Here is a 72,089-nt window from a genome sequence, read left to right on the forward strand (position 1 = left end):
TTGTCCATGACTTTGAGTTAGCAGCTATTATTCACGCCTTGAAGAATTGGAGGCACTATTTGTACGGTGTTCCTTGTGAGATTTACACCGATCATCGGAGTTTGCAGCATTTGTACAATGGTGGATGCTTTGAGTCGCCGAGCAAAGAGTTTTGGGAGTTTAGCATATCTACCATCAGCAGAGAGGCCATTGGCATTGGATGTTCATGCCTTAGCCAGCCAGTTTGTTAGATTAGATATTTTTAAGCCGAGTCGAGTATTGGCTTATGTGGTCTCTCGGTCTCCTCTTTATGATCATATTAGGGAGCGCCAGTTTGATGACCCTCATCTACTTGTCCTTAAGGACACGGTCCAGCATGGTGATGCTAAGGAGGTCACTATTGGGGATGATGGTGCATTGAGGATGCAGGGCAGACTATGTGTGCCTAATGTTGATAGTTTGCGTGAGTTGATTGTCTAGGAGGCTCACAGTTCGTGGTATTCCATTCATCCGGGTGCCACGAATATGTACCAGGACTTGAGGCTGCATTACTGGTGGAGAAGAATGAAGAAGGACATAGTGGAACATATATCTCGGTGTCTAAATTGCCAACAGGTGAAGTATGAGCATCAACGGCCAGGTGGGTTACTTCAGAAGTTAGAGATTCCGATGTGGAAATGGGAGAGGATCACTATGGATTTTGTGTTGGACTCCCACGGACTCAGCGGAGGTTTGATGCAGTTTGGGTGATTGTGGATAGGCTGACCAAGTCAGCTCATTTCGTTCTTGTGATGACTACCTATTCTTCCGAGCAGCTGGCTCAAATTTATATCCACGAGATTGTCAGGCTTCATGGCATACCGGTGTTTATCATCTCTGACCCAGGTACGCAGTTTACATCACGGTTCTGGAGGGCTGTACAGCAGGAGTTGGGTACTCGGGTTGAGTTGAGCACAACATTTCACTCTCAAACAGATGGACAGTCCGAGCGCACTATTCAGATATTAGAGGATATGCTTCGTGAGTGTGTGATAGATTTTGGAGGATCTTGGGATCAGTTCTTGCCACTTGCGGAGTTTTCCTAGAACAACAGTTATCAGTCGAGCATTCAGATAGCACCGTATGAGGCTCTGTATGGTAGCGGTGTAGGTCTCCAATGAGTTGGGTCGAGCCGGGCGAGGCTAGATTATTGGGTACAGATTTGGTTCAGGATGCCCTGGATAAGGTGAAGGAGATTCAGGATCGACTTTGCACAGCCCAGTCAAGATAGAAAAGTTATGCGGACCGGAAGGTTCGCGATGTTGCATTCATGGATGGAGAGCGGGTATTGCTCCGGGTTTCGCCTATGAAGGGCGTTATGAGGTTTGAAAAGAAGGGAAAACTGAGCCCAAGGTTTATTGACCCATTTAAAGTGTTGCAACGTATTGGGGAGGTTGCTTATGAGCTTGCCTTGCCTCCCAATCTTGCAAGGGTCCATCCAGTATTTCATGATTCTATGCTCCGAAAGTATCACGGTGATCCGTCTCATGTGTTGGATTTCATCTCAGTCCAGTTAGATAAAGATCTATCTTATGTTGAGGAGCTAGTGCATATTTTTGGACAGGCAAGTTCGAATGCTGAGGTCAAAGAACATTGCTTCCATGAAGGTTCAGTGGAGGGGTCAACCGGTCGAGGAGGCGACTTGGGAGACCGAGCATGATATGTGTCGCCGCTATCCTCATCTTTTCACCACTTCAGGTATGTCTTTATACTCGTTCGAGGATGAATGATTGTTTTAAGAGATGAGGATGTAACGACCCGGACGGTCGTTTTGAGAGTTATAGCCTTGATCCCCTATTTACTATTTTCCCCGTATATGTGTCACCTTATCTGACTTGCCGAGAGGTTTTGTTTTGGTTTTTGGGGTGTTTTGGGACACTTAGTCCTTAAACAGAAGTTTAAGCCTTAGGATTTTGTCCGTAGTCGGAACTATATGAAAATAACTCCAGAATAAAGTTTCGTTAGTTTCGTTAGCTCCGTTGTGTGATTTTGGGCTTAGGGGCGTGTCCGGATAGTGTTTTGGAGGTCTGTAGCTCATTTAGGCTTGAAATGGCGAAAGTCGAATTTTTGGAGATTTTGACCGGTAGTGGACTTTTTGATATCGGGATCGGAATCTAATTTCGGAAGTTGGAGTAGGTCCGTAATGTTGAATATGACTTATGTGCAAAATTTGAGATCAATCGTACGTGGTTTGGTAGGTTTCAGCATCAGTTGTAGAAATTTAAAGTTTCGAGTTCAAAGTTTGAATTGGAGAGTGATTCATGTTTTTCGCATTTTTTGATGTGATTTGAGGGCTCGACTAAGTTCGTATGGTGTTTTAGGACATGTTGGTATATTTGGTTGAGGTCCCGGGGGCCTCGGGTGTGTTTCTGTCATGACCTAAAATCAACTGTTGTGATGGCGCCTATCGTGGAACTAGGCCAGCCTCAACTCAACAACCCAACACCAACAACAATAAGTTTGAAAACGTTAACGGAAGCATTTAACATTAAAGAAAAACTTTTTGAAACATAAGAAAATCCCAAAGTGATACAATCCATCCCAAAACCAGGGTGTCACTGAGTACATAATTGTCTAGATCAGAAATATAGTCTACTACAATGTCTAGAGATATAAACTGAAAGCACGACAAAGATAAAGAATGAGAGTCAAGTCCCGCGAACGCTGCGCAGCTACCTTAATAGTCTCCAAGACTCTAGAATCCTCAATCAGCAACCGCCGCTACGAACGGTATTGCCTGGATCTGTACACGAGGTGCAGGGAGTAACGTGAGTACACCAACTCACTAAGTAACAAGTCCAAACATTGGACTGAAAGGTAGTGACGAACTCAACCTCAACAGGTATAACAGAAATAAATGTGCAGAAACGTAGGCATGCTTTCAAGTCAAATATACAGCTCAAGCAGCAAAGGAAATACAGATCTGAACAGTGTAAGGTGTACAACTCAGCTATCTCTACATGCCAATACACAAACTGTATAAAATGCACCATGTGCTCCACTCTCCAGTAACCAACAACTCGGTACTGTATATGGCCATCCGACCCAGGGAAATCCATCCCGGAACATATACAATACTGACTATAAGTCACCAGCACCGAGGGAAAAGGGAAATTCAACCCTGTGGAGAAATCCATCTCCAGGTATCAAGTACTTCGGACAAATCCATGTCCAGATAAATCCATCCCTCAATAATATCATCTGCGCTCACTGGGGGTGTGTTAAAGACTCCGGAGGGGCTCCTACAGCCCAAGCGCTATCATAATCATCAATATAACTACTGCGGCATGCAACTCGATCCTATAACTGTCACTCATAACTAGGCACTCGGCCTCACTCAGTCATCAACCTCTCATGTCTCACCACGGGCTCACAATGTCATGAAAACAACACAGAACAATGATATGATAAATCAACAAATAACTGAGACCGAGGTATGATATAAAAATGCATGATCATGACTGAGTATGGAATAGTAAATGAAACTAATGAGATGACAACAAGATAAGACCACTGAGGGTCCAACCAATAACGGCACAGAGCCTAAACATGATATCTAGCATGATTTACAGCTCAATTACTTTATCACATGTTGAACGCATGGATATTAACAGAATAGAGTCACTAAACGGTGCCACGGAATCACCCAGGCCACAATTCTCACGGTGCACGCCGGCACCCATCACTTGGCATGTGTGTCACCTCAATACCAATAACATAACACATAATTTGGGGTTGCGAACCCTCAGAACCAAGTTTGGAAGCGTTACTTACCTCAAACCAAGCAAAATCCTACTCCACGATGCCCTTGCCTCTCAAATCGGCCTCCAAACGTCCCGAAACTATCCACAAGCAATACAATACGATCAATATAGGCTAAAGGAACCAATTCCACAAGAAAAATACAAAATTATAGCCAAAATCAAAAATCGACTCAAACCCGGCCTCCCGGACCACATCTCAAAATCCGACAAAAATCACAAAACCCGAAAGCCTATTCACTCACGAGTCTAAACATACAAAATTTATCAAAATCCGACATCATTTGGTCTCTCAAATCCCCCAAATCCACTCTCCAAAGTCCCAAGCCCTAACCCCCAATTTTTACTTCAAAACCCTACTAATTAGGTGAGAAATCAACGGAAAAACACCATAGCTAAGGATAATTAGGATAAAGGAACTTACCTCAGTGATAACCCTCGAATTTCCTTCCAAACATCACTCCAAAAGTTCCAAAGTCCGTGTTCCAAATTGTGCAAATGAGGAAAAATCTCGAAGTCCTCTATTTATACTTTCTGCCCAGCAAAATCGCACCTGCGGAGCTGTTTCTGTGGTTGGGAACTCCGCTTCTGCAGAAACTCACTTAACGTACTAGCCCCGCACCTACGTCCCAGGTCTCGCACCTGCGGACGCGCACCTGCACATTTTCCTCCGCTTCTACGGAAACAACCAAACTCCTCTCTTCTGTATCTGCATCTCAGCCTCGCATCTGCGGGCTCGCAGATGTGTCCCCCTTCTCGCACCTGCAATTCTAATCCAACCCAGCCTTGCCCGTATCTGCGACTTCCAAAGCACTTCTGCGGGGTCGCACCAGCGGGACTCCCACCGCAGGTGCGAAAACACCAGAACACCAGAAAAATCTGCCAAGCCTAAGTCCAAAACTTCCTTCCGTTGAGCATCCAAAACACCTCCCGAGGCTCTCAGGACCTCAACCAAATATACCAAAATGTCATATAACAACATACGAACTTAGTCGAGCCTTCGAATCACTTAAAACAACATCAAAACACCAAATTACCCTCGGATTCAAGCCTAAGAACTTCTAAACTTTCAAATTCTACAAAAGACGCCGAAACCTACCAAACCACGTCCGAATGATCTCAAATTTTATAAACACGTCAAAAATGACACCACAAACCTACTCTAACTTCCGGAAATGCATTCCGACCCCGATATCAAATTTTCCACTGCCGACCAAAATCGCCAAATTTTCAATATTTTGCCAATTCAAGCCAAATTCCACTACGGACCTCCAAATCACATTCCGAACGCGCTCCTAAGTCCAAAACCACCTAACAGAGCTAACGGAACCATCAAAACTCAAATCTGAGATCATATACACATAAGTCAATATCCGGTTTACTTCTGACCTAAGCTTCTAATAAAGAGGCTAAGTGTCTCAATTCACTCCGAAACCACTCCGGATCCGAACCAACTAACCTGATATATCATAATATAACTGAAGAACACACAAAAAGCAAAAATAGGGGAAACGGGGCTATAACTCTCGAAACGACCGACCGGGTCGTTACATCTTCCCCCTCTTAAACAAATGTTCGTCCTCGAATGAGTTTAGAAACATACTTGGAGCCTCAAATAGGTGTGGATAACTGCTCCATATCTCCCGCTCGGTCTCCCAGGTGGCCTCCTCCGCAGACTGACCTCTCCACTGCACCTTCACTGAAGCTATATCCTTTGACCTCAACTTTCAAACTTGCCGATCCAAAATGGCCACCAACTCCACATCATAAGTCATAACACCATCCAACTAAACTGTGTTGTAGTCCACAAAATGGGACGGATCGCTAATATACTTCCGGAGCATAGAAACGTGAAACACTGGATGCATACTCGACAAGTTGGGTGGAAAGGCAAGCTTATAAGCCACCTCCCCTATCCTCTGAAGCACCTCAAAAGGCCCAATGAACGGGTGGCAAGGCAAGCTTATAAGCCACCTCCCCATCCTCTGAAGCACCTCAAAAGGACCAAGCTTATAAGCCACCTCCCCTATGTAAAGACACATCACGGACCTTCCTATCAGCATAGCTCTTCTGCCTAGACTGCGTCATGTGGAGCCACTCCTGAATCAATTTCACCTTGTCTAATGCATCCTGGACCAAGTCTGTACCCAAGAGTCTAGCCTCACCCGGCTCAAACCATCCTACTGGAGATCTACACCTCATCCCATATAAATCCTCGTACGGAGCCATCTGAATGCTCGACTGATAACTGTTGTTATATGAAAAATCGATGATGCAAGCGTGTAGCATGTCCTTCAATATCTGAATAGTGCGCTCAGACTATCCGTCCGTCTGAGGGTGAAAGGTTGTGCTCAACTCGACCCGAGTACCCAACTCTCGCTGCACGGCCCTCCAAAACTGCAATGTGAACTGAGTGATCCTATATGAAATAATGGAAACTAGGACACCATGCAGGCGAACAATCTCTCGGATGTAAATCTCAGCCAATCGCTCTGAAGAGTAAGTGGTACCAACTAAAATGAAGTGCACGGACTTAGTCATCTGATCCATAATAACCCAAATATCATTGAACTTCCTTGAAGTCCGTGGGAGCCCAACTATGAAGTCCATGGTGATCCACTTCCACTTCCACTCTGGGATCTCTAACCTCTGAAGCAAACTACCCGGTCTCTGATGTTCATACTTAATCTGCTGACAGTTGAGACATCAAGCCGCAAACCCAACTATATCCTTCTTCATCTACCTCTACCAATAGTACCATCTCAAACCCTGGTATATCTTTGCGGTACCCGAATGGATGGAATACCGCGAGTTATAGGCCTCCTCAAGGATCAACTCCCGGAGCCCATCTACATTAGGCACACATATCCGGCCCTACATCCTCAACACACCGTCATCACCAATAGTCACATCCCTAACATCACCTCACTGAACCCTGTCCTAAAGAACGAGCAGGTGGGGGTAATCATACTGACGCTCCCTAACACGGTCATAAAGAGAAGACCTAGAGACCACACAAGCTAATACCCGACTCGACTCCGAAATATCCAATCTGACAAGCTGGCCTGCTAAGGCCTGAACATCCAACGCCAAAGTTCTCTCTGCTATTGGAAGATATGCTAAACCCCCCAAACTCTCCGCCCGATGACTCAAAGCATCGGCCACCACATTGGCCTTCCTCGGATGGTACAAAATAGTGATATCATAGTCCTTGAGAAGCTCCAACCATCTCCGATGGTGCAAATTAAGATCCTTCTGCTTGAACAGGTGCTGCAAACTCTGATGATTAGTATAGATCTCACAATGAACCCCATACAAATAGTGCGCCAAATCTTTAAGTCATGCACAATAGATGCTAACTCAAGGTCATGGACAGGATAGTTCATATCATGGGTCTTCAACTGGCACGAGGCATAGGCAATCACCCTACTCTTCTTCATCAGTACACATCCAATACCTATCCTCGAAGCATCACAATACACGATGTAAGAACCCGAAGCTGACGACAAAACTAGAACTGAAGTTGTGGTCAAAGAAGTCTTGAGCTTCGGTTCTCCTCACACTCATCCGACCACCTGAATGAAGCACCATTTTGGGTTAATTTGGTCAAAGGCGATGCAATAGATGAAAATCCCTCCACAAAGCGATAGTAATAACCCGCCAAACCAAGTAAGCTCCTAATCTCCGTGGTTGAGGACGGTCTAGGCCAACTCTGCACTGCTTCTATCATCTTCGGATCCACCTGAATACCCTTACTAGACACCACGTGCCCCAAGAATGCTATTGAACCGAGCCAAAACTCACACTTGGAGAACTTTGCATAAAGCTTCTCCTCCCTCAATCTCTATAATACGATCCTCAGATGCTGAGCATGCTCCTCCTGGCTATGAGAGTACACCAGGATGTCATCAATGAATACAATAAGGAATGAGTCCAAATAGGGCTGGAATACACTCTTCATCAAATGCATGAACATTGTTGGGGCATTGGTCAGCCCAAAAGACATCACTAAGAACTCATAATGGCCATATCGGGTCGTGAAAGTTGTCTATAGAAAATCCGAATCCTGAATCTTCAGCTGGTGATACCCAGACCTCAAATCAATCTTGGAGAATACCCTCGCTCACTAAAGTTGGTCAAATAGATCATCAATACGAGGCAAAGGATACTTGTTCTTGATTGTGACCTTGTTTAACTACCTGTAATCAATGCATATCCTCATGGAACCATCCTTCATCTTCACAAATAGGACCCGTGTACCCCAAGGTGACATACTAGGCCAAATAAACCCCTTATCAAGGAGTTCCTGAACTTGTCCCTTTAACTCTTTCAATTCCACCGGAGCCATACGATACAGTGGGATAGAAATGGGCTGAGTGCCCGGCACCAAATCAATACCAAAGTCAATATCCCTGTCAGACGGCATGCCCGACAGATCTGCTAGAAACACATCCGGAAAGTCACGTACCACCGAAACAGAATCAATGGCAGGAGTCTCTGCACTAACATCCCTTACAAAATCCAAATAGGATAGACAACCCTTCTCAACCATCCGCTGAGCCTTTAAGTATGAAATTACTCTACTGGGAACATAGTCTATAGAACCGCTCCACTCAACCCTCGGCAACCCCGGTATTGCCAATGTCACAATCTTAGCGTGACAATCTAGAACAATATGACATGGAGACAACCAATCCATACCCAATATCACATCAAAATCGACCATACTGAGCAGCAAATGATCCACTCTGGTCTCCAGACCCCCAATGGTCACCAAACATGATCGATATATGCGGTCCACAATAATAGTATCACCCATAGTAGTAGATACATGAACAGATGAAACTAAAGACTCACGGGGCATATCTAGAAAATGAGAGAAATACGAGGAACATATGAATAAGTGGAACCAGGGTCGAATAATACAAAGGCATCTCTGTGACAAACTAAGACAATACCTATAATCACAGCATCTGAAGCAATAATATCTGGTCTGCCAGGAACAGCATAGAAACGGGCCTGGCCACCCCCCGATCTGCCTCCCCCTCTCGAGCGACCCCTAGCTGACTGGGCTTCACCCCTAGCTGGCTGGGTAGGTGGTGCAGGAACTGGTGCTGAAATCGAAGGCTGACTCCTCTACTGAGATGAACCTCCCGTCAGGCGGGGACAATACCTCTTGATATGACCCAAATCCCCACACTCAAAGCAACCTCTACTGGCTACTGAGGACTGAAGGGAACCCCGAGCACTGGAATAACCACCAAAAGGTCCTTACACAGATGAACCCTGGGATGATGGTGCATGAGATGAACTCTAAGCTGGTAGCACACCAAATGATGTATGGCCCTGCTGATAACTATGGGACCCATGACCGGATGATACACCTCGGTGCACTGGGCGAGTCGTCTGAGCATGTCTGAATGGACGACCTCTACCGTGCTGGAACTGACCCCCAAAAGGACTACCACTAAAACCACCCTGTCCACGAGGCCTCTTGGCCTCCCTCTCAAGCCTCTCCTGACCGTGAACCATCTCAATCTGCCGAGCAATGTCGACAACCTTATCAAAATTAGCACCAGACACTTTCTCTCTCTGGCCCAGCTGATAACCATAGGGCCCATGACCGGATGATGCTCCTCGGTGCACTGGGTGAGCCATCTGAGCATGCCTGAATGGACGGCCTCTACCGTGCTAGAACTGACCCTCAGAAGGAGTACCACTAAATCCACCCTATACATGAGGCCTCTTGGCATCCCTTTCAACCCTCTCCTGGTCATCCTGTCGACAATGACCCAAACTGCATCAAACTTCCGCAAGGTCCATGGCAACCCAACTACAAAGTCCATAGTAATGCGTTCCCATTTCCACTCTGGTATAGTCATCTACCGAAGTAGGCCACCTGGCCTCTGGTGCTCTTATTTAACTTGCTGGCAATTTAGACACCTAGCTACATACTCAACTATGTCCTTTTTCATCCTCCGCCACCAATAATGCTGCCTCAAGTCACGATACATCTTCGTAGCACCTGGATGAATAGAATACCGAGAACTGTGTGCCTCCTCTAGAATCCTTTTCCTCAGTCCATCCAAATTAGGAACACATAAACGATCTTGTAGTCGCAGAACACCATCCTCACTAATAGTAACTTCCTTGGCACCACCCCGTAGTACCGTTTCTCGAAGAACCATTAAGTATGGATCATCAAACTGGCGAGCCTTGATCTGCTCAAATAGTGAAGACTGGGCCATTACACACACAAGAACTCGGCTGGGCTCCGAAATATCTAGCCTCAAAAGTCTGTTAGCCAAGGATTGAATATCCAAAGCTAATGGTATCTCCTATATTGAAATGAAAGCCAGACTACCCATACTCTCCGCCTTTCTACTCAAGGTGTCGGCAACCACATTTGCTCTATGATAAATCTTGCGCACATGCAATATTGCACCTACGGTTTCCCCACAGCAGGTGCAAAAATACCAGAAACCAGAAGCTTCAGCCATTTGCCTAAGTCCAAATTCAACCCGTTAAGTATCCGAAACTATAACGACCCGGCCAGTCATTTCGAGAGTTATAGCCTCGTTTCCCTCATTTATGCTTCTTCTGTGTTCTTTAGATATATTATGATATAGCGGGTTAGTTGATTCAGGTCCGGAGTGGTTTTAGAGTGAATTGAGCCACTTAGTCTCTTAATTAGAAGCTTAAGTCGGAAGTCAACCGGATATTGACTTATGTGTAAACGATCTCAGATTTTAATTTTCATGGTTCTGTTAGCTTTTTTAGGTGATTGGACTTAGGAGTGCGTTCGGAATGTGATTTGGAGGCCCGTAGTGGAATTTGTCTTGAATTGGCAAAAAAAATAAAAATTTGGCAATTTTGGTTGGCAGTGGAAAATTTGATATTGGGATCGGAATGAATTTCCGGAAGTTAGAGTAGATTTGTGGTGTCATTTTTGACGTGTGTGTAAAATTTGAGGTCTTTCAGACGTGATTTGGTAAGTTTCGGTGTCTTTTGCGGAATTTAGAAGTTTAGAAGTTCTTAGGCTTGAATACGAGGGTAATTTGGTGTTTTGATGTTGTTTTGAGTGATTCGAAGGCTCGAATAAGTTCATATGTTATTATATGACTTATTGGTGTATTTTGTTGAGGTCCTGAGAGCCTCGGGAGGTGTTTCGGATGCTCAACGGAAGGAAGTTATGGACTTAGGCTTGGCAGATTTTGTTTGGTGTTCTGGTGTTTTTGCACCTGCGGTAGGAGGCCCGCAGATGCGGCCCTGCAGAAGCGCTTAGGAAGTCACAAATGCGGGCAAGACTGGGTTGGATTGGAATCGCAGGTGCGAGAAGGGGGATGCATCTGCAAGCCCGCAGATGCGAGGCTAAGACGCATATGCAGAAAAGAAGAGTTTGGTTGTTTCCGCAGAAGTAGAGGGAAATGCGCAGGTGCGTGTCCGCAGGTGCGGGGCCAGTGCGTTAAGTGAGTTTCTGCAGAAGCGGAGTTCCCAACCGCATAAGAGGCTCCGCAGGTGCGGATATTGGACCACAGGTGCGGTTTTGCTAGGCAAAAAGTATAAATAGAGGACTTCGAGATTTTTCCTCATTTTCACAATTTGGAACACGGACTTTGGAACTTTTGGAGTGATTTTTGGAAGGAAATTCGAGGGTTATCACTGATGTAAGTTCCTTGATCCTAATTATCCTTAGCTATGGTGTTTTCCCGTTGATTTCTCACCTAATTAGTAGGGTTTTGAAGTGAAAATTGAGGGTTAGGGCTTGGGACTTTGGAGAGTGGATTTGGGGGATTTGAGAGACCAAATGATGTTGGATTTTGATAAATTTTGTATGGTTAGATTCGTGAGTGAATGGGCTTTCGGGTTTTGTGATTTTTGTCAGATTTTGAGATGTGGGCCATGGGGGCGGGTTTGAGTCGATTTCGGATTTTGGCTATAATTTGATATTTTTCTTGTGGAATTGGTTCCTTTAGACTATATTGATCGTATTGTATTGCTTATGGCTAGATTCGGGACGTTTGGAGGCCGATTTGAGAGGCAAGGGCATCACGGAGTAGGATTTTGCTTGGTTTGAGGTAAGTAACATTTTCAAACTTGGTTCTGAGGGTTCGAAACCCCAAATTATATGTTATGTGATTGGTATTGAGGTGACGCACATGCCAAGTGACGGGCGTGCCGGCGTGCACCGTGAGAATTGTGTCCTGGGTGATTCCGTGGCACCGTTTAGTGACTCTATTCGGTTAATATCCATGCGTTCAACATGTGATAAAGTAATTGAGCTGTAAATCATGCTAGATATCATGTTTAGGCTCTGTGCCATTATTGGTTGGACCCTCACTTTATTCTGCTTGTGACTACGTATACTTCGGAGAGGTTGGCCCAGATTTTTATTCAAGAGATAGTTCGGTAGCACGGTGTGTCAATTTTCATCATATCAAATAGAGGCCCTCAGTTTACTTCACATTTTTGGAGATCAGGACAGAGTGAATTGGGGACCCATGTAGAACTCAGCACAACCTTTCATCCGTAGACCGACGGGCAGTCAGAGCAGATAATTCAGATTTTGGAGGATATGCTTAGGGCATGTGTGATTGACTTTGGAGGTCAGTGGGATCTTTTCTTGCCTTTAGCCGAGTTTGCTTATAACAACAATTACCAATCCAGCATCGAGATGGATCCATTTGAGGCTTTATATGGTCAGTGATGTCGTTCGCCCATCGGATGGTTTGAGCCTGGTGAGGCTAAGTTATATGGTACTAATTTGGTGAAGGATGCCTTGGAAAAGGTAAAGTTGATTAAGGAACAACTTCGTACAGCATAGTCCAGACAGAAGAGTTAAGCGGATCAGAAAGTGCGTGATTTATCATTTATGGTAGGTGAAAAAGTTCACTTGAAGGTTTCGCCGATGAAAGGAATCATGAGATTAGGGAAGAAGGGCAAGTTGATCCCAAGGTTTATAGGCCCATTTGAGGTGTTGAGACGAGTTGGGGAGGTTGCTTACGAGCTTACTTTGCCTCCCAGCCTATCAGGAGTTCATCCGATTTTCCATGTATCTATGCTGCGGAAGTATCATGCCGACCTATCTCATGTGTTAAACTTCAGGACGGTTCAGCTAGTTAAGAGCTTGGGTTAAGAAGAGGAGCCAGTTGCCATTGTTGATAAACAGGTTCGCCAGTTGAGGTCCAAGAAGATTACTGCAGCAAAAGTGCAGTAGAGGGGCCAACCAGTCGAGAAAGCGACTTGGGAGGTCGAGGAGGATATGCAGAGCAGATATCTACACTTATTCAGCACTCCAGGTAAAATTCTAAACTCGTTCGAGGACGAACGTTTACTTAACAGGTGGAGAATGTAAATACCCAACTGGTCATTTTGACTTTTAGAACCCTGTTTACCTAAATAAAGCTCCATGTATGTGCTTTTACTAATTTATGACTTGCGGCGACGGTTTGTTTGGAATTTGGAAGTGTTCGGATTGAAATCTGAACACTTGTTTCCTTAAGTTGGCCTTAAAATGCTAGGTTTGACTTCGGTCAACATTTTGAGAAAACCACCCCAGAATCGGGATTTGACGGTTCCAATTAGTTCGTATGATAATTTTGGACTTGTGCGTATGTTCGAATCGGGTTTTGGATAACCCGAGAGCGTTTCAGCGCTTAATAGAAAAAATCAACTATTTAATGGTTTAATTGTTCTTTAAATTATGTTTTGGAGTAATTGAGGTCTGTTTGGTATTCCGAGCCTGAGACTAGCTCCGTATGGTGATTTAAGACTTGCATGCAAAATTTGCTGTCATTCCAAGTAGTTTAAGTATGTTTCGGCGCGTTCGGAGTAAATTTTGAAAATTCGAAGTTAAATCAATTTGGTTTGAAGTATGATTCTTCGTTTTGATGTTGTTTTACACGTTGCGAGGGTTCGAGCAAGTCCGATTTATGATTTCAAACTTGTTGGTATGTTCGGACGGGGCCTTGGGGGCTAATCGGACGAGGCTCAGACCAAGTTGGAAATTGGGAGCCAAAGCTGAAGCTCCCAGATGCTGTCAGAATCGCACATGCGCTTGGCCAACCGCAGGTGCGAGAGATGAGTCGCAGAAGCGGCATGAGCCGCAGGAGTGGTAGACTTGGCGCATAAGTGGGACCGCAGAAGCGAGCCTGGCCAGCCATGGGTTCTTCAGCAGAAGCGGACCGTGGTCCGCAGAAGCGACGCCGCAAATGCGGCACACCCACCGCAGTTACGGAAATACTGTTAGGGCAGAACCTTAAAAAGGGACGAGGTTCATTCATTTTTAGCCCGTATTTCCTCCATTTTGGGGCGATTTTGGAGCTTTTGATAGGGAATTTCAACTAGCAACTTGATAGTAAGCTAATCCTACACACCTTGAGTTAAATACATAGATTATGGGTAGATTATAACCTGTAAATTTGTGGAAATCAAGGGTTAGAGGAAAAATATAGATTTGCATAAAAATGAGATTTTAACCACGAAAATGGTTATGAAATTGGATGGAAATTGTATATTTGAGTTCTTGAGATTATAGGTAACGTTTTCCTCCGAAACTTTCCAGAATCCGAGTACGTGGGCCCGAGATGAATTGTAGGAATTTACCATTTTTGGATAGGGTAATTTATTTAATAGTCTAATTTTGAATTACTGAGCATGTATTATTTATTTTTTTATAACTTTTGGATAGTTTCGGATTTTTCGGCACCGAATTGAAATTTTATGCGACATTGTGATCGGAAAGTGAGCTTTGAGACAAGGTAAGTCTCTTGCCTAACCTTGTAAAAGAGAATTTACCCTATAGGTAATTCATATTAATAATTACTTCTAATTGTGGGGGGGAGGGGCTACGTACGCATGAGGTGACGATAGTCCGTGCGTAGCTAGGAAGTTTAGGACTCAAATCATAAATTACTTGTGATAATTGCTCCTTTTATTTAATTAAATTACTTAAATTATATTGCAAATTGTTTGAGGAAATATTAAAAGATTGAAACTTCATATGCTCGAATTTTATGTAAATTATTGAATTGTTAATAGAGATCGAACATCCTACGTGTTAATGTTATAATAACTTCTCATTCCGAAGGTTCATAAGAAAATGTCCTTCTTTCTTGTGGAGCGGGCCGAACACCTCGGCAGTGTAGATGCATCTATGGATCGCGTCGCACGTCCCTCGGGAGTGTACATGACACTCTGAATTGGGACGTACGACCTCGGCAGAAAATGTGCCTAATAATAATAATTACACGATACCTTGATATTTTAATTGCAGCTTGTGAAGCTAATTTGATAAATTTGAAATTATTGAAATTTAAGGAATTTATTTATTTCTGCTTGTCTAGAAAATTATTGTTGTTCACCTAAAAATCATGTTTAATTAAATAATTCTATTGTAATATTATTGACCCATAGTGAGTGTCAAAGTCGACCTCTCGTCATTGCTTATTCGAGATTAGGTTTGATACTTACTGGGTATACGTTATTTACGTACTCATGCTACGCTTGCTGTACTTTTTGTGCAGGACCCGAGACAAGTACTATCAGAGGACCTATCAGAGTGCATCCACGTTATCCAGAGGCTTAGTAGTGAGTTACCTTTCTGAGTCATTTTGCAGCAACCAGTGCCTCTTCTTGTATTTGTATTATGTCTATTTAATTTTAGACAGTATTAGAATTTTGTATAATGTACTAGATGCTCATATACTCGTGACACCAGGTCTTTTTTGTTTTAGCAAATCCACTAGGCAGAGCCTAGGGCTAGTGTTTTTATATATATAGAAAAATTTAAAAATAAATTGTCATGAAATCCTAAGAAATGAAAGACATAAAACTTGCAAACTACATAGAGCCTATTATCAAAGTTTAGTAGAATGCTCAACAATGATAGCACATAAGATCTAATGTAGCTTATAAAGCTTAAAACTAGCCCTTGAAGTCCATTACATTTATAGTCCAGTTGAGAATTTTGCCTCTTGTAAAAATAGAGTTGCACGTATGTAGCCGCTGTCCAGCTTCATTTGTTGCCCGCATAGCCAACTCGATTGCACTCGTAACCATGTTGCATTTGCTCAAAACTGATCACATTCCATAATCCTTGATGTTGTACCAAATTATCAATGATCCTCAATGTATCATTCCATTTGATCATGCCTAAATATCCTTTAAGGTCTCTCATAAGCTTGAAGAAAATTGCACTGCCCGAACAAATTGCAAATGCATTGTTTTTGCCATCATATTTGCATGAGCTCATTTGATTATGGCTTGACTTCAATTCATGAATTCCTTCTTGAAATGTCCTACTATCTTGTCGCATCCCGATTTTAGTCCATTGTGTGTCTAAAGTTTTCCAAGTATATTGCCAAATTAATAATTGAATGTATGTTGCCCGGCATTTTGAAGCACAACGATACTGCCAAAGTCTGTGCATCGCCAGGTTCCTAGCGAGAAGGATACCTTGCATCGCTTGGTTAATCGCGTAGGGATGATTGTGCGTCGCCAGGTTGCAGGCGACACGTAGCTGGTATTCACCCTCACGTCGCCAGGTATATAGCGACACCCTTGCGTCATCTGGTTTTTGTCTCGCTACAGGTCTGGCTAGGCGAGTTCCAAAGCTAGCTGGGAAGATCACTAAGCATGTTGTTGCTGCTCTCCATCCTATGCGTGACAATCTTGCATTGTTATGTGGTATCCTTTGCTTGTCATGAAAATGCATAAGAATGTAAGCAATACTAGGAGAATGAGGTCCCAGCATATGGCTTATAATAGCCCAGATTATGCTAATCCATAGTATGCTCAAATGCCATATCCATAGTATGCTCAAATGCCATCTTGGTTTCGTGCTTGTGCTTACTAGTGATATTTCTTCCTGGGAATGAGCACATAGTGCTAATACCACCCATGGAGGTTCAAAACATGATGAGGCATGGATACGGTAACGTTCCCTGCCCAAAAAAGAATTTCTGGGCTGCAAATTACTCCTCCTTAATTTTGTGCTTTTGTCTATTTTTAACTTCCTCCTATTGGACTGAGTGCATTGCACTAATACCACCAATTGGAAGTCCATTAAACAATAAAACATAGATGTAGGCACTTCACCTGCAAAAAAGAACACTATGTTAGCAAAAATAGGTCTCATCATACTCACCTCCACATGGATTTGAGCATAATGATCAGATGTGTATTCTTGTGATAACTCCTTCTCCTTTAGCTGATCCTCCCATACCATTCCTAGTTCCTTGAAACCTTTACATGTATGTATGGACATTGCATCTTATCCTCATTCACCAATCTTCTGCTTTGTGAATCTAGCTACCAAAAGTCATGGCATTAGATTGTCCCAACATCAAGAGCATAATTAGCATGATGATCTGCCAATTTGTTACCCTATCTATATATGTGAGTGACCTTGAATATAAACCCCTCCATCAGCTGCAAAATTTCCTCAACTTGATCAGTTATGCACCATGGTGGCTTCCATACACCTTCAATTATATTCTTCAATAATAATGAATCTGTCTCCAGCCATATATGAGTGTAGTTCTGCCACCTGCAGTACTTCAGTGACCCCACAATTGCTATTGCTTCTGCTTCTGTGTTTGTGCCTTCAGCTATCTCCCTACCCACCGCATATATGATCTCCCATTCTTCATCTCTCACACAGAATCCAATTGCACTTTTCCCAGAATTTCCTTTCGATGCACCATCAGTATTTACCTTAAGCCAGCCCTCCATTGGCTGTTCCCATATCACTTTTTGATACTTCAGCCTTGGAGTGTAGTTTTCCATCATAGCTAAGAGGTCCTGCCACTTGTGAGGAACCTTTAAACCAGGTTTTCTAATTTGAACAAGGCATTGCAAAGCAGAGGAAACCTGATATATCACCCTTCTTACTGATACTGAATCTCCATATTTTAAACTATTCCTTCTCTTCCACAGTTCCCATACAATGCAAGAAGGCAAAGCTTGCATGATTAGTTTAAGGCGAGGGATTACTTGCGCAGTACAACACTTGGTAATGGCTTGATCCATGGACAGGCCACTCAAAATTATACCAGCCCTCGATAGAAAATATTTCCACATTGTAGTAGCAGCAGTAGATGTGAAGAACAGATGTACCAGTGATTCTTCTTTATGTTCTGCACAGCACTAGCACTTTGATGGCATGCAATATCCCATCCTTCGTAAAAAATCATCAAGAGGTAGTTTAGCTTTCCACACCTTCCACATAAAGAATGCTATTTTAAATGGCAATCCTTTTACCCAAATCAATTTGTAAGCTATTCTAGGTTCATCCCTCCTTCGAACATACTCCCAAGCTGATTTGTTAGAAAACTGACCACGAGCTTCTAGCATCCAATAAGGTACATCAATGACATCCTCCTTAACTGGAGGTCTAATTTGCTCCACAATATGAAGTGCATACTCTTCAGGTAAAAACTCCATCAGTCTATTTATATTCCAATCACCATCTTCCAGAACATCATTGACATTATGAATGGATTCATCTATCCCAAACTCAAGTGGAACAAGAAAGTACAAAGCACCTAATCATGTCCAATTATCAAATCAAAAGAGGGAGGATCCCATTTTTGGATGCCACTTAATATGGTGCTCTATGATGTCTCTACATTCTAACATCTTCCTCCAAACATGTGACCCTTTCCTCCATGGAACAATTATTGCATTAAGTTTTTTGCAATACTTTCGGCTCATAAATGAACTCTAAGGTTTGGTTTTGTTCGAAAATTCCACCACAACTTGTAGAAAAGTGCTTTAGTTACATCATGCAACGATCTAAAGCCTATTCTTCCTCACATGGCATACAAAGAGTGTTCCATGATGACCAATGCCTATTTTTGCCTCCAATAGAGCTACTCCAAAAGAATTGAGCAAATAAATTATGAAGTTTGTTTATTACATAACCTGGAGGGCTCACAACAGACAATAGGTGTATTGGCACACTCTGAAATACATGCGTGATCAAAACTACCCTGCCACCTATCGAGAGTAGTTTGCCTTTCCATGACTGTAACTTATCAAGAACCTTAGTGATTAGTCCTTGATAATAATTCATTTTTCTTCTTGAATAAAATATTGGACATCCAAGGTATGTAAAAGGGAAATCTTGCCTCATAATGCCAGTGATCCTCTCGACCTTCATAACCACTTCCGCATTAGTATAATGGTGCATATACACAGCTGATTTGCCTTTGTTTACCTTCTGCCCAGATGCAACTTCATATGCATACAGGACCTCCATCACCAACTGTAGGGATGTAGCATCAGAAAAAGAGAAAATGATCGTGTCGTCTGCGTATGCTAAATGATTAATTTTTGGATTCCACTTTGGCAGACCAAATCCACAAAATTATAGATTCAAATGCAAGGCATTCAAACCCCTCGACGGTGCCTCTGCAGCTAAAATAAACAGTATGGGTGAGAGAGGATCTCCTTGTTTTACCCCCTTGTAGATTTGAAGAATCCATGAGGTTGTCCATTTACGATCACAGAATACTAGTTATTACCTACAATATCATAAATCAATCCAATGAATCTTTCACAAAATCCCAGTTTCCTCAACATCTTAGTCAAGAATAACCATGATAGTCTATCATATGCTTTCATCATATCAAGCTTAATCACTACATTTGGTCCGACTTTTGTTCTTAACCTGATATCTGTGATTATTTCTTGAGTTAATAACACATTTTCGACAATACTTCTCCCTTTCAAAAACCCTGCTTGTTCTCCAGAGATCAAGTTAGGAAGTAACTCCACCGACCTGTCGTGAATCACTCTTGAGAATATTTTGTTGATGAAGTTACTTAAACTTATAGGCCTCATATCAAAAAAGCTTACTATCTCCTTTTTCTTTTGAAAAGAGTACCAGATTGGTATGTGTAACACATTTTGGAAGTTGCCTGCCACAGAAGAATACAGTAACCATACGAAAGATATCCTCTCCAATGATGTCCCAACATAAATGGTAAAATGTACCTGTAAAACCATCTGGACCGCTTGCAGATTCCCCATTAAGGCCTAAAATAACATGTTTAATTTCTTCTCTTGTAGGCATACTGATTAACTTTGCATCTGCTCTCCATCTATCAACCAAGGCACATGGTCAATAATGCCAAATTCAGTACGAACCTCAGTTTCACAGAATTGATCCTTAAAAAAGTTGACAGCTTCTTCTGCTATTTGATCTTCCTCATCTATCCAGTTGCCCATGTTGTTTTGTATCCTCTTAAGCTGCAATCTTTTTCTTCGACCATTCACTTGAGCATGAAAGAACTTAATGTTCCTGTCTCCCTCTTTGAACCATGTCATCCCAGATTTTTGCTTCCAAAAGTCTTCCTCAATTTCAAGATATCTAATGAGCTGCGCCTGCACCAACTGCAACCTTCCCCTATTCTGTTGAGATGGCCTTGCTTCAAATTGCCTTTCATGAACCAGAACAACTTCCTCCAAGCTTGCAATCCTTTGAAATATATCCCCATATGTTGCTTTACTCCAAATAGACAGTGCCTTCTTCAGTTTCTTTGGTTGAATAAAATGAATGGATCTGCCATGAAGTATGCATGCTAATTAGCTTTCACCACAAACTTAAAAGTCTTATTTTTTACCCAGAAGTTGAGAAACATAAAAGGTTTCTTAATTGGATTAGCTTCGATATCACACTTCAAAAGCATATGACAGTGATCTGAACCTATCTTAGATAAGTGAGTGACTTCTAATCTTGGGAACATCTGTTGCAATTCCATATTAGCAAGACATCGATCGATCCTCTTGAAATACAATCCTCTTCTGGCCTGCCATTCCACCATGTAAAGATGCTGCCTTTAAAGCCAAGATCTGTTAAGTTACACGTATTGATGTAATGCCTAAAATCATCGACTTCATTTAATGAAAATGGTAGGCCTCCAAACTTTTCTTCTTCATCCCATATGACATTAAAATCTCCCCCCACAAGCCATAGAACTATCATATCTTGAGTCATAGCATACAAAGAGTCCCACAGTTCTATTCTTTCAATCGCATCACATTTTGCATATACTAATGTGAGCATGAGTTCCACATGTGTTTCTATGTGAAATAACCTCAATGTTAACTGTTGTACCATGTTATATACAATTGTAACATCATATACTTCATCGATGAACGCCCGGATTTTGTTGAAAACATTCACCACTGTTGTAGCCAAACCAATCCTCTTTCTGTATCTTTCCATTTTTCTAGCTTGTTGCATTGGTTCTAGATTTCCTATAAATTCAAAGTGGTGCCTCCTATGCATTGTGATGAGCCTCTCAAATGCTTGCATCGTCTTCACTGATCTTACATTCCAAATAATTGCATCCATTATTGATTGTTAGATTTAGTCGGTGTTCTTCTAGTTTGAAGCCTAGTTGATAGAAGACTGGGGGTGTCCTTTGGTATCATCTTCCTTCCTTTAGTTGCTGATTTAGCCTTCTCCATGTGTCTTGGATAAAGCTCTCCTTTTCTGGAAACATTACAAAAAAACTGGACTATTGATTCTTCATCAAAATCATTGCATGTTCTTTCTATATGCTCCTCTGCACCATGATCAACAACAACTACTTCTGCCTGGTTATTGGACTTCTTTTTTTTTAGGAATCAAAGCTTGATCCCCGGGTTTCTTTTGTTGCTTTACCAGAGTATTTTCCAATGGAACAGTACTCCTAATCCTAGCTTCTGTTTGCACATTAGCCAACTGTTTGTTCCCTGAAGCTGCACTCTCCCTAGCATCCTCATGAACTGAAATAATCTTCCCAGTTCCACCTGGATCACCCATATTCACATCAGTATCTTTAGGATTAACAGTAGGTATATTAGGATCCCCTGCATCTACTTGGATCTCCTTGGTATTTTCATTAATATTTTGTGCGCCATCATCATTGCTTAAGTTCTCCTCCTCGTTGTTCTTGGTAATAATTGCATCTCCATTTACACTTTGTTCTTCTTCTATTTCAATATCAGAATCCCTCTCAGCTTGCATTCCATCTGGAATTACCCCTTCATATGGATATTCTTCAATTTGATTAGCCCAAAGCCTTCCTCCAAACCACTGAATTCTCTCATTGCTCTCAAAATCATCATTCTTTGTCAAAGCAGCAACAACATTCACTTTTTCTGAAATTTTTGCCAATTCTCCTTCTACTTTAGTATCTTGGGATGGGATATCTTGAGATGAAGTTTTAGTACCTACAACATTACCTGCAAATGTTCTCTGTCCCCATTCAATTGTTGATTCAATAGTTCTAACTTCTTCATTCCTTCTCCTGTTTGGACTAGAGGTTACACCCTCATTTACTTGATTTCCTCCATTAATAAGAGAAGCATTATCCATCTGACTAACTTCCTACACTTCATCAATGATTGCTAATTGTTTATCCTGCACATTCTTTTGAGCCACACCACTATTGGCTTGAGTCTATTTTTGCACCACATTAACAACATCATTCGCAACTTCCTCAACTTACAACAGTGCAAATTTGTTTCCTACTTGCACTTTGCCTTTCACCTTGATTGATTGGAAATAATTCTTTTCCAGTAGCTGCTTGTACCACATTCTGATTAATAACCTTCTTAACGCGATTATCCCTGACCTCTTTCCATTGTTCCTTACCCTTACCAGCCATATTACCTACAAGGCTCGCCAGTTTGATGATCCACACTTAATGCTTCTTCGAGAAATGGTACTACGGGGTGGTGCCAAGAAAGTTACTATTGGCGTGGATGGTGTTCTGCGACTCCAGGATCATTTATGTGTTCCTAATGTGCATGGACTGAGGAAAAGGATTCTAGAGGAGGCACACAGTTCTCGGTATTCTATTCATCCAGGTGCTACGAAGATGTATCGTGACTTGAGGCAGCATTATTGGTGGCAGAGGATGTAAAAGGACATAGTTGAGTATGTAGCTAGGTGTTTAAATTGCCAGCAAGTTAAATATGATCACCAGAGGCCAGGTGGCCTACTTCAGCAAATGACTATACCGGAGTGGAAATGGGAACGCATTACTATGGACTTTGTAGTTGGGTTTCCGCGAACCTTGCGGAAGTTTGATGCAGTTTGGGTATTTGTCGATAGGTTAACTAAGTTGGCACACTTTATTCCGCTTGTGACTACGTATACTTCATAGAGGTTGGCCCAGATTGTTATTCAGGAGATAGTTCAGTAGCACGGTGTGCCAATTTCCATCATATCAAATAGAGGCCCTCAGTTTACTTCTCATTTCTGGAGATCAGTACAGAGTGAATTGGGGACCCGTGTAGAACCCAGCACAGCCTTTCATCCGCAGGCCGACGGACAGTCGGAGCAGACAATTTAGATTTTGGAGGATATGCTTAGGGCATGTGTAATTGACTTTGGAGGTCAGTGGGATCGTTTCTTGCCTTTAGCCGAGTTTGCTTATAACAACAGTTACCAATCCAGCATCGAGATGGCTCCATTTGAGGCTTTATATGGTAGGCGATGTCGTTCGCCCATCGGATGGTTTGAGATCGGTGAGGCTAAGTTATATGGTACTGATTTGGTGAAGGACGCCTTGAAAAAGGTAAAGTTAATTCAGGAGCTACTTCGTACAGCACAGTCCAGACATAAGAGTTAAGCGGATCAGAAAATGCGTGATTTATCATTTATGGTGGGTGAAAAAGTTCTCTTGAAGGTTTCGCCGATGAAAGGACTCATGAGATTTGGGAAGAAGGGCAAGTTGAGCCCAAGGTTTATAGGCCCATTTGAGGTGTTGAGATGAGTTGGGGAGGTTACTTACGAGCTTACTTTGCCTCCCAGTCTATCAGGTGTTCATCCGGTTTTCCATGTATCTGTGCTCTGAAAGTATCATGCCGACCTATCTCATGTGTTAGACTTCAGCACGGTTCAGCTAGATAAGAGCTTGGATTATGAAGAGGAGCCAGTTGCCATTGTTGATAAACAGGTTCGCCAGTTGAGGTCCAAGAAGATTACTGCAACAAAAGTCCAGGGGAGGGGCCAACCTGTCGAGGAAGCTACTTGGGAGGCCGAGGAGGACATGCGGAGTAGATATCCACACTTATTCACCACTCCAGGTAAAATTCTAAACCCGTTCGAGGACGAATATTTATTTAAGAGGTGGAGAATGTAATGACCCAACCGGTCATTTTGACTTTTAAAATCCCGTTCCCCGAAATAAAACTCCATGTATGTGCTTTTACTAATTTATGACTTGCGGTGATGGTTGGTTCGAAATTTAGAAGTGTTCAGGTTGAAATCGGAACACTTGATTCTTTAAGTTGGCCTTAAAATGCTAGGTTTGACTTTGGTTAACATTTTGAGAAAACGACCCTGGAATAGGGATTTGACGGTTCCAATAGGTTCGTATGATGATTTTGGATTTGGGCGTATGTTCGAATTGAGCTTTGGACAACCCGGGAGCGTTTCACCGCTTAATAGGAAAAAAATAAACTATTTGAAAGTTTAAATATTCTTTAAATTAGGTTTTGGAGTAATTGAGGTCCGTTTGGAATTCCAAGCCTGAGACTAGCTCTGTATGGTGACTTAAGACTTGCACGCAAAATTTGGTATCATTCCGAGTAGTTTAAGTATGTTTCGGCGAGATCGGAGTAAGTTTGAAAATTTTGAAAATTTGAAGTTGAATCAATTTGGTTTGAGGTATGATTCCTAGTTTTGATGTTGTTTTACACGTTCCGAGGGTTCGAGCCAGTCCATTTTATGATTTCAAACTTGTTGGTATGTTCGGGCGGGGCCTCGGGGGTTAATCGTACGAGGCTCGGACCAAGTTAGAAATTGGGAGCCAAAGCTGAAGCTCCCAGCTGTTGTCAGAATCGCACATGCGCTTGGCCAGCCGCAGGTGCGAGAGATGAGTCGCAGAAGCGGCTTGAGCTGCAGGAGCGGCAGACTTGGCGCAGAAGTGGGACCGCAGAAGAGAGTCTTTCCAACCTTAGGTTCTTCCGCAGAAGTGAAGCCGCAAATGCGGCCAAGGCATCGCTGATGCGGAAATACTGTCTAGGCAGAACCTTAAAAAGGGACTAGGCTTAGTCATTTTTATCCCGTATTTCCTCCATTTTTGAGCTTTTGAGAGGGGATTTTAACTAACAACTTGAAGGTAAGTTAATCCTACACACCTTGAGTTAAATACATATATTATGGGTAGATTATAACCTGTAAATATGTGGAAATCAAGGGTTAGAGGAAAAATCCAAATTTGTATAAAAATGAGATTTTAACCACGAAAATGGTTATGGAATTGGATGAAAATTGTATATTTGAGTTCTTGAGAATATGGGTAATGTATTCCTCCGAAAATTTCCAGAATCCAGGCACGTGGGCCCGGGATAAATTTTAGGAATTTATCATTTTTGGATAGGGTAATTTATTTAATAGTCTAATTTCGAATTATTGAGCATGTATTAATTATTTTTTTATAACTTTTGGATAGTTTCGGATTTTTCGGTACCGAATTGAGATTTTATGCGACATTATGATCGGGAAGTGGGCTTTGAGACAAGGTAATTCTCTTTCCTAACCTTGTAAAAGGGAATTTACCCCATAGATGATTCATATTAATAATTGTTGCTAAGTGAATAATTGTTGCTAATTGTGGGGGCTACGTACGCACAAGGTGACGAGAGTCCGTGCGTAGCTACTAATTATGTTAATGTCCGGGTAGTTTAGGACTCAAATCATGAATTACTTGTGATAATTTCTCCTTTTATTTAATTAAATTACTTGAATTATATTGTAAATTGTTTGAGAAAATAGTAAACAATCGAAACTTCATATACTCGAAGTTTATGTAAATTATTTAATTGTTAATAGAGATCGAACATCCTACGTGTTAATATTATAATAACTTCTCATTCTGGAGGTTCATAAAAAAATGTCCTCCTTTCTTGTGCAGCGGGTCGAACGCCTCGACAGTATAGATGCATCTATGGATCGCGTCGTACGTCCCTCAGGAGTGTATACAACACTCTGGATCGGGTCCTACAACCTCAGCAGAAATCATGCCTAATAATAACAATTGCACAATGCCTTGATATTTTAATTGCAGCTTGTGAAGCTAATTTGATAAATTTGAAATTATTGAAATTTAAGGAATTTATTTATTTTTGCTTGTCTAGAAAATTATTGTTGTTCATCTAAAAATCATGTTTAATTAAATAATTCTATTGAAATGTTATTGACCCATAGTGAGTGTCAAAGTAGACCTCTCGTCACTACTTCTTCGAGATTAGGCTTGATACTTACTGGGTACACGTTGTTTACGTACCATACTACGGTTGCTGAAATTTTTGTGCAGGACCCGAGACAGGTACTATCGGAGGACCCATCGGAGTGCATCCACGTTATCCAAAGGCTTAGTGGTGAGTTGCCTTTCTGAGTCGTTCTGCAGCAACTAGTGTCTCTTCATGTATTTGTATTATGTCTATTTAATTTCAGACAGTATTAGAATTTTGTATAATCTACTAGATGCTCATATACTCGTGACACCAGGTCTTGGCACACACTAGTAGAATTTTTGGATTTAACTATTTTACTTGGGTTTTAATTTATCTTATTTCTCACATTGTCTTAATTTTAGCAAGTACTCCGAGTTTTATTACTCGGATAATTTTTAGAGAAATGAATATATGTTTAAATCATTAGTTGGCTTGCCTAGCTAGGATGTTGGGCGCCATCACGACCTATAGGTGAATTTGGGTCGTGACACTTTAATTGTATTTTCACACGAAAATAACCGACCAAAGTTGGTCGGTTTTATTAAAAAATAAAATTATCAACCAAATTCGGTCGGATTTTTAAAATGACTGACCGAATTAACCGGCCGATTTCGATCGGATTTTTTAATATTAATTTTAATTCATTTTAAATGAAAAAGCGACCAAAGTTGATCGGTTTTAGAAAAATAAATTTTGCGGGACTCAAAAATAGTTTCCCGCATTGTTGCGCCAAAGAAAACCGATTAAAGTTGGTCGATTTCGTAAAAAAAATTAAAAAATAAAATATTTTAAAAAACCGACCAACTTTGTTCGATTTTTTGGCCGGTTTTTTGACCTACCAAAATTGGTCGGTCGACCGTGGTCGGTTTTTGCCGAATTTCTAGTAGTGATAATTTATTATGATACCCATATGAATTGATGCATATTTTATTAGATTTGAGAAAATGATTTGAAATGAGTAATAAATAATGTGGGTATAACATAAATTTTTTTTTTTGTCTTCTTTTGTTATGCGTAAAGTGACAATTAAAAATAAAAATCTATTTTTAGTCTATATGCTAACTAAAAGTGAACGAAGAGAGTAGTAGTAATAGAAGAAAAAAGGTACCTATGTACATCTTAGCAAACACTCCCTTCGCATCAGTTATATAGTTTGATTTGATTCTAAGCTTTAAGAATTTTTTTTTTAAAACTTGCGATCTAAAATGTATAATGATAAGCTTTTGTGGCCTTTTTAATTTGTGTGATGTAAGAGTTTCTCCTTAATGATGAATGAATAAAATAAAAAATTTAAAGTTAAATTATTTCTAAATATAAAAATATATCATTCTTTTATAAACGAATTAATAAAAATATAAATCGAGTATAAACTTGTACTTGAACACGATCATATTGATATAAAAAATATTTAGTATTAATCTAAGCTAACTTTATAGGAAAACAATATATGTAATAATAAAAGAAAAGATTAAGATGTTGGGAGAATTTGAAGGTCAAAAGAAAGGACGCGGTTGAGAAGCTATAAAAGCCTATAGACATTCAGATTTTTGGAACATCTTAGCCGCCCCAACCGCCACCCCTTGTCTTAGGGAGACTTCAAAGTTCAAATGTAATCCTGTTAAAAAACTGACCTTTCAAATATGATATTTTGTCTAACTGATAAGTACTACACTCACTAGTACCAACACACGAATAAATCAAACTTTGCGCCCACTGAAACGCGTGGACCACGTGCAACATTTCCAGCTTGGGATTTTCTTCTATTGGACTAGGAATCTGTTGTACTAACTTAGGAAGCGAGACACATGCCCCTCTCCAATGAATTTTGCCGATTATTGATTTCTTAAAGTCCTTTAATGATTGGTTTTTGCATTCACAACTTCCGTCCGTTTATCACTATTTACTTAATGGTATAGTCCGACTTGCGTCAATTTTCTTCAAAGCTCTTTAATTTTTTGTTCTATTTCTATGTACAATAGTCATTGTATTTGTTATTTAATTACTATATGACATGTTTGTTCATTTTTGAAAGTTTTAAATTGGTTAACATTAATAAATTACATTTTACTCTCATTGATTCATTTTATATGGCATCATAAAAACGGATATAGCCTAAGATCTATGGGTTCAATTGAACCTATAACTTTCGGTACGAATTATAGATATTTACGTTAAAATCTATTAAAATTTTAACAAATGCTAAGTATGAACCCATAGTATTAACATTTAACTAGTTTAGTGCAAGTTTGAACCCATTAAATTTAAATCCTAGATCTGTCCTTGATCATAACCTTTTAGGAGAAGTTCTTTCTTTTGTTACAATTTTCATACATTTTTAAATACTTTTAATTAAGGAAAATTAAGGAAAATTGTGACTAATTATATATCATTTGTATGTGAATTATCAATATGCAAATTCTTTTAATGAAATAAAATAATCAATGCTGATTTTGATCAACCTAAAATTTGATTAATAGGCACTACTAGAAAATCGTAAATTTCCAACTGAAAAAAATTGTCAAAAATTTCCGACCAAATCGGTCGGTAGTTTTTAAAAAAAAATTTAATTATATTTCCGATCGAATCAGTCGGAAATCTTTTTTTAAACCCTACCCAACCCCCGTTCCCAGAAAACAAAACTCTCATTTTTCTTTCTTCCTCCTTCTTCTCTCATCCTCCTCCTCTCTCCCTTTCGTCCTTCTTCACCATCCTCCTTCTAGGTAATGTATTTTCGCTCTCTCTCTCTCTCTCTCTCTCTCTCTCTCTCTCTCTCTCTCTCTCTCTCTCTCTCTCTCTCCTCCTCCTCCTCCCTTTTCCCCTTACTTTTTTAACTCTTTTTTTTTGTTTTGTAGCAGTGGCGCCGCAACGGCAGCTCCACCATCTCTCTTCTCCAGCATTTTTTCCGGCGAGGTAAGTACTTCGTTGACATATATCTTATTTTCATTGTTAAATTTGTAGTAATTTTAGTTGTTGTAGGCTTATTAGATTTTCCATATATGAACATCCTAACTAGTTGAATTAGGTTTTTAGTTTTTGTAGGTTTATTTGATTTAGGTATGGTTGAATTGGCATTATGTAAAATTTAATTGTATATTTCTCTTTAAAATATTAATTTAAAAAATATTGTCTAATAAGTGTATTTATATATGAGATATAGAATGTTTTATGAGAATATGAAAGACAAGTCCAATAAATATATTTATACATGGATTCAGTGTTTGGGGGTGGAAGTGAGAAGATTGAAAGACAATTTCTAGGATTTGACGATTATGAAAATCCTATACACTTCTCATAGGCAGTGTCTAACTATGTTTCAATTTTGTCATTATTATATTTGAGGATTTAATTTTATGAATTTTACCATTAGATTTTGTCACACTTTTAAAACTATTGATTCAGAATTTACTATGAACTATTTAATTTATTGAGCTTTTATTATCTTAAACCAAAATTAGTCGGGGATGTAGTATAGAACTTATGAGTTCTATTCATTCAAATTCAATAATTGTAGCTTATATCTATATATGCTAAGAAGTTCACTTTTAATAATTATAAATAATAAATTTTGAATCTAGTAAATTAAATAGATTGTCATAAATTTCCAATTCAAATACATCAAATTTAAATCTCAAATGTACCCGAAGCTTCTTTAGACAATGATATATATAAAAGGAACCTTTGAAAGAGTATAACTTTGTAATCAGTTTAAATAAATCAAATTGTTTTAAATATCTCATTTCTAGATTTCTATTTATGTAGATGAATTTTGTGCATCGTAGATGGATGTATAACAGGAATCATCCTAATCGTGTGGGGTTAAGGGATGAATTTATTGAAGGGGTTGCTGAATTTATTGCTAAGGCTCAAACACTTGATGATTTTCTTATTGGAGGAAGGATTAGATGCCCTTGTGTGAAATATAAGTGTGTTAAGTTATTGAAAACAGACGAAGTTAAAGTTCATCTCTACAAGAAAGGGTTTGTAGAAAATTATTATATATGGACTATTTACGGGGAGAATCGTGCTAGTTTAGATGATGTTAACTTTCAGAATTTTTTTGGTGGTGAGGGTAGCCCCATAGCGGAGCATAATGTTAAAAATTTTCGATATAATAAAATGATGAGGGATGCTTTTGGGATATTTCTTTGGGATCAATCTGAACCAGATGATGAGGCTAAGCGTTTCTATGAACAGTTAGAGGAAGCTAGTCGTCCATTGTATGAAGGCTCAGTGTATTCCAAGTTGTCTGTTGCGGTTAGATTGCTAAGTATTAAATCGGATAGTTCTATATCCCAAGAAGACTTAGATGATTACTATGAAGATAGCGATGAGGATTGAATTGTTATTTTTTTTTTTATGTTGTTCTTCCTTAAATCATTTAATATATTTAAAGAATTGTTGTATGTTTTTTATGACATGTTGGGAATTTTATGTTATTCCTTTAATTCTATTATGTTGCAAAATTATTTTATATTTTTATGACTTGTTAGGTTTTATTTATTTTTTTAGTCATTTAATTTGTAGAATAATTATTTTATATTTACTATAACATGTTGTATTTTTTGTTTTGTATTTTATTATGATTATATATATATATATATATATATATATATATGGTATCTAAGGGGAACGAAAAGGAGAAATCTAAGAAGAAAAAATAATCTTTTCCAACTATCTCAACTATGCCAAATATGAGTCCTCCTCTTCCCCATCCTCCTCAATCGACTTCATTTCCATCTACTTTGTTCACTATCACCCCTCCATCTAATAATTCAGTTCAGTATTATTCTATGCTTGCCAAAGGAAGTCAAAGTAACACTGTTTTTAACATTATATCCATACCTTCTATACCATCTTCTTCACTGGGCTTTCATGGTAGTTAGTATGGTGGCTCACCAGCTGCTGCACCCCCGAGCTTTCATGGTAGTCAACATAGTGGCTCACCAGTTGTTGCACCTCCGAGCTTTCATGGTAGTCAGCATAGTGGCCTACTAACTGCTGCACCCCCGAGCTTTCATGGTAGTCAGTATAGTGGCTTGCCAGCTACTACATTCCCGAGCTTTTATGGTAGTCAGCATGGTGGCTCACCAGCTGATGCATCCCCGAGCTTTCATGGTAGTAAGCATGATGGTTCGTCTTTTGTTGCTCCATCATCTTTCACTCTGGGCTCTCGCCTAGTTATATCTAGTGGTACTTCTACACTTTCTAGTAGACGCAGGCAGAATCTTGGAGGGGATATATAATATGATTGTTATAATCGGTTGATAATCGTCCCCTATGAGGATGAGTAAGTAATTCTTATACTATTTTTAAAAGTTTGAATGTACTTTTAGATATGTTAAAATTAAGAAATATTTATTGATAATTAAAACTTTTAAAACTTTAAGATGATTATTAATTATATATGTTAATTTTAATGCAGGTTTTTACCATCCTTTTAGTCTACATATTTGGTTGTGGATTCTATGAAGCTATTTTATCATGACCCGTAGAATTCTTGAAGACAGATACCGTACAACATCAGAGAGCAAATGTAGAATCAATTTAGGGTAAAAATAATTAAATTTATTTAATAATTATCGTTTTCATCTAATGTTACTTTTTTATATTGCAGACAAAGTGTACATGGCATCCTCATCATCAAAATAAAATAAATGCTATTTTCGAGAAGAAGGCTGCTAAGCGGATTAAAGATACTTTGTTCGCTACTCGGAGTGCTGGTAAAATACCAGAGTGGTTAAGAGAAGATATTTGGAAGAAACTTCTTACGAAATGGAATACCGATGAATGGAAGAAGAAGAAGAGTGGACCAACAAAGGAAAACCGCGCCTCCAGTAAAGGTGTCTCGTTGCACCTAGAAGGTTCGATTAGTTTTGCGGCCCATAAACTAAGATTGGTAATTACTTATAATTTTTTTCTTAGATTTACATATAGAATTTTACGATTGTAATGTCTAACTCATACTTTTTGTTATGAAGAAAAAGGAAAAAGGCGAGATATGTGTCATGCAGAAGTCTTCGAGGAGACGCATAAGGAAAAAAGGACACAGTATAAGAGAATACTGGGTAGAGACGTCTACGTCGGACACATATATAAAATACTAACTTCATAATTATTTACGGTTTATTAATATTAGTTTGTTTACATAATAGTTATGTTTTCATTTCAAGAAGATTATCATAAAAGGGTGGAAGAATGGAAACAAACTCAGCCTCCTTCAACCCAATCAACACCTGATGATATAGTTACATTGTGGACAGAGGCCGCAGATAAAGTAAACAAAGGCAGAGTCTACGGACTTGGAGTACGCCGATCTACAGGTCATCCAAACCTACTCTTAGCCGATTCTTCTTCTTCGCAAAATCAAGAACAGATGAAAGATATGAGAAAAGAAATTCATGATTTGAAGCAACAATTGGACTCACAATTCGAAATATTTGTTAAGATGCAGAAATTCATGAGAAAATATGGGCATGATCTATCTTATGATGAGGATGAACAAACTAAATCTAATTTATAGTAGTTTAGGTGTATGGTATTGATTGATTGGTAAACTTGATTGTGAGAAACAAGTTTATGTTTTGTTTTAAAACTTGAATGTGGGCTACTATTTGGATTTTTTTGGCCCAAAATTGTTAGGTTTAATGGATTTGTTGGTTTAGATTGTGTTAATAGTTGGGTTTGTTGGTTTAGATTTTATATTTGTTGATATTTGTTGATTGGTTGTTGACGTTATTGTATTGTAATTGTTTGAGAGGTTATGTAGCTCAAAATTGAGCAAAATTCTGCTCAGTTTTACAAAAAATTCCGACTGATTTCCGACAGAAACAGTCGGACAGTTGCCCAGTTCTTTTCAAAAAACACCTAGATGTCCGACCGATTCGGTCGGAAATGATAAAAAAATAATTATTTTTTAATAAGAAATTTTATTTTTTAATTATTAATTTCCGACCAAATCGGTCGGTAAATATTTATTTTTATTACTACTGATTCGGTCGGTAAAATTCCGACCACTTTGGTCGGAAATTTAAAAATAATTTGGTCGTCTGACCTTTTGAACGTTCCGACTACGTTGGTCGGAAATCACCGATGGATTCAGTCGAAAATTGGTTTTTGACCAACTATTTTCCGACCGACCACATTTGGTCGGAAAGTAGTCGAAAATCCGTGATTTTCGATCGATTTACGACGTTTTAACGGTCGGAATTCAGCCATTTTCTAGTAGAGTAGGCCTAGTCGTTAAATTAATGAGATTTAAGTCACATTCAGCATGTTAAACTAAACTAGACTAATCCTCTGATAATATAAAAATTGTGTGGGTAATTGACAGAAATAACGTAATAGTAATGACAAAATTGTTAAAAAGAATGAGTACAAAGTGAGAGCAAGGGAGTAATTCTTATTCTCATATCCAAGCAAAACGATAGCAAACAACAATATAGAGCACTAGAATAAGTGCTGGTTTCTGTGCTTGCCACGTGTTTGTCAAAGAGTCTTCATCCTGTTATATTTTTTTTCCAATACAAATTTGAGATGAAGATTTGATAGCTAAATCTTGTACTCCTATCCCTTTCGTTACTTTTGAAACTTGAGGATTTACTACTATTTATTTTTCTAAATTTCAAGAATTTAGACGCAATTATAAAATTTAATATTAATTTTTTCTATACCAAATCAATCTCTCTGTTTTGTGGCTTTCATTTGTTAAAGTGGTGTCTCCGTTCCATTGAGCTATATAATATTAGTGGATGGTATTAACAAATCAAATCTTTGAAGTTTGGCCAACATAGATCCAACTATGTGGTAGTTGTTACTTGTGTAGGCCTACATGAACTTCAAACAAAGGTTATTTTATTGTTATGTTAGTCCTTCAGACGGCTTAATTTCCATAAGAGTTATCTGGGCGCTTAGTCAACATGCACATTAAAATCGTCAACTCGATTTTCTATAACTAAAATGTGAGCAACAAATTAACTTGAACACGTTGCATAATATTCGCCAATTTTGGGTTAATAAATTAAAATTCAAATATTTAAAAACTGCCAAAAAATAACTAGAAGTTGTAATTTGTTGATATGGGAAAAAAAATATTACATTCTAGAATATTAGTCAAAGTTAACTAATTGTAATATGCGTTTAGATTGACTTTTAAGCTGGTTAAATCAGTTTTAAGCTCTTTTTAGATTTTTTCAGTACTGATTGACAAAATTAAAAATTATTTAAAATTAGTTTAAAACTGATTAAAACAAGCCAAAAGCAATAAGTTGGACAATCCCAACTTATTTTTTTGGAACTTAAAAGTTATTTCTACTGAAAAGTTACGTTAAGCCAATCCAATGGACTCGAGTAAGTCAAAGTATATTGAGCATTCTAAGACAGATGATATAGCTGCTAAGTTAACTTGCGCGCACTTATTTCATTCAAATACGATGGCTTGAAATTCACAAAGCTAATGTTTTTTCTGCCTAGGCCAATATTTTGCATTTAGCCCGAGCTACTACTAGAACATAGGAGTACTACTATATATATCATACTAAATCACAAAGCCTTTATACATCCGTACCATCCAAATATTGAGTACGAAACTAACCAAAATCTTGATTTAAGTAACTGTACTTATAGGGAATATCACCGAAAGAAGTACTAAGTGATAACCAGAGCTATATTTAAATAGAATAACTCCACAAAGGCATGTCAACATCAGCTTCCAAATGATCTCCAATTTGTGAACACTGAGGTGGAGGTAACATTAATCCTTCAGCCATATTTGCTAGTAATCCCGGCATGCAGAATAGCGTCTCCTCATCCATATAAAACATATTTTCAGGAGTAGTGTTCACTTCCTTTGAATCTTCTCCTGTGTATTCCGGCATTTTTTCGGCCTCCGATGACCGGAATGCCTCCGCGGCCTCAGCCGCCGCTTTCTGAATATCCTTGGCGTCGGTTGAGGCAGGAATAGGCAACTTCCAAGCAGAGTCTGCGAAGTTCAAGCAAGCAGAACGGCCCCTTAATGCAATAGCCGCCACGTCATGCGCTCTAGCCGCCATTTCTGCAGAAGGGAAAGTGCCAAGCCATATTCTTGATTTCTTGTTTGGTTCTCTGACTTCAGAAACCCACTTGCCTGAATTCCTCTTTCTCACTCCCCTGTATACTGGGTGTCGAGTTTCTCGAAACTTCTTCCTCCCTGCCCGCTTCTTGGGGTTATTTGAAGCTAACATAACTTCTTCATCAGAAAGGTTAGCTCTATTACAGGAGCTGCTACTATCAGAAAGTGATGAAGAATCAGCAAGTGGGTCCGAGTAAAAGCTACGAAAGATATCCATTATTCTTGATCAGTGATATATTGAAAAGTGTATTTGGATGTAGTTTCAGTTTGAGGATTTTTGCTTTCTGGTCAATGTGAAAAGTGGCTACTCTATATATAGAGGTGGAAGTAAGATTATGATAAGTGAAGAGCATTGAAGCCAAAAAGGTTTGATGGCGCAAAATAACACACGGAGTTGAAGGGTGATAAGGAGACAGGCTGGTATTTTGAAATGGGTATTAAAATTTGTCTAATTAATTAGCAGCTGGCAGCTGTTTTATGAGACAACTGGAATTCTAGATAGTCTAAAGTGTGTATAACTCGTGTGGATGCGGCAACTTGTTAGTCTTTCTACTTTCTGATCTCTTTCTTCCTTCCTTCCTTTTTTGGAATATACTCATCTTATCTAGAGTACTGACACTATTTTTGCTACCACCACTGACCAATCTTTGTCATTTGAAACAAATAAAATAAGTATATTTAATTCATTTTGTACCACCAATTTAATTTACTAGTGAATCTTTGGGGAACCACCAATTTACCGGTAGCTTTCAAGTCAAAGATCAGCAAGCATATATGGATACTGAATACAACTAATCTTCTTGCTAATTAGGCTACGTAAGCATTTCCGAAGGCTAATACTTCTAAGACTGAAAATAATATCTTACTGAATCCACTTGCTAGAATATTCCTCAATTTCTGTGATTCATTTTGATTAGGCTACTTACTTTTTCTCCTTGTACGTTTATTTATGTGATTCTTTTTTTTCTTTAAAATTAATAAATAAATAAAAAAAGAATACTTGTTTAGCAAATTTTCATTTTAAAATTGTTTATCAATTACAAAAATAAGTAATACTACCATACAAATGAAAATTTATCGAAGACTGCATAGTAATAGATGAAAAGGGACAAGCATCTTAATAAATGCTTTTTCTGTCCCAATTTATGTGATAATGTTCCGATTTCGAGAGTCAAACAAGTTGTTCTTTAATTGTAATTTTTTTATATGTCTTTTAAATATTTTAAATTATTAATTATTATTAAATTATAATATGTTTAACCTTTTTTCAAATATTAAAATTTTATTTCAAATAATTTAAAGATTTTATGTTCAATTAGACCGTCAAAACTAAGAAGTTTGAATTCGAAAAACAAAAAGTGTGTAACTTATAGGCGTTATATTTTTGTTTTCTAGCAAATTATTCGAGAAGAATCGTGGAAGCTAAATTAGAATGAGTTGCCTTTTGACTTTTGAGTTGTAGGAGGTTTATCTACTGAAGACCGACTCCAAATGCAAATATGTTGTTGAAGGGATAAGTTAGAAAAATGACCTTTCAAACAAATGAAAGCCACTAATGTGTAACTGATTACTGATACTACACTGACTTGTACCAACACACGGTTTTGACAGTTAATACCCATCTCCAACGTGTTGACCACGTGCCACATTTCCAGGTCCAAGGATTCGTAGGGATTATTGGCATTTGGTTCCTTAAAGGAGCAACAATTTTATTTGTTTTTTTTCTTAAGTTCTATAATTTGTTGACAGTAATAAACTATAATATTTTTTTTGCTACCTCTATTAATATATATACACAAAAGTTAAGAATCTTCTCCAAATCAAATTATACATTTTATGTCTTTCCATGTGTAACATCTCGTCCTATTACATGATATATTAGATTCTGCATAAAGCATAGAATATTACTCAACTTCTATATGAATTAAAATATAAATCTTATATGTTCCATCTTCTAATTTTGCGCATGCATGCCTTTGAACTCCGCTAATTAACAAGTCGAATAATAATTCCACTTGAGAAAAATTGAGTAGATACCGCTTTTAGTTTACTATTGAAAAATCAAATCTATTCTAAACAAGTTTTGACTAACTTACCTTACGGAGTAAGTTTTTGTATAATAAATCTTAATCATTCAGATTGATTCAAACGAATTAAATGGTTGTGAAATAATAATAATAATAATATTAATATTAATATTAATATTAATAATAATAATAATAATAATAATTATTATTATTATTATTATTATTATTATAAAGGACAGCTCGGTGCACTAAGCTCCCATTACGTGCGAGGTTTAGGAAAGGGTCGGACCACAAGGGTCTATTCTACACAGCTTTACCTTACATTTCTGCAAGAGAAAATTTCTACGGCTTGAATCCGTGACCTTCTGGTCCAATTAAGAGCCCGTTTGGACATAATTCTTTTTTTCCAAAAAAAAAATTACTTTTTTTTTAAATCAACGTTTGTTCATAAAATTTCCAATTTTCACTTGAAGATACATTTTGAAAATTTTCAAAAATTTGAAAAACTCCAAAAAGCTGTTTTTCAAAATTTTCACTCAACTCACTCACAAAACTTCAAAAACAACCCAAAATTTTATTCATGTCCAAACACAACTCTAAATTTCAAATATCATTTTCACTTGAAAATGTTTTTCCCCTATTTTGAAATTTTACAATTCTTATGTCCAAACGGTGGGTTGTGAAATAGAAAACATAAACACACTAATAGTTATGATTTTAATGATCAAAATTCAAATTCAAACTTAAAAGATAAACGTATTTAATACTTCTCGCAAATACGAGGTTGCCATTGCTGTCCCTATTTATGAGAGTTAATAGCATCTCCAACTGCCTTTTGCAAGAAAAATGAATGGAAGCTTCTTTAACCCGGTTTCCCCACGGAAGCGCGTGGACCACGCGTGCTTATATGTCTAGCTAGTAACTAGGTCCTCCTTTGGATATATTTCTTCTACTGGACTTGGATTAGCAGTACTAACCTAGAAAGTGAGGCTGTCCCTGTCCAAAAGTTGTACGGAATGAGAGCTTTTAATCGGTATATATAAATTATTTATTGATTATATATGGTTTGTTATACATATATTATATGAATTAAACGTATATTATTGTATGAGGTAAAATATGTATGAGAAAGCGACACGTGGAGTCGGGGATAGAAGATAGTCGGATCTGAAGGCAGTGATCTCGCTTGTCATCGGAGAGAATACTACTCATAAAGTCAAAATAAATGTCTGTCATCCGATAGCATTCAGTGAAGAATATTTTATAGCATTAAGTGCATGATCTGTTATATAGAATATGACATTCACTGCCCACCGTTACATATTCTTCAATGGCCTCATAATTGTCATTTAAGAGGGGCTCGATCCTAGGACCTTGTTCCCTAGGTGTAACTATAAATAATGAGCTCTATTATCATTGTAAGGGGATAAATTTTCTAGGGATAATACATAATTACCCCATTGGGGTTGTCCCACTTTACCGGTTGCACCCTCATACGTACTTTGTGGGGGTCCTATGACCCCCTTAGCTTTGTTTGAAATATAATAAATACCACCTTTCATGGCTAACACCAGCTAAAATTATATATGACACACACCAATCATATTTTGACACGTGTTTTTATACTACATAATATCTTTTTTATTAATTATTTATTGTATTTCCTTTTCTTTATCTCCCCCCTCTTCAAGTCTCCTTTATCGTCCCACCCCCAACTAAATATTTCTTCTTTTTGTATTCTTAGTTCCATTCCACCTCCCTACTCATTTCTTCTTCCTTTTTAAACATTCTCTCATTATTTAAAATACGCCGAACTCATCGACCATTTTTTTTCCGGTGAAAAATTACGAAAAGAAAATTAAGAAAAAGAAAGAAGAAAAAGGAAAAGAAAAGAAGAAAAACAAGGCATTAAAGATGATTTTTAGAATGGAAGGGAAGAATTTTGTAATAGAAACGGCGAAGGTGAAAAACTCTGACGAGATAGCCATCGGAAAAACTAGAAATCTTTTTTTCAAAACTGACATACCTTTCTCAGTTTTATATATCCCCACTTGGTATCTTTTTTCATTGGGTTATTACTAATTTATTAGTCTTTAGCGTTGGATTTTCTTTTTCAGTTAACAATGGCTTCTTAGTGCTAGGCGTGCATTGGCTTCTGTTAGCTTCTGTTGGGTATTTTGTTGGGTAAAACAATATTAATAAAAAAAATGAATGATAAATAAATAGAGTTGGGCGTTGTTTTTCCATTCCACGCGCAAAATATTCGTGAAAAATAATTTAGATGCCACGTAGGCCCAAAGGGGGTACTTATACCACTTCGAACAAAGATAAGGGGGTCATAGGATTCCCGTAAAGTTTGAGGGTGTAACTGGCAAAGTGGAACAACCCCAAAGGGGTAATTATATATTATCCCAATTTTCTGACAAGCATACACTATATTCTATCAAAAGCTCAATAATATGTTACTTTCTTATTTATTTATGTTGTTCTTACTGCCTCTGTTAGCTCTGCGCCCGGAACTAAGATATTTGTCGTTTCATTTCAATTTCAAGGCTAAGTCTTACATTTTTTTTTCTAATTCATCTATTATTTTTGGATCAAATTAATTCACTTGTCTATAAATCACGTATAAATTCAACTGTACTGTTTCGGGTAAACAGTTTGGCGCCTACCGTGGAGCATAGACAGTCATGTAATTGAATTGATCCATGCATATATTACTAAACTGTTTGATTCTTTGTTCTTAGCAAAAATCATTAAAAATAGCAGATAATGGTGTCAACAACACACACAATGTTGAGGCCCAAGGAAATTAGCCTCAGCACGAAGATTCTATCAATGATACCCGCAACGAGGGGAACAAGGCCACGCCGGTTCACGGCAGGCAATATCCACGACATGTTCGAGAGGCAACTCCAGATGATGCTGAAGACGAGCACGTCGTCGAAACAGTAAGGATCTTGAAGGAGCAACAAGAGGCCATTATAGGCCATCTCACATGGGAGGATAAGGTCATGAGGAAGCTGAAGCAGGAGTTGTCGGGTGCTTCCAACAACGCGAATGGACGAGGTTCAGTTCCTCCCGGTGCTCCCGCAAATCAAACAACGCAGAGGGTCGACAATAACACCCGAGGGTCGAGGTCGGTTTCGATGGGACCGGGGGGAACGGTAGCGGTCCCGATAACAACAATGAAAATTTCCCTTTGAAACCGAACTCATGCGATTTATGAGGGAAATAAACGCCCGAATGGATCAAATTCCAAGCGCACCACCGGTGCTGAAAGGACTGATTCAAAGAAGTATACCCAGCTGCCGTTCAAACCGAGCGCGATACCAGAATTGATCCCAAAGTGGTTTAAAATACCAGACGTGCCAAAAAATGATGGGACTTATGATCCTCAAGAGCATATCACCACCTATACAACGTCGGTGGAGGGGAACGACTTAGCTCCCCACGAGATTGAGTCAGTTTTACTGAAGAAATTAGGAAAACTCTTACGAAGGGAGCCCTAACGTGGTATTCACTCTTGCCCGAGCATTCCATAGATTCCTTCAAGATTCTCGCGGATTCCTTCATCAAGGACCATGCCGGAGCCATAAAGGTACAAGCCTGAAAAGCTGACATATTCAGGAATGCACAAGGAGAATCTGAGTTGCTGCGGGAGTTTATGACCATATTCCAGAAGGAAAGGATGTTGCTACCGGCTGTACCGAACGAATGGACAGCTGAAGCATTCACCAATGGTTTGAATCCGAGAAGTTCCGATGCTTCCCGAAAATTGAAATAAAGTTTGCTCGAGTTCCAGGAAACAACTTGGGCGGATGTTCACAATCGGTACGAGTCAAAGATAAGGATTGAGGATGATCAACTCGGTTTCTCGGCATCGGCCAAGGGTCGGGACAAGGAGAAGAATAAAGAGAAATCGAAAGATGATTTAGACACAGATCGACAGACTTCAAGGGGTCGGCCAAATGGGCGGATAGATTTGTTACCGATAGGAATCACAGCCGTAATAATAGGTCATTGCAGGACAAAGAAACGTCACATTCTCGAGATTCTTCCTACCCCAGGCTTTTGGAATACAACTTCAACATCAGCGTAGTGGAGCTGATGTCGGCTATGAGGAACATTAAAGAAGCATGGTTCCCGAAGCCAATGAGATCCGATCCCAGCCAAAGGGATCCTAATTTGTGGTGCGAATACCACGGGACAAATGGTCACCGGAATGGAGACTGCCGGCATCTGCGCGAAGAGGTGGTGACATTGCTGCAAAATGATCATCTTTGAGAATTTTTAAGTAACTGGGATAAAAACAACTACAATCGCAATCGTGATAAAATAAAACCTTCAAAAACAAGAGAAGATCCCACGCGCCTGACGATCAATATGATTTTCGGGGGGAACAAGATTAACGGGGTTACATTCTCGGCAGCAAAAAAGTCGAAGGTGTCAGTGACCCATAGCAAGAGACTCCGAAAAGTCACTGAAGACGACATTACTTTCACGAAGGAATACGCAGATGGATTGTTGTTATCGCACAACGATGCGTTGGTAATTTCCTTAAATGTCTTAGATTTTAAAATTAAATGTGTTCTGGTGGACCTAGAAAGTTTGGCCAACATCATACAATGGAGGGTGTTGGAGCAAGCTAAGATCATCAGAAGCATCATTCCGGCCACAAAACTCCTCGCCGGGTTCAACCTAGCAAGTGTGACAACCCGAGGAGAGATCCTGCTGCCCACGAATGCCGAAGGGGTGATAAAGATGACCCTTTTTGAGATGGTGGATGGCGATATGGGTTACAATATCATCCTGGGATGACCATGGTTGCACGAGATGAAGGCTATGCCATCAACATATCATCAATTGCTTAAATTCCCAACTCCCGAGGGAGTTAAACAAATAAGAGGTGACCAACCGGTAACAAGGGAGATGAATGCAATATCACTTTCCAGTAGCAAAGTGAAGGACCATGCATCATAGCAATTACAGGAACTTGTGCCTTCTCCCGAGCCGAGCGAAATCAACCAGGGGGAGGAGTTGTCGGAATCCTATCAGGTACCAAAATATTTCTAAGTACCAGAAGAGACGGATGCTACAAAATCCACAACGGATGAACTTGAACAAGTCACATTATTTGAAAAGTTCTTGGAGAGGAAGTTCCACTTAGGGACAGGACTGCACCCCGAACTCACGTCTGAATTTATTAAATTTTTTAAATTTAATATTGATCGTTTTGCGTGGTCGTATGTGGATATGACAGGTATCTCGCCAGGAGTGGTCGTACACAAGCTAGGCTTGGACCCCAGCATCCCTCCGGTAAGACAGAAAAAAGGTCCTATTGCTGAGGTCAGAAACAAATTTGTCAAAGAAGAGGTAACTCACTTTCTTGATATCGGTTCAATCCGAGAGGTAAAGTATCATGACTGGCTAGCTAACGTAGTAGTAGTTCCAAAGAAGAGTAATAAATTTTACATGTGCGTAGACTATAAGGACTTAAATAAGGCGTGCCCAAAAGACTCATTCCCATTACGAAACATTGATTAAATGGTTGATGCAACGGCTGGGCATGAGTTAATGAGTTTCCTTGATGCTTATATCGGGTACAATCAAATGAACCCGGAGGATCAGAAAAAAAACTTTGTTTATCACAAACTTCAGCATATATTGTTACAATGTGATGCCCGTCAGGCTAAAAATTGTTAGAGCCACTTATCAACAGCCCGTAAACAAAATGTTTGAGAAGAAAATAGGGAAAACTATGGAAGTTTACATAGATGATATGCTTGTTAAGTCCTTGAGCACAGGTGATCATCTTAAACACTTACAAGAAACTTTTGATATTCTAAGGAAGTATTAAATAAAGCTTAACCCCGAGTAGTGTGTGTTCGGGGTCAGCTCCGGTAAGCTACTGGGAGTCCTGGTGTCATAAAGGGGGATCGAGATTAACCCCGATAAAATCAAAGCCATCGAAGACATCCCGGACCAGTTATCAATCGTAAAAGAGGTTCAAAGGGTAAAAGGGAGATTGTCCGCTTTGAACAGATTCATTTCCTGATCTTCAGAGAAATGCCATCATTTCTTCTCGCTTCTCAAAAAGAATAACAACTTTGAATGAACCCCGGAATGTCAACAAGCTTTGAGGTATTTGAAAAGATATTTGTCAAGTCCTTTGTTACTGTCAAAATCGGAGGAAGGCGAACAACTACTGATCTACGTACCAGTCTCAGAGGTTGCGCTAAGTGTTGTTTTAGTCTATGAGGACGAAGGTACGCAATATCCTATTTATTACGTTAGTAAAATTTTGATGGGAGCAGAAACTTGATCGCGTCCAAATGCACACCTCTAAAAAGGTATGAAACGGTCGTGTGCAATTATAGTAACCCAACGAAGAGTCGAGGTCAAATCCATAGGGAGCTAGATGGGAGTTAGGGGTATATATTCTAATGTGTGACACTTAATTATCTTAATTTGCACTTCCACAAAAAAAAGGTTTTGTTTCTGTTTCTAATTTTATACTAAAGTTTGCAGAATAAAGAAATAAGACTAGGATAGTTGTTTTTGATATTTTTCAAACTGGTAAAAAACCTAGGGCTGTGACCATCACCTAGGTGTTTGCCTAATGGGATAAAGACCTTAATGCTTATTTTGTTGATCGGGGTATATTATAGCTATCAACTCTCAATTACCCACTCAATACCTCTCGGTCAGAGAGTGGTTTTGCCAAATTTGGCTTTCTCAAGACCAAATGGGTATTACACAAAACAGTTGATAAAAGCTCAAGTCGGGTAATTACTAACTCTAGGTTAAACCCTTTAATTGGGTTAATCAATTTCTCGATTGACCCAATTCCTTGTTAGCCAAGTTTTCCTAGACTAAGTCTCTCTTTCTCAAGAAGAGACTAAGTCAAATAGGCATGAACTAATATTTGCAACCATTAATTTCACAAATTAAAACATGAACTAGGCTAAATAATAAACACCCATAAGGTTTACACACTACGGTTGGGTCACAACCCTAGTAAAAATCTAGCTACTCATGCTTGGATTTGAAGAAAAAGAAGAAGAATTACTAATTAAACTCATAATGTAAGCTTAAAATAATAAAATCTATTGTAAAATACACCAAAATATAGTAAACTTCCAAAAGAGGCAAAGAAAAATGGATACAGAACTTGCTAATGCCAAAACTTAACCTAATTTTGTGAAACTCGTCTATTTATACAAGTATGGAAATTTAGGATAAAAATTCCCTTCGGGAGGTTCTGCGGCCGCAAAATTCCATGTGCGGTCCGCAGAATTCTTCATCTGGCAGGGGCTGGGATTCTGCGGCCACACAATTCTGAACTGCGGCCACGAGGTAATTTTTCTGCGATCCACAGATTTAGCATTGCGGCCGCAAGGCACTCTTTTGCGGTCCACAATAGTATGATTGTGGCCGCAATATAATCTTCTGCAGCCACACAAATCTTGTGCGGACCGCAATTTGAGGAAACTCTGGACTTGACTTTTTGTCATCTCTCTGATCTTAGATTCTAGCCTAGCTTTTGCGGCCGCACAATTCATGTGCGATCCATAATTTTCATAAAAGTTTGCTGAGTTTTCCTTCTTTGATTGCGGCCGCAGATGGAATTCTGCGGACTGCACATTGTAAGCTTCTGTGCCTTTTATTGCCTTGTATTTAGACTACTTTGTTTTTAGCCAGATTTCATCTCGAGAGTCCAACATCCAGCATTCCTGCAATTTTGCACATTTCATTAGTTTTGGGAACACAATTCAATGATTTTAGACTAAAACAAAAGCTAAAAGGCGGTAATAAGTAGTCAAAATCCCCACTTACTAACTCCCCCAAACTTAAGTCTTTGCTTGTTCTCAAGCAAACAAAATAGTTCCCACCTCCACAAGTTAAGGGTCATTTCAGCCAGTTAAAGATGAGCCATTCACACATCAGTTGGGACCAACAATTATCCACACTACTTATGTATTATCAACAAGGCGGCAAGTTAAACATTCATGCATATATAGTTTTAATGTGACACTTAATTCATCGAGGAAGCTTGCTCTCTCATGTAGGTCATTGTGGATCCCAAACTCCTCATCTTCTACTCTCCATTTGCATAGCTCACTTAAGAATTTTAGCACTCAATCCTAAGATTTATGAAAGGTTCACTCATCTCTCTCAAGAGAATGCCGCAAGTACGGCTTCAAGTACCATAGGCTTGCCCATCATGTAGATCGCCACTAATGTAAGCTCACTCGGCTTGAAATTAAGTAGGGCTTCTTTCAGGATGTAATGAAGGATTTTAGATTAGGGTTGGATACACTATGGTTGAGTGGGTTCACCTTTCCTTAAGCACTCCATTTTGTTATTCTCGGCTCACACTTTGCCAATTCTTTGAGGCACTTTCTTTTCCTTGGAGAACTAAAGAGACTTAACATCACTCTTTCTTGATCATGACATTCATTTTCTCCCTCTTTTATTTCTCCATGTTATGGATCATTACCTCTCTTTGAATCCCTTCAACTCTTTCACTTATTTATTTTTTTGCATTTTTCTTTTTGTTCTTTTCTTTTCTTGCCTTTCCTTCTGATCATTTCTTTTTCTCTTTTTGTACCTTGATACCTCTTTCAAGTTCTTCATCTCTCCCCCAAACTTACATTTTTAGCTAATTGTTTCACAAGAGTGTTAAGAAAAGCTCGGGTGCCAAGAGAGGGTCATGACAAAACGGGTAAAGGCTTGTAATATGGTTATCAAATGAGAAAGGCTCGAGGCTCAAATGGGTTGACTAGGGATAACAATATTGGTAGGCAATGAAAAATTCAAACGGGCCACGGAAAGCCTACAATCACTTCTCATGCTAAGTTAAAACTTAAGATTTCGCCTTGAAACACATTCGGGGCAAGTTCTAGATTTTTTGCACGGGTACTTGGACTAGCAAACAAGCATCTCACCCCTCACGCAACTGGATTGTTAAAGAGGATAGAGTCGAGGGCCCACAACGACCATATTGAAGATTGGAAATCATTATGGTTCGCTTAATTCACTCGATGATTGCCTAAGTTAACACAAGAGTCACAAAGTCGCTAACTAGAGCTATTTCTTTCAAAAACCTTGTTTATAACCATAAGCACGTAGTTAAGTGTGTTGGTACCAAGTGAAACATATTTGACTCTTCGAGCATTGACTTAAATAGGTCTTTTTATTCATTACTACTACTATTATTACTTAAACCCAAAACAGACTCATTACCTTAAGAAGGTTGTCACGCCATCCATCGTTGGGACAAGTCACCCGGTGTCACGACCCAACTCCATGTCAGGCTGTGATGGCGACCATCACCGTTGCTGGACAAGCCAACAATGAACAACTTAGTGATTTCCCTTTTTTTTTTTGTTTATTAAGAAATTCCAACATTTAGCTATACTTACATTTAAAACGTTTGATAAATAAAGGATTTTTAAGGCAAACAAACGAAAACATTTAAAAGCAGTTATAACTATTGAATTACAACCCAAAAATCAATGTCTGCTAATACGTGCCAAGATCTGGTATCACAAATGTGTGGGCAACTAGTAAAATATACAAAAGATGACTATCCTATTGTCTGAAACATAATAGATAGATAAAAACAAAAGAGAAACTCCGGCATGCTGCTGAACGACTCAGAAAGGGCAGCTCACCGTGAAGTCTCGGTCCAAGATCAGGTATGCGCGTCGGGCGGGTAACTAGATGCATTAGCCTTAGATCCTGTACAATTAAGTACAGAAGTGTAGTATGAGTACATAAACAATATGTACCCAGTAAGTATCCCGCCTAACCTCGAAGAAGTAGTAACGAGGGGTCCTTCTTTGCTAAGCATGGATATCATGAATGATAAGTACTATGCTAAGCATGGATAAACATGGATAAGCATGGATAAGCATGGATAAGCATGAATGATAAGTACCCAATAATAATATAATTAAAGTACTATGCTAAGCATGGATATCATGAATGATACTTTCAGTTCAACAACAGGAAGAGACAAGTCCTTCTTTCATAATTATAACATAAATTTCAGTAATACTATTTAGCAACTTTCATTTCAAGGCATTTAAGCAGAATAAATCGTGGAGAATTTCCAAATAATTAGCATGCGCAATTATGCCGTGGTCGTAAGGCCCGATCCTATAAAATATTTAAACTGTGCACTGCCAGAGGGTCGAACAACGCGAACCATAGATGTATCTATTTACTACCGAGGCACTCGGCCCGATCCACAAATAACAATTATTTTCAAGAAAAAACAAGTTTCTCATTTACAGTCAAGTATTTCATACAAACCTTCAAGTAAGTGAATTTAACCTTATAAAGTTCTTTTATCAATTTCTATCATGACTAAGTGATTATATTAACAAGTAAGGGCACAAACATTCCAAGTATAGCATGATACAGATCCTAAACTACCCGGACAATAGCATAATAGTAGCTACATATGGACTCTCGTCACCTTGTACATACATAGCCCCCACAATTAGGTACAAATATTTATTTAATTCACCCATGGGGTTAATTCCCTCTTACAAGGTTAGAAATGAGACTTACCTCGTCTCAAAGCCTACTTCCCAATTCGAGAACGCGCTCAAACATCCAAATTTGATGCCAAACGATCGAAGCTAGTCAAACATTACATAAACTAATCAATCTATGCTCAATAGTTCCTAATTCCACCATTTAAGTGATTACCCAACCTAAATTGCAAGATTCCTAAAATTCACCCCCAGGCCCACATGCTCGGATTCCAGAAATTTTTAAAGAAGGTTGTTACCCATAACCTTAGGAACATGAATATATGATTTTTACTGAATTCCATAACAGATTTCGTGGTTAGATCTCATTTTTATCAAAAACCTAGGTTTTCACCTAAACCCATGATTTTTCTCTAATTTACATGTTCTAATCTACCCATAAACTATGTATTTAACTCTCATTAAGTAGAAATTACTTACCTCACAAAGCTAGGTCGAAATCCCCTCCTTCAAAGCTCTCAAATAGCCCAAGAGTGAGAGAAAATGTGATAAAAATGGTCTAAGTCCGTGTTAAATGCCCTCACTATCCAGCGACTTTCGCACCTGCGGTACTTTGGGCCGCACCTGCAGAAAATGCCTCGCAGGTGCGCTTTTCCCTCATCTAGTCAGGCTCCGCATCTGCGGACAAGAAGGGCTGCTCCTGCGAGCCTAGGCGCACCTGCGACTATGCCTCTCGCACCTGCGCTCATGCAGGTGTGCCCAATCTTCCGCATTTGCGGATTCTGAGCTGCCCTCCATTTCTTGCTTCTGCGGCTCGTGTCTCGCACTTGCTGCTGACTAAGTGCATGTGCGATTATGACAGATCTGGGACCTTCAGCTGTTGCTCCAAGCTCCCACCTTGGTCCGAGCCTCGTCCGATTGACACTCGGGGCCCCCGGGGCCTCGCCCGAACATACCAACAAGTTTCGAATCATAAAGCGGACTCACTCGAACTCTCGAAACACCCGAAACGACATTAAAACTAAGAATCACACCCTAAAACCAATTGAATCAAACTTAAGAACTTCAAGTTCTTCAATTTTTTTCCAATGCGCCGAAACGTACTTATACTACTCGGAATGACACCAAATTTTGCGTGCAAGTCTTAAATGATAGTTTGGACCTCGATATCACCAAAACCCGCTCTAAACCAAATTTAAAGAACTTCAAAGTTCTACAAGAACCAACTTTCACTATTAGGCGCCAAAAATACTCCCTGGTCATCCAAAACCCAATCCGAACATACGCCCAAGTCCGAAATCATCATACGAACCTATTGGAACCTCAAATCCCGATTCCGAGGTCATTTACTCGAAATGTTGACCGAAGTCAAACTTGACCTTTTAAGTCCACCTTAAGGAACTAAGTGTTCCGATTTCAACCCAAACTCTTCCAAATCCCGAACCAACCATCCCTGCAAGTCATAAATCAGTAAGAGCAAGTACGTGAAGCCTTATTTAGGGGAACAGGGTTCTAGCAAGAAAAATGACTGGTCGGGTCGTTACACCTGGTTTACACAATAACTACCTTTGGAAAGAACCGTGGAATTAAGAAAACCAAAGGCTTATTATCTACTAAAACATAAAAAGAATCTACTAAAACAAACAAAGAAGTTACTAACTCAAAAAGAAGCTACTAAATTAAATACTACTAATAGGAAAAACAAACATAAAGAAGCTACGAAGCAAAAACTATAGAAAGCATAACAAATATACATAACAAGGGAGAAGGAGAAGATATATACATAATGAGAGAAGAAGAAGAGAATAATATCAAGTTATTACAAACCAAATATCTCAGAATCAATAAATAAGATCAAATAAACTCCACCCCCTAAATAAAAATAAGCATTGTCCCCAATGTTTAACAAAATAAGAGTAAAGGAAGGGTAAGGGAAGCATTTTCCCTATGGCTCCTTGGACATCTTTGTGTCCCCAACAATGTACCACCATCAGTCTCTTCCAAGCGGATCTCATCATCCTCAACTCTGGGAGTGACTGGGTTGGTGAACATCTGGCGCACTGCCTCGATAGTGTCGGCAGCAGATTCTGGCTCCTAAAACTGGCCAACTGGGGCCACCGGTGCTGTTGGTGCTGTAGGATCTAGACCTGGATGGTGAGTGTCAATCAGCATGTCAAATGGAATATCTCCGGCTGCAACAAGCTTGGTAACCTGTATCCGGATCTTGTCCACTGACTTATTGGAGGCCTGGGACTTTCTTATCTTCTTTACTTCTTTGCCCAGCTCTTCGATCACTGACTCGTGCTGTACCAAAATAGCCATGATTGTGTTCTGGTTCTCCAGGAGCTTCTTCAATGTCTCTTCAACTGATGGGGGCATCTGAGGTTCCGGAATAGAAGACTGTGTTACAACAGTACTGGATAGGTCAGACAACTTTGTAGTGGTTGTCTACATCTAGTTATTAAGGCTCGCCAATATATGGGAGACTCGCAGCGCAGAAAGTGGAGCAGTAGGCATGGGCACCGACTTCAAAGCCGAGGTGGAACCTATGACAGGAACTGTTGTAGGAACTGAGGATGGTGGTGGAGGCATAGCTGCGGCACTAGCTGAAGGCTCGGCCGAAGTGGATGGAATATCAACGGCCTCTGCAACTACCACCGATGGCTCATCAGACTGGCCTGTAATGTAGACAGCTGACCCTTTTTCTTAGGGTTCTGTGCATCCATCAGTGAGTACCATGAGAAAGGCTTCTTCTGCCGCACCTTTGTATCAAAGTTCCTTGGCTCTACCCTCGCATCCGTGATACTCTATAATGGTGTTGGGATACCGGTAGGACGTGTCATCTTGCCGAGCAACCACAGAGATGTTTGCCGACATCACAACACCAATATTTATTGGGTATACGGCCATGATGGTAGCAACTAGAACTAACCGAGGGATCGGAAGATATGTCTCATTCTGGCACGGGTCTAGTCTTCTGCATACGAAGGTTTGCCACCCCTTTGCCTCAAAACTCAGAGTGCTCATGTGAATAGAAACCCATGTTGTATCCATGGTGGTGGTGGCCTAGGAGCTGCTAGAATCTCTGCTAGCCACGGACAAGCTGCATCCCCAAGTGCACACTTCTTTAAGTACTGTATGGTCTTGACATCATCAAATTCCAAGTAGGTGTTCAATGTGTGTTGATTAAATCGCACCTTGAGGTTTCTCACTTTCGTCACCTTTGTCCCTTTCTTGATATGCACCGCATTGGCGTAGAATTACCGGACAAGGTACTCCTTAGCATCCACCACTTTCTGGGTAAACCACATCTACCCTTTGCGTTCTCTAAACTGTCTCAACACTATCAGGTTATACCTCTCAATATCTTTCAACTAAAACTGCCGCTCAAGAGTGAGCGACCTCACTGGCCACCACTCACAGAAGCTGGTGAAGGCGGCCAAACTGACCAAACGGTCTCCCATATCTATTTCTTCTTTGACCTCTCGATGCTGGTAATAGTAGCATACCCCCCTCTGCCATCATCGTGGATGTCCTGAACTGATGTCTCTGTTGCCTCAGGGACAGGTGTAGTGGAAGGCTCAAAAGCCTGACTAGCACTTTTCGAGCCTTCCAAAGTGCTATGCGATATGGATGACTCGTCCCTGAGATGATACCTCTCTGGCTGCCTTGACTGGACAGACGACTACTCATATACAGAGGCTGAGTTTCCCTCTGATGCTTCCCTATATGGGGAATAAGAACAGGTCTCGGAAAGGTCTGCACCTGTCCCTCTGCCTGTTGCTATTTTCTTTCTGATTTCATGTTGTTGGGTACTAGGTAAGGGTCTCTTCCCTCGTCCCCAAGAAGGGTCACCCCTTCCTTTAGAAGTGTCGCCTCTTCTTCTAGATCACACCATTTTCTGTACCAAGCAAAGGTGATTGTTAGTTGCAGTTCAAGTTCAAACATTCAATGACATATGTAAGGACATATCAGAAGACACAGTGAGGAAACACAGTTGAAACTACGGTCCGCATATTTTTCATTACTGCCGCAAATTGGGCCTTGTGGACCGCAAAATTTTCTCTTGCGATCACAGTTGAGGATTGCGGTCTGCACATTTTTTATTGCGGCCGCAACTCAGATCCCACAAATATGCCAACTCTCTAATAACAGAAAATTGGCTGTTTTGCGGGCGCAACTTATTTTCTGCAGACTGCACACTTTATCTTGCGGCTACACATTAAATCACAAAAATCACCCAGTATAATGTCTATTTTACGATCGCAATGGAAAGTCTGCAGTTCGGATAATTTTCCTTGCTGCCGCAAAATCATGCTTGACTAAAGGTTCCATAGATTTAACTTCTACGAACCACGCAATTTCTGTGGCCGCAGATGTCAAACGATTACGACATGTAGTATTTTTAACTAGGGTGTGAAATTGTTTTGCACAAATTTGACATGGTAACAACATCAAAGTATGAAAATACACTTACCAGTTCCCAATTAGCAAGTACTAGATGAGTGTGAATAAATGAGTGATCAACAGTTGCTAGAAATGTGGGCAAATGATTTAACAAGAAATTTTAAAATAGTATCAGTTGTGTGCTCAGAGAGAGACAAGGGGAACAATGGCCCTAGCCCTTCTATTTATACCTATCGATTTCTGCCTAGGGAAAGGGAAGTGAGTGCGGCCTCAGAATTCCAATTGCGGTCTGCACTCTGTTACCTGGGGGCTTAGCTGCCCTTTTATTTTGCGGTCCCCAGAATTATGTGTGCGACCACAGATCCCTATTGCAGACCTCAGAGTTGTTGTTGCGGCCGCATATTGACCTTTTTTCTGTCGGACCAACTTCAGAGAGTTGGCATTTTTCACATTCCAGTTCTGCGGTCCGCAAGATTATTGTGCGGCCACAGAGCACTTTTGCTGCAACAACTGGAAATGTGCAGTCTGCACAATTTTCCACAACTTAGCCAGATTTCTGTCCACCATTCCTATAAGGCACACTCATTCCTGCAGCACACTTCAAATCAAGTTAGCACAAAAATGACTTCTAATTATAAAAAAAATAAAGAAAAGAGAAAAACACATGGGTGGCCTCCCAAGAAGTGTCTAATTTAACGTTGTGGCACGACGCAGATTACCATTATTTGAAATGAATCACCGCCACAACATGGCCATCAACAACTTTTCCCAAATAGTGCTTCACCCGGTGACCATTGACTCAGAACACCTCATTGTTTTTGTTCTTCAAGTCCAATGCACCAAAATACGTCACACCCACAATTTCAAAGGGACCACTCCATTTAGACTTTAGCTTAACGGGAAACGTCCTCAACCATGAGTTGAACAACAATACAAGATCACCCACCTTGAACTGTTTGTTCTAAATGTATTTTTCATGAAGATATTTCATCTTTTCTTTGTACAAGGATGAACTTGCATAAGCATGGTACCAAAACTTATCCAATTCATTCAAATGTACAACCCTCAAGTTAGTGGCTATATCCCAATCAAGAATCAACTTCTTTAGAGCCCACATATCTTTGTGCTCAAGTTCCACCGGAAGATGACAAGCTTTTCCGAACACCAATCGATATGGCGACATTCCGATAGGTATTTTGTAAGCCGTCCGGTAAGCCCATAATGAATCATCAAGCTTCTTTGACCAATCCGTCCGGTTAGCATTCATTTCTTTGGATAAAATACTCTTCATCTCCCAGTTGGAGACTTCCACTTGGGTGCTAGCTTGTGGATGATAAGGAGTCGTGACTTTATGAGTAACACCATACTTGCTAAGTAAGGTGTCGCAAGACTTGTTGCAAAAATGCGACCCCCATCGCTTATGATAGCCCTCGGAGTACTAAACCTTATGAAAATATTTTTCTTCAAGAATGCCACCACACTTCTCGCCTCATTGTTGGGTAGAGCAACGGCCTCAACCTATTTAGAAACATAATCAACTGCGACTAAGATGTGGGTGTTTCCACAAGAACTCACAAAGGATCCATGAAGTCAATACCCTACACATCAAAGATATCAATCTCCAAAATAGTAGTGAGAGGCATTTAATTCTTCTTCGAAATTCTACCGGCCTGTTGACATTCATCACATCTTTTCACCACATCACTTGTATCCCTGTAAAGAGTGGGCCAATAGAAATCACAACTTAGCACTTTGGCCGCTGTTCTTGCTCTACCATGGTGACCACTATATGGCGAAGAATGAAAAGCCCCAAGAATGTCACTTTGCTCTTCTTCTGGTACACATCTTCTAATTACCCCATCCATACAAATCCGGAAAAGGTATGGCTCATCACAATAATAAGCTTGACAATCCCGTTTGAGCTTCTTCCTTTGGTTTGAAGAAAACTCATCCAGGATGATTCCACACATAAGGAAATTTGCTAGATCTGCGAACCATGGCACCTCCTTCATTGAAATAGCCAAGAGTTTCTCATCGGGGAAGGAGTCATTGATTTTAAGGCCATCATGCAGCCTCCCCTCCTCCTCCAAATGAGACAGCTGGTCTGCCACTTGATTTTCACTCCCTCTTCGATCTTGGATGTCAATATCAAACTCTTGAAACCAAAGCACCCATCTCATCAATCGAGCTTCGGAATATTTCTTGCTCATAAGATAGTAAAGTGCTGCATGATCCATGTGGACAATAACCTTTGCACCCATCAAGTACGGGCGGAACTTCTGAATTGTAAACACAATGGCAAGGAGATCTTTCTCCATAACAGTATAGTGTACTTGGGAACCATTCATGATCTTACTAGCATATTAGACCGGAAGAAATATCTTGTTTATGCGTTGCCCCAAAACAGCCCCAACCGCTACGTCATTAGCATCGCACATGAGCTCAAAGGGATTACTCCAATTAGGAGCGGTGATAATGGGAGTGGTTGTCCATTTGAACTTTAACAATTCGAAGGCTCTCATGCAATTATCATTGAAGTGAAACTTAGCATTTTCTCTAAAAGCTTGCACAACGGGTTCACCACTTTAGAGAAATCCTCTGGAGGTGGAAGTTTAGAAATCACCTCAATCTTTGCCTTGTCGACTTCAATGCCATTCTTTGAGATCTTGAGTCCAAGGACAATGCCTTCCTCGACCATGAAATGACACTTCTCCCAATTTAGCACCAAATTCGTTTCTTCACATCTTGCCAATACTTTATCCAAATTTGCCAAGCAATCCTCAAAAGAATCCCCAACCATCGAGAAGTCATCCATGAAAACTTTAAGGTAGTCCTCCACCATGTCCGTGAAGATAGCCATCAGACACCTTTGAAAAGTCGCTGGTGCGTTACATAACCCAAATAGCATCCGCTTGAAGGCGAAAGTAACATAGAGACATGTAAAGGTTGTTTTCTCTTGATCCTCCAGAGCAATAAGAATTTGGTTGTAGCCCGAATATCCATCTAGAAATCAATAGAAAGCACGACTGGCCAACCTATCAAGCATTTGGTCAAGGAAGCGAAGTGGAAAATGATCCTTCCTTGTGACTTTGTTGAGCTTGCGATAGTCCATACACACTCTCCAACCGGTCACCATTCTTGTAGGAATAAACTCATTCTTGTCATTGGTGACCACCTTCATGCACCCCTTCTTTGGGACATATTGAACCGGAGAAGTCCACGAACTATCGGAAATGGGGTAGACAACTTCAGAATCCAACCACTTGATGATCTCCTTTTTGACAACCTCTTGAATTGCCTCATTGAGTCTCCTTTGATGTTCAATAGATGGTTTGGAGTCTTCCTCCAAGTTGATCTTGTGCATGTAAAATGCGTGGCTTATTCCCCGAATATCCGCCAATGTCCACCCAATGGCCTTCTTCCTCTTATGTAGTACCGCCAATGTAGAATCTACGTACACATTAGTCAAACAAGAATAATAACCGGCAAAGTAGAACAAGGGCCAAGAAATTCATACCGAAGATGTGGAGGCAATGACTTCAACTCCAAGGTAGGAGGCTCTTCAATTGAAGGCTTTGTAGGAGTAGTTTTCCTATTTTTAAGATCCAAGGATAGTTTTCGGGGTGCATAATTGTACGACCTCATTCCTTGCAAGGAGTTCATACATTCCATGAAGCCATCCATCTCATCATCATCAAAGTTGAGCAAGACGGCCTCCAACATATCACCAACATTGATCGTGGCACTTGTATCATCAACAATAACATCAGTCACCAAGTCCACAAAAGAACACACATTGTTGATATTTGGTTGCCATATGGATTTGCACACATGGAATACTACTTTTTCATCACCCACCCGGAAGGTGAGTTCTCCGGCTTCCACATCACAAAGAGCCTTCCCCGTAGCAAGGAAATGTCTTCCAAGAATAATCGGTTCCTCATAATCCACTTCACAATCAAGAATGACAAAATACGCCGGAAGATTGAATTTATCAACACGAACCAATACATCTTCAATCACTCCCAACGGTCTCTTCATGGTATAATCAGCCATATGTAATATCATAGAGGTGGGTCTTGGTTGCCCAATTACCAACGTCTTGAAAACCGAATAGGGAATTAAATTGATACTTTCCCCAAGTCACAAAGAGCTTTAGCAAACTCGACACTTCCAAATGTGCAAGGAATTGTGAAAGCGTCGGGATCTTCCAATTTAGGAGCCATTGAATGCAAAATTGCACTCACTTGATGAGTGACCTTAATAGTTTCAAAATTCATCGACCGCTTCTTTGTCACAAGATCCTTCATAAACTTTGAATAACCGGGCATTTGTTCCAAAGCTTCAACTAATGGCACATTGATTGAGAGACTCTTCATCATTTCGATGAACATTTTGAATTGATTCTCGCCATTTTGTTTGGCGAGCCTTTGAGGATATGGAGGTGGAGGCTTAGGAAATGGTGCCTTAGCCTTTTGTACTACTGGTTCCGGTATGTCAATAACGTGATCCCTATACGAGTTTACATCCTCTTGAGTCTCTTCCACATTATCATTAATATCAATCCGAACCTCATCATTTGTTTGCACCAAATTGTTCGGGACCTCTTCTTCTTGTACCACTTGCTTATTATTCACAAGTTGCCTTTGACTTGAGGTGGTTGCATTCCCACCTCTTCCGCTTCTTATAGTAACGGCCATGGCATGCCCCGTATTGTTCCCACCCTTTGTGTTTACCACCGTGTCACTTGGTAGTGCCTCCTTAGGACGGGAATTTAGAGCTTGACAGATTTGCCCCATTTGAACTTCTAAGTCGCAGATCGATGTATTGTATGAGGCAAGTTGGTCATCGGAATCGACATTCTTTTCCATCATTTGCTTGAAAATGTTCTCAATACGCCCCATTTCATTGTTGGAAGGACTAAGACCATGGGAAGGATAAGGAGGCGAGTTGCTCGGTTGTTGATACATCAGGTACCTTTGAGAACCCGACCCCCGGTTGCCTTGATTATTGTCCCATCCACCGTGATTGTTACCTCCCCAATTACCTTGGTTATTGCCATTACAATTTCCTTGATTGTTGTTGTTATGCCAATTCCCTTATTGTTTCCACCACTCCAATTACCTTGGTTGTTAGAATTCCAATTTCCATGATTGTTTTGAGGTCGCCATTATTGTTGATTTGGGCCTTGGAAATTGTTTCGCTGCCCTTGAAAGTTGTACACATATTGCACCTCCTCTTCTTGGTCATTGTAAGAATCATCTTGATCAAACCCACTATCTTCTTGCACAAAATTGTCCACTCGTTATCGCACTTGTGGACCCTTGGTTTTCCGTTTGTTCACCATCATGTTTACTCCCTCCATGGCATTGACTTGCCTAGGATTTTGCACTTGTTGAAGTTGAGCCTTTGCTAGTTGATTCATGGTGGTAATCAATTCGGCTATGGCTTGCCCATGGTCATGCAACTCTTTATGAAGGTGAATCATATTGGGATCACCTTGTGGAACATTAGCTAGGGATGTCCTTACCGATGATGTGTCTGCCATTTCATCTAAAATCCCACACGCCTCTGCATAAGGCATAGTCATGAAGTTCCCACCAGCAATTTGATTCACTACACATTAGTTGGTTGTGTTGATCCTACAATAGAAATTTTGTTGAATCACATATCCATAAACCCCTTCAAATGGTTGTATGCATTTTGACCTGGAGCACCAGTGAAGAACCCTCGTTGATCTAACAAAGTGAGTATCACATTGGTTATTTTAAAGTTGCCCACCCTAATACAGGTAGGGACTATTACACTTACATATCCTTAATTGGGCAACACCCGGTGTGGAGCCGCTCGTGGTGGAGATGGGGGTGGAACGGGCACATTGTCTTGAGGCACTCAGCCTCTTCTATTAGCTTGAGGTTCAAGAGGAACCTCATCCACTTGGACATCCTCAATGTCCACATCCCCCAAAGCAATATTTTTGAACTCATTGTTTGCCATGGTTGTACCTACGATTTCTCAAACACGTTAGTAACACGAAAAGAAACGAAGATATTCCAAAAATTGATCGCGTCCAAATGCACACCTCTAAAAAGGTATGAAACGGTCGTGTGCAATTATAGTAACCCAACGAAGAGTCGGGGTCGAATCCACAGGGAGCTAGATGGGAGTTAGGGGTATATATATTCTAATGAGTGAAATTGAATTATCTTAATTTGCACTTCCACAAAAAAAGGTTTCGTTTCTATTTCTAATTTTATACTAATGTTTGCAGAATAAAGAAATAAGACTAGGATGGTTATTTTTGATGTTTCAAATTGGTAAAAAGCCTAGGGTTTTGACCATCACCTAGGTGTTTGCCTAATGCGATAAAGACCTTAATACTTATTTTGTTGATCGGGGTGTATTATAGCTATAAACTCTCAATTACCCACTCAATACCTCTCGGTCAGAGAGTGGTTTTGCCCAATTTGGCTTTCTCAAGACCAAATGGGTATTACACACAACAGTCGATAAAAGCTCAAGTCGGGTTATTACTATCTCTAGGTTGAACGCTTTAATTGGGTTAATCAATCTCTCGATTGACCCAATTCCTTGTTAGCCAAGTTTTTCTAGACTAAGTCTCTCTTTCTCAAGAAGAGACTAAGTCAAATAGGTATGAACTAATGTTTGCAACCATTAATTCCACAAATTGAAATATGAACTGGGCTAAATAATAAACATCCAATCATAAACAAGCACTAAATTAAATACCCATAAGGTTTACACACTAGGGTTGGATCACAACCCTAGTAAAAATCTAGTTACTCATGATTAGGTTTGAAAAAAGAGAAGAAATACTAATTAAACTCATAATGTAAGCTTAAAATAATAAAATTCATTATAAAATACACCAAAATATAGTAAACTTCCAAAAGAGGAAAAGAAAAATGGCTACAGAACTTGCTGATGTCAAAACTTAACCTAATTTTGTGAAACTCGTTTATTTATACAAGGCTGGAAATTTCAGACAAAAAAGCCCTTTGGGAGGTTCTGCGGCCGCACAATTCCATGTGCGGTCCGCTGAATTCTTCATCTGGCAGGGGCTGGGATTCTGCGGCCGCACAATTCTAAACTGCGACTGCGAGGCAATATTTTTGCGGTCCGCAGATTTAGCACTGCGGCCGCAAGGCACTCTTTTGTAGTCCGCAATACTAAGATTGCAGCTGCAAGATAATCTTCTGCGGCCACACAAATCTTCTGCGGACCGCAATTCGAGGAAGCTCTGGACTTAGCTTTTTGTCATCTCTGTGATCTTGGATCCTAGCCTAGCTTTTGCGGCCGCACAATTCATGTGCGGTCCACAATTTTCTCAATAGTCTACTGAGTTTTCCTTCTTTGATTGCGGCCGCAGATGGAATTCTGCGGACCGCACATTGTATGCTTCTTTGCCTTTTATTTCCTTGAGTTTAGACTACTCCTTTTTTAGTCGGATTTCATCTCGGGAGTCCAACATCCAGCATTCCTGCAATTTTGCATATTTTATTAGTTTCGGGAATACAATTCAATGCTTTTAGACTTAAACAAAAGCTAAAAGACGTTAATAAGTAGTCAAAATCCCCACTTATCAAAACTCGCTACCCACATCTGGAAAAATTGGCCTTAGCCCTCGTAGTCGCCACTCAAAAGTTAAGGCCTTATTTCCATTGCCACTCGATAGCTGTGGTGACTACTTTTCCCCTACAGAATATTCTTCATAAACCTAAACTCTCGGGTAGGCTGGCCAAATGGGCAATCGAAATGAGCGAATTTGACATAGTAACAGGTTTTAGCCGGCTTTGTGGCCGATTTGAGTTTGGGACTTTTACCTCTAGCAACCAAAGAAGCAGTAATGGTGTCGGAATCGACATCAGAATCAGGTCTGCGGGATCTTAGAAGCCAAAAAGGAACGCATGCAATAATACGTAATGAAGGTCCAGGCTCTGCTTGCTTGGTTCCAGGAGTGGTCATTTACGCATATCCCTAGGGAACAGAATGCAGAAGCAGATGCACTAGCTAACCTTGGATCGTCTACAGAAATGAAAGGATCAGACTCCAGTACGGTCGTACAGCTTATGCACTCGGTATTGGACGCAGATAGCTATCACGAGGTAAACGCGACTAATTTGGTCTAGGACTGGAAACGTGAAATTGCCTGAAGATCCTAAGGCATCTCGGGTACTGCGCAGTAAAGCAGCTCGATACAGCTTCAAGGGGAGTCAATTATGTTACGCGAGAAGTCCACGAAGGGATCTGCGAAAATCACTCAAGCGCAGATTCTTTAGAATTAAAGTTAATTAGGGAAGGATACTATTGTCCCCCGGATGGAACAAGATTCCAAAGCTTATGTTCAAAAATGTGATAAATATCAATGCTATGCACCGTTGGTACATCAACCGGCAGAGCCATTGCACTCAGTTTTGTCACCGTGGGCATTCATGAAGTGGGGAATGGATATCGTCGGACCACTGACACCGACCCCCAGGTAAGATTTCTTTTGATTTTGACTGACTATTTTTCTAAGCGGGTTGAAGCACGTCCTTATCAGAAGATCCGCGAACGTGAAGTGGTATATTTCTTGTGGGAGAATATAATTTGCAGATTTGGGATACCAAAAGAGATATCCTGCGACAACGGGCCGTAATTTATAGGCGCAAAAGTCACAAAGTTCCTTGAAGACTTATAAATCAATAGGATCACATCATCACCCTATCATCCAAGCGCAAACGGCCAAGCAGAATCAACGAACAAAGTGATTATACAAAATCTCAAAAGGTGATTGAATCAGCTAAAGGTAAATGGCCCGAAGAGTTGCCAAGTATATAGAGCAAAAGACTTTATCCCGGTGGAAGTAGGGGAGCCTACCGTGAGATATTTTCAGGCAAACGAAGAAGCAAACAATGAAGAAATTTTAATCAATTTGGAGCTTCTCTATGAACGCAGGGACTTGGTGCATATAAGGATGGCAACCTAAAAATAGAGAATAGAGAGATATTACAATCGAAGAGCCAACCTCCGTTATTTCAAAGTAGGAGACTTGGTTTTAAAGAAAGTAACTTAGAATACCCGGGAGCTCAATGCGGGGAAACTGGGTCTAACATGGGAAGTCCCCTACCGGGGTTCAACTATCACATGGAAAGGCTCATACGAGTTAGAAAATCAAGATAGAGAAAAGTTACAAAGCAACTCGAACGTGACACACATCAAGAGATACTATTGGTGATAAACATCGCGTGTACTAAAAGTCTGTGCTGCACTCTTTTTCCATTCATCCAGTTTTTGTCCCATTAGGTTTTTCTGGCAAGGTTTTTAATAAGGCAGCAATGGAAAGCATACTACAAAGAAAGCTCCAGCAGCAGCAATAAGACCTTTAAATAACAAGGTACATAAACAAAGAACCACTACGGTGCGATTAGATAGTATTTTGCTCAATAGCAAAGTTCCTACCGGGAAGTAAAGTATGCTGTCGAACAGAGATTATCCGACCGTTCACAAGTGCAAGCCACTGGGGATTGTTAGATAATCTTTGGCTCGATAGCATAAATTCCTAAGGGGAAGTAAAGCATGTTATTATCTAGCAATTCACTGGTGGAATCCTCGAAGGTGTAAAACTTCCAATGTTCAAATTCACATTCTTCGCATTCGAACACTGGGGGGAATGATATGAGGATACGGCAATATCAACTGCCACTTTGACCGGAATAAGAACCCAAAAATATATTTGTATCATCGAGACCGGGGACTACGCGGCCAGCCCCATAAAAACAAGTTGTACAAGTTAGACACAAGAAATGACAATTTCATTTTAGCACAATGAATGCTTATGTACTTTTGAAAATGGAAGGAATAAAGTAAAGTCCTTTTGTTTATATCTTGTTTCTTGTCTAAACAATGAATTGATTTTATCATTTGAAAGTTAAACAAGTGTAATGACCCTAAACCACATGACCGGCACCCGGCACACTATCAGACCCGAGCGAACCAAACCATGTGATGCACCCAAATTATATGCATGAAAACCAATTTAACTGCGGAAGCTCCTTGAAAATCATATACATTTTCAAGTTAAATGATAAAATATTTTCCAATTCAAAATCACACATGACGCATTTCATGATAATAACAATGAGACTAAGTAAAATAAATATACTTTCATGTATGTCGTGTACAACCCCGTTACTACAACCTTTCATAACTATCTATGGAACCTCTATACCAAAGAATAGAACCAACGGTTAGAGTAATTCCAACAAAATAAAATATGGAAGAACATGATAGCTACCACGAAATAAAAGTGGTGCTTCATAATACCTCAGAAAGAGACTCATCCTAGCCTGACAGCATACCGCGTATCATACATCATCGTGAAACATGTAAAGTAAGCAGGGCCCTGGAAGGGCCCCCTAAGGGCTGAGTACACCACAGCGGTACTCAATAAGTGTCATAGACTCTCTTTAACTTAAGTTCTTGGGACAAACTTTATAAAAATAATGCACCAATATTTGATATAAAACGATAAGAAATTTTATCAATTAATGACCCTTGTTATTTTAAATAACAACCAAGTGAAATATAACCCACAATATAAACTTTTAAAATATTTACATAAATCCAAGATTTTGGATAAAATCATACAAAATCATTCTATTTGCTTTAAGTCATTGAAATCACTTTCAGCTCCTTAGGCCTAAACATAAGAAAACCATCCTTACCTTTCACTGGGAGTACTATACCATCACCGATATAAGAAGGTCAACTAGGTTATGTACCTAGCGGCAAGTATCATATACCCTACTTGCTCAGATCGTCTCATCGTAGTGTCGTACGCATTGACTCAGCCATGCTAATAATAGCATAAAATAGTACTCTCTTGAGGGAGAGCACTCTACCATAGTTGATCGGGTCCAAGCCTGCACTACTATTGAGTAGTGAGGATGGTCGATGCAGTTTTACCCAACAAGGTCGGGATCGAATCCACAGGGAGTTAATTGATTTGGAATTAGATTTATATCTAAGTCTAGATGCATGTTTTGTTCCTAATTATGCTTCCACACATTTTGGTTTTGATTCTACTTCTAATTCTATTCTATTGTATGCAATGATTAAAGCTAAGTACAATATTTTTTATGTTCGTTTTCAAGTGTTTAAAAAGGACTAGGGTAGTGACTTCCGCCTAGGTGGATATCTAACGGGTAACAAGAATCTAGGGCAAGCTTGATTAATTTGGGGTCGTAATATAGCTATCACACCCAAGTACTCACTCTATACCTCTCGATAGTTTGAGTGATTTTGCCCAATTTGGCTTTCTCAAGTCCAAATGGGTATTCATGCAAGTCACGTGATTTTAGCTCAAGTCGGGTATTACTATCTCTAGGTTTAACCCTTTAATTGAGGCTATCAATTTCTTGAGTTCACCCTAATTCTTTGTTAGCCTAGTTTTCCTAGACTTAGTCCCTCTTTCTCAAGAAGAGACTAAATCATAAAGGCATGAATAAGTGTTTGCAACCACTAATTCTACAATTCTAGCAAGAACTAGGCTAAATATCACTAACTCATAAACATTCAAGCCCTAAAATTCAGTACCCATTAAATACCCACACTAGGGTTGGGTCACAACCCTAGATATGGGTCTAGCTACTCATAGAAATAGCAGAAATCAAAGATGAAAAGAAGATAAAATTCATAATACTAGATTAAAAGATGAAAATCTAATGTTATAAGGTGAATCTAATACAAAATTGCCCAAAAGGGAAGTTCTAGTCATTTCACATGCTCAGCAAAAACACAACATAATCTATAAAAGACAAAAAGTTCTATTTATACTAAGCTAATATTTTTGGACAAAACTACCCCTGCGGAGGTTACGCGGCCGCGTAATTCGGACCGTGGGCGCACTCTTGCTTTAGCGACAGCGTAATTCTAATCGTGGTCCACGTTCTTCACTTCTGGATCTGTTCACGGACCGTGTAATTTACATCGTGGTCGCGTAGGAGACTTCCGCGGCCGCATAATCTTGACGCGGACCGCACTTCTTGTTTTTGCTTAAAATATAAGCTCTCTGGACCTCAGCAACCGCGGTTCGCATAATTCCAATCGCGGCCGCGCACGTACTTTAGCGGCCGCACATTTCTGACGCAGTCTGCGTTCATGTTTTAGCCCAAAAATCCATCTCTCTGAATCTTCCTTTTGCGGACCTCGAAATAGTGCTCGCGGTCGCGTTGTAGCTTTCGCGGCCGCACAATATTTGTGCGGTCCGCGTTTCACATCTTTTGGCCCAGTCTTGATTTTTGTTCAAGTTTTGACTCCTTTATGAGTTGATTATGACTCCTTTGGCTCATTTTGAACAATCCCTGCAAGCAAGCATATTACATTAGTTTCCGGGAATACCTTCACGCATTTTTGTCCCTAAACACAAGTAAAAGAGAGCAAATAATAGGTTAAAATCCCTACTTATCAACTACGCCAAACTTAAGCTTTTGCTTGTCCTCGAGAAAATAAGGTAATTCCCACCTCCACAAGAAAAAGAAAAGGATATTTTAGTTGGCCTAAGGTGACTCCATCAAGCATCAATTGGGACTAACAATTACCCTCAACACAAATGAATTATCAACAATATCATGTTATGACCTTTTGAGTACTATAGTTCTAATGTGACACTAGAGCATCAAGAGTTGACTCAATTCATCAAGGGAGCTCGCTCTATCACGTAGGTCATTGTGGATCCCAAACTCCTCCTCCTCTACTCTCCATGAGCAAATCTCACTTTTTAGAATGTACCACTCAAAATAAGGATTGTGAAGAAGTGCGCTCATCACTCTCAAAAGAATGCCACAAGTCCGGCTTTAAGTACCATAAGCTTGCCCCTCATGTAAATCACCACTAATGTAAGCTCACTCAACTTGAAATCATATAGGGCTTTAATGGGATATAATGATGGTTTTTGTATCAAGGTAGGACTTATCGAACTATGATGGTTTCATCTTTTCTTAAGCACTCCATTTTCTCATTTAGGCTCATACTTTCTTGACTCTTTGAGTCATTTGCTTCTTCCTTAGGGGAACCAGAGAGACACACCGTCACTCTTTCTTACTCATGACAATCATTTTTCTCCTTTTCTCACCATTCCATGCCTTTCATCATTGCGTTCTTTGAATCCCTTCAACCTTCGCTTTCTTTTTGACGTATTTCTTTTTGGCTTTTCTTCCTTTTCTTTGCCTTTCCTTTTCATCAATTATTTTTCTTCTTTGAACCTTTTATCACTTTCAAATTCCTCGTCTCTCCCCCAAACTTATGCTTTTGCCAATTGTTCATCATGAATGCTAAGGAAAATTTGGGTGCCAAAAGAGGGTCATTGTAGAATGGATAAAGGCTTGTAATGTGGCTATTGAATGAAAAAGGCGTAGGCTCAAAGGGTTGACTAGAGATATCATATTGGTAGGCTACGGAAGCTTTCAAAGTTCAAATTGGACCAAGGAGAGCCTACAATCATTTCTCAAGTCTAGATATACTTAGAATTTCATCTAGACAAACATTCAGGGCAAGTTCTAGGCTTATTGGCATGGGACTTGGACTTGCAATTCAATACCTCACCTCTCAAGCTACTGGATTGTTAAAGAGAACAGAGTCGAGGGCCCACAACAACCCTAAGATTGAAAATCACAAATAGCTCAAGAAAACCACTCGATGATTGTTTTAGTTAATTCAAGAGTCTAAATGTCACAACTAGAGCTAATCTTTGCCAATCAACTTGTCTCTAACCATGAGGTCAAAGGTAAATGTGTTAGTACCAAGTGAAGCGTGCTTGAGACACTTTTATTCATTACTACTACTATATATACCAAAATAAAAAGAAAACGGACTTGATCACTTAAGAAGGTTGTCACGCCATCCATCGTTGGGAAGAGCCACCCAGTTCACACAACATCTACCTTTGGAAAGAACCGTGGCATTAAGAAAACCAAAGGCTTATTGTTCACACAAAATATAAAAAGAAGCTAAAAACTTAAAAACAAGCTACTAGAGGAAATAATAAGCTAAGCTATTAAAGAAAAATAACGAAAGAAGTTATGAAGTAAACTACGGAAAGTAAACTGAATATGTACAAAATGGAGTAAACGAATATATACATAATGGAAATGAATATATACATCAAATGGTAAAATTATACACATACCAAAATTGAAAATAACACTAAATAAAGATAAAGAAAAATAGTATCATAGTTATTACATACCAAATGTCATCACAAATCAAATCAAAATGGACCCCCCCCCCCCCCAAATAAAAAATAGCATTGTCCTCAATGCTAATATCAAAATAAGATCAGGGAAAGGTTAGAGAGTAGAGAGAACTCCCTATGTGGTCTCTGTCTGCATCGGGTCAGGAACATGAGTGGGGTCCTTAGACTGCATAGGATCATCAGCTCCCTCTGTGTCCTCTAACTGGATCTCCACATCCTCTGACTGGGGGACCACGGGGTTGCTGAGCATCTAGATCATCTCCTCAGTAATGTGTGTAGTGGCAGTCGGTTCCTCAGACTAGCCAACTACTGCATCTGATGCCTCATGCTCTGCAGCCTGTGTTGTTAGGGTTGTCTCCTCCATGAGCAGGTCAAGTAGGATATCTCCACTAGAGGCAATCTTCTCTACCTCCTTTTTCAGCATCTCCACTGACTCCTTTGAGGCCTGAGTCTTCCTCATCTTCTTCACTTGCTTCCCCAGATCCATGATAACCTTACCATGTGTATCCAAAGTCTCCAGGATCTTCTTCTAGTTGTCCAGGAGCTTTTTCTGGTTGCCCAAAAGCTCCTTCAATGAATCCTCCACTGATGGAGGTACCTGAAGCTGTGTTGGGGCTGATTGTGCTGCTACTACACCGGATAGGACAATCAACTTTGTGGTAGCTGCCTGCATCCATTTGTTGAGGATTGATAGTGTCTATGAAACCCGCAGTGTAGTCTGAGGGTAGGTGAAAGATGAAGGCACAGATAATGGTACTATGATGGATGGCCCAGAGGAAGGAGGAGGCATGGCATCTGAAGAACCTTCTGTTGTGGAATGACCCGGTGGCCACTACCCTTAGCTCTTCAGACTGGCCAGTGGAGGTAGTGGCTTTACCCTTGGCTTTAGGGTTATCAGCTCCTTGTAGGCTATACCAGGAGAAAGGCTTTTTAGGCCTCATCTTCGTATCAAAATGCCTCTTTTCTACCCCTTGGTCTTCGAGATACTCAATGATGAAGTTGGGGTAGGGATAGGATCTCTCTTCTTTGCCAACCGCCTTGGAGATATGGTAGGACATCAGGTTCCCCACATTAATTGGATACCCCGCCATGATGGAAGCTATCAAGATTGCCCGGATGAGTGGGAGGACATTATCATGCTGGCAAGGGTCAAGCCGGCTGCACAAAAATGTGGACTACCCTTTGGCTTCAAAGCTAAGGGTGTTTCTGACTATTGGGACTCCAGCTGTGAGCCATGCCGGTGTTGTCCCTAGAATAGCTAATACCTCCGCTAGCCATGGACGAGTTGCTTCATCCAAGGCCAGCTTCTCCAAGTACTGCACTGCCTCCACATCCTCAAATCCGGCATATGAGTTTAGAGTGTGGCCATCAAACCAGATCTTCAAGTTATGGACCTTTGTCACAGTGGTACCCTTTTTGATGTGGGAAACATTCGCGTAGAACTCCTTAACAAGGTACTCATTTGCATCCACCACTTTCCCGGTGAAGTACTTCCACCCTTTTCTCTCCTCAAATTGTTTTAGGACATTTGGATTGTGGGGAAAAAGGTCTCTTGTTTTGAACTCTCGCTCAAGTGTGAGCGACCTTTGGGGCCACCATTCCCGGAATTTTGCATAGGCCTTCTTACTCACGAATCGATCCGCCCACACCTTGGGCTTCCTTGACCTTTGCAAACCTCCCACATTAGTATCACCCCATCTCCTGTCACCCGGGACCTCGTCATCATCATCAATATTTATTAGGGCAGCTATTGAGGCAAGTGTTGTAGCAGGTGGGGAAGATGGATCCGATGCCTCACTACCTCCCTCTAAGCCATCAGACGACCTAGAAGAGGAGGTAGGTTCATTGACCAATCGGAATGGTTTTGATTGAGCCTCCAGTTGTTGTTGTGCAGATTCCCCCTCGGAAGTCTCTCGGGATGGGAGGTATTCACTTGTGTCCGAGGAGTCGGCATGAGGTCTAACGAGGGTAGCCTTTTTGCCTACTACCATTTGGGTTGCTAAGGGTAAGGTTTGCTTTCCTTTACCCCGACCTCGGGAGGATTCTGCCCTCCCCTTTGAACACACCATTTTCTGCAACACACAAGTAGTGAAAGACAGTTAGAATTAGGGTTCAATCATGTGTTAAAGCAGTACAGATGAAATAAAAAACAATGCTTCTCAAAACAGGGCATCGCAGACTGTAGAAAAATGAGTGCGGTCGTGAACTGCCCATCGCAAACCGCATAAAAGTGAACGCGGCCGCGAAGAGGCCAGGCTCAGACTACTATCTCTCTGAACTTGATGAACCGCAGACCACACAAAAATGAGTGCGGCTGCGAAAGACCAATCGCGGACCGCAAAAAAATGAACGCGGCTGCGAAGGCAAATTATAGAGTCTCTGAAGTTCAAACGCGCGGACCGCGAAATATTGGGTGCGGCCACGAAATACCAATCGCGGACCGCACAAAAGTGACAGTGGCTGCGAATTCTAAACAACCATCAGTCCCTTGAAGCTAGGGTATCGCGGACCGCGTAATTTTTGACGCGGTGGCATACCCTATCGCGGACCGCTGCCGTGGAATTCAAAATAAATCGGCACTGATGAACACTTAAAACTAATATTTTCACTAATTATCCAAGAATTATAGCAATTAAACATGCAAAGTTACTAACCCCAACCCCATTATGCATACAAACACTACCCATATGTTGTTAATCAAATATTAAGCATTAATTTGACGTTTTGGCATGATTCTAACCCTATCTCAGAAGAAAAATTAAAAAAAAGAGAAAACAAAAGAAAAAAAGATAAAATCAAATTATTGATATGAACATACCAGTTGTAAAATATGGTAGGAAATCGACAATTGATGAGAATAGGAAGAGTTTGAAACCAAGTAAGGATGCACAGTGCTTTAGGTGAGTTTGAGAGGTTAGGGTTCGTAAAGTGTGAAAAGTTTCAAGAACTCCTATTTATACTCAGAACGTAGTGACCCCACCGCCTTACCTGAGTGCGGCCGCGAAATGGCTCTGATGCCTCACTACCTCCCTCTGAGCCATCAGACGACCCAGAAGAGGAGGTAGGTTCATTGACCAATCAGAATGGTTTTGATTGAGCCTCCGGTTGTTGTTGTGCAGATTCCCCCTCGGAAGTCTCTCGGGATGAGAGGTATTCACTTATGTCCAAGGAGTCGGTAGGAGGTCTAATGAGGGTAGCCTTTTTGCCTACTACCCTTTGGGCTGCTAAGTGTAAGGTTTGCTTTCCTTTACCCCGGCCTCGGGAGGATTCTTCCCTCCTATTTGAAGTGTCTCCTCTCCCACGAGAACGCACCATTTTCTGCAACACACAAGTAGTGAAAGACAATTAGAATTGGGGTTCAATCATGTGTTAAAGCAATACAGATGAAATGAAAAACAATGCTTCTCAGAACAGGGCATCGCGGACCGCACAAAAATGAGTGCGGCCGCTAACTGCCCATCGCGGACCGCATAAAAGTGAATGCGGCCGCGAAGAGGCCAGGCTCAGACTACTATCTCTCTAAACTTGATCAACCGCGGACCGCATAAAAATGAAAGCGGCCGCGAAGGCAAATGATAGAGTCTCTGAAGTTCAAATGCATGGACCGCGAAAAATTGGGTGCGGCCGCGAAAGACCAATCGCAGACCGCACAAAAGTGACTGCGACCTCGAATTCTAAACAACCATCGGTGCCTTGAAGCTAGGGTATCGCGGATCGTGTAATTTTGGACGCAGTCGTATACCCTATCGTGAACTGCGGCCGCATAATTCAAAATAAATCGGCACTGATGAACACTTAAAACTAAGGTTTTCACTAATTACCCAAGAATTGTAGCAATTAAACATGCAAAGTTACTAACCCCAACCACCATTATGCATACAAACACTACCCATATGTTGTTAATCAAAACATTAAGCATTAATTTGACATTTTGGCATGATTCTAACCCTATCTCAAAAGAAAAATTAAAACAAAGAGAAAAGAAAAGAAAAAAAGATAAAATCAAATTATTGAAATGAACATACTAGTTGTAAAATATGGTAGGAAATCGACAATTGATGAGAATAGGATGAGTTTGAAACCAAGTATGGATGCACAATGCTTTAGGTGAGTTTGAGAGGTTAGGGTTCGTAAAGTGTGAAAAGTTTCAAGAATGCCTATTTATACTCAGAACCCAGTGACCCCACCGCCTTACCTAAGTGCGGCCGCGAAATTTTATCGCGGTCCGCACTCTTTACCTTTTTGTAGATCTGCCTGAGATGCATGGGTGCGGTCCGTGAAAAACTTGCCGTGGCTGCACAATTTGTGCGGACCGCGAATATTTGAACGCGGCCACGAACTCTGAAGGAATTTTGACAGGCCAACTTTAGAGAGTTGGCATTTTTCCCATTTCAGCTATGCCACCGCGCACAGAATTGTGCGGCCACGAAGTGCTCATGCGGTCTGCGAAAGTTCACCACTTAGCTAAATTTTTTCCTTGTCAATTTCCTGCACTGCACAACCAATTCCTACATATACTTCATAACCAGTTAGTCCAAAATAATGTATAATCTACGAAGAAAATCAAAAGAAAGAAAAACACATGGGTTGCTTCCCAAGAAGCGTCTGATTTAACGTCGCGGCACGACGCATGTTACCATCATCATTTGAAATGGATCAATGCCACAATATGGCTATCATAAATCTTTCCAAGGTAGTGCTTCACTCGGTGCCCATTGACTCTAAAGATCTCACCATTCTTGTTTTTCAAATCTAGAGCACCGAAAGGAGTCACATGTACCACTTCGAAAGGACCACTCCACTTTGACTTGAGCTTTCCCGAAAACATCTGTAACCGAGAGTTGAATAGAAGAACCAAGTCACCTTCCTTGAATTCTTTGTTCCGGATACACTTATCATGTAAGTACTTCATCTTGTCCTTATACAAGGACGAGCTGGAATAAGCATGGAACCTGAACTCATCAAGTTCATTTAGTTGCTCTACCCGGAGATTGGCAGCTACATCCCATTCATGGTTCAATTTCTTCAGCGCCCACACGGACTTGTGCTCTAATTCAACCGGAAGATGACATGCTTTCCCAAATACCAACCGGTACGGAGACATACAAATTGGAGTCTTGTAAGCTGTTCTATAGGCCCATAAAGCATCGTCAAGTTTCCTTGACCAATCAGTCTGATTTGCATTGACAGTCTTAGATAGAATGCTCTTGATCTCCCTGTTGGAGACTTCAACCTGTCCATTTGCCTAGGGATGATAGGGGGTTGACACCTTATGATTGACACCATACTTGGAAAGTAAAGTGTCAAAGGCTTTGTTGCAAAAAAGAGAACCCCCATCACTAATGATAGCCCTTGGGGTGCTGAACCTTATGAAGATATTTTTCTTTAAGAAATCCACCACACTTCGTGCCTCATTGTTGGGCAAAGCCACAGCTTCAACCCATTTGGAAACATAATCCACATCAACAAGAATATAAGTATTCCCACATGAACTCACAAATGGTCCCATAAAGTCGATGCCCCACACGTCGAAAATATCAATCTCAAGGATGGCGGTGAGAGGAATTTCATTCTTCTTGGAAATTCCACCGGCTTTTTGGAACTCATCACAACACCTAACGAGATCACTAGCGTCTTTGTACAAGGTAGGCCAATAGAATCCACAGCTTAGGACCTTTGTAGCAGTTCTCGCCCCACCATGGTGACTACCATAGGGCGATGAATGGCAAGCTTAAAGAATACTCAATTGCTCTTCTTTCGGAACAC

General features: G+C 40.2%; 3 protein-coding genes across 3 annotated transcripts; 1 reads left to right on the forward strand and 2 right to left on the reverse strand.

Moving 5' to 3' along the window:
• Window positions 1–19,862: 19,862 nt before the first annotated feature.
• Window positions 19,863–21,141, reverse strand: LOC138908079 (uncharacterized). The gene is made up of 2 exons (XM_070198717.1): window positions 20,580–21,141; window positions 19,863–20,365 (listed from the first exon to the last, which is right to left on the reverse strand). Exons 1-2 carry the CDS (start codon window positions 21,139–21,141, stop codon window positions 19,863–19,865), a joined length of 1,065 nt encoding a protein of 354 aa, XP_070054818.1.
• Window positions 21,142–30,712: 9,571 nt separating this feature from the next.
• Window positions 30,713–32,541, forward strand: LOC138908080 (uncharacterized). The gene is made up of 4 exons (XM_070198719.1): window positions 30,713–30,841; window positions 31,636–31,917; window positions 32,000–32,069; window positions 32,174–32,541. The coding sequence occupies exons 1-4, from the start codon at window positions 30,713–30,715 to the stop codon at window positions 32,539–32,541; spliced, it is 849 nt and encodes a 282-aa protein (XP_070054820.1).
• Window positions 32,542–34,406: 1,865 nt separating this feature from the next.
• On the reverse strand, window positions 34,407–35,435 carry LOC104107184 (dehydration-responsive element-binding protein 1B-like). The gene has a single exon (XM_009615919.4). It carries the CDS (start codon window positions 35,342–35,344, stop codon window positions 34,688–34,690), a length of 657 nt encoding a protein of 218 aa, XP_009614214.1. The 5' UTR covers window positions 35,345–35,435; the 3' UTR covers window positions 34,407–34,687.
• Between the last annotated feature and the right edge of the window lie 36,654 nt (window positions 35,436–72,089).

Source organism: Nicotiana tomentosiformis, chromosome 3 (assembly GCF_000390325.3).
Source record: "Nicotiana tomentosiformis chromosome 3, ASM39032v3, whole genome shotgun sequence".
Lineage (NCBI taxonomy): Eukaryota > Viridiplantae > Streptophyta > Magnoliopsida > Solanales > Solanaceae > Nicotiana > Nicotiana tomentosiformis.

Bases quoted from the DNA above. Each gene is read 5' to 3' on its own strand.
- LOC138908079 (XM_070198717.1), bottom strand. From the start codon at position 21,141: ATGGATGCAATTATTTGGAATGTAAGATCAGTGAAGACGATGCAAGCA. The intron at 20,366-20,579 runs GTATTTCAAGAG...AAAGCTAATTAG, and splicing joins TGGCAGGCCAGAAGAGGATT to CATGCATACTTCATGGCAGA.
- LOC138908080 (XM_070198719.1), top strand. From the start codon at position 30,713: ATGAGTCCTCCTCTTCCCCATCCTCCTCAATCGACTTCATTTCCATCT. The intron at 31,918-31,999 runs GTAATTACTTAT...TTTGTTATGAAG, and splicing joins CGGCCCATAAACTAAGATTG to AAAAAGGAAAAAGGCGAGAT. The intron at 32,070-32,173 runs GTATAAGAGAAT...TTTACATAATAG, and splicing joins CATAAGGAAAAAAGGACACA to TTATGTTTTCATTTCAAGAA.
- LOC104107184 (XM_009615919.4), bottom strand. From the start codon at position 35,344: ATGGATATCTTTCGTAGCTTTTACTCGGACCCACTTGCTGATTCTTCA.